The sequence below is a fragment of the Macadamia integrifolia genome, chromosome 4 (assembly GCF_013358625.1).
Source record: "Macadamia integrifolia cultivar HAES 741 chromosome 4, SCU_Mint_v3, whole genome shotgun sequence".
Lineage (NCBI taxonomy): Eukaryota > Viridiplantae > Streptophyta > Magnoliopsida > Proteales > Proteaceae > Macadamia > Macadamia integrifolia.
This window is the reverse complement of record NC_056560.1, coordinates 10,456,938-10,528,618: the sequence shown is the minus strand read 5'-3', so window position 1 is coordinate 10,528,618 and position 71,681 is coordinate 10,456,938. Positions and strand designations below refer to the sequence as shown.

The window sequence follows — 71,681 nt, the reverse complement described above, 5'->3', positions numbered from 1 at the left end:
AAACAAAGAATGATTGATGAGATCTGATGTTGTTTTTATTATGTTAATTATAGTAATTATAAATACTACTCTATCCAATAATAGCTAAAAATAAGTAAATAATCCCAAAGCGAGAGAGAGAGAGAGATTAATAATACTCTCTCCACATACAATGGATACATGGAGAGAGCAGAACACAGATTTTGAGAGAGAGAGAGAGAGAGAGAGAGAGAGAGAGAGAGAGAGAGAGAGAGATTTTAGATCTTAGATCTTAGGAGATAACAAAAATCTGACGAATCTTGGGAGAGAGACATGTGTTGGTTAGATAGATTCTAAGAATGATGATTAGGGAGTGAAGAGAGGGTAAGAAATTTTCAATCGTTGTGTAACGTTTTCAAATATCAATCGATTTAGGTTATGATTAGATTAGTAAGATCCTAAGGAAATAATTCGTAGGGCCTACACTGGATGGACGATGGATATGGTTTTCAAATAAGGAGCGGGACCTTGAGTTTTTTATAATATATGCATGGATTTGAATCGGCTGATCCGTATCCGATATCTAGGATTAGGGTAGATTACGCCCAATTCCAATTGATTCCAGATTCTAGATCAATTCTATGCCTATTGATATCATCGGCCAATCCAAAACCAATACTTCCCAAAAATTCTAATGGCTTGACTTGGCTTGATTTGATCACAAGATTTCATCCCAAACCGAAAACATTGATCCTGCCCTTATATTATGTAGGCAAATGGATGCAAGTGCTTGGAGTAGATGGCTCCAATAATTCTTCCACCTTATTTTTGGCACTTGACCATATCTGCCGATTAGACAAATGTAAATTGTTGAATAGTAATATATGTATATATATATATATATTTTTTTTTTTTTAATTTATAAAAATACCATATATTAGTATATTAGTAAGGTGTGAAATGTGGGGTTTTTACCCCAAAAAAAATAAATGTGGGGCTTTAATTCAATCGTATGGTACGGCTTCTATTGCACATCTTACAATATATTCTCAACGGTCAAGGATTGTTCAAATAATTGTATTTTATAAAAAATTTTAGACTCAATGATAGCAGATAAGTATGGCAAAAGTCGGATTTACTTTTTACTAAACTTTAGGCCCCACCTGACTTACGGACAACTAACAGATTTGGCTGGTGGGGCCACATTTTGGTGATATTCTGATGGCCGCTTGTAACTGCTGAAGCATTTATATGAAAAGAAATCATATAAAGAGATCCGTTACCAAAACAAATAAAAAAAAGAAAAAAAAAATTTATATGAAGATATCTAATCATCCCTATAAAGGTAAGGCAAGGATTGAGGCAAGATCGATTTACCCTTACCATCCCCATTTACTAATATATGTTAGGAAATCTTTACTCCTTATTTAGGTAGAAAGGAAATCTTTACTCTTTTTTTTTTTTGGTAATGAGGATATCTTTATTCTTAAAAAATGTTTCTATTGTTTTTTTGTTTTATTGGAACAAAAAAATATAAAAAACTGTTTGGTACGCCAGGGTTGTGTTTCAGTTTTTATGAAACAAAAATTAAAGAAAAAAAGGGAAAATGAGTCAAAAGTTGGAACTCCAAAAGCGAGTTCCGACTATGACGTTTCGTTTCAAAATCCTTAATTTGGAACTATTGTTCTCGATAGCTGGAGCGAGAGGAGCATCTGTAGGTAAACTCTTCTCTCTTCTTCTCCTCTGTTCGCGTACTCGTTTCTTCTCCTCTCTTCTTCTCCTCTGTTCGCGTACTCGTTTCTTCTCCTCTCTTCTTCTCCTCTGTTCGCCTTGTTCTCTCTTTTTCTCCTTTATTCGCTTCTCTCTTCTTCTCCTCTATTCCAACAATTGTGAAAGTTCTGATAAAAATCCCTTTTACCCATCTTTCTTCTTTACCCACTGAAGACTTGTTGCGGAAAACCAAGGTACTAACCACCAAGGGCCATCTTCCTCCTTCCCTTTCACTCTGACCATACTCCTCTCTTCAATAACCTCCACCACCGAAGGCCAATCATCAAGATCTCACAGAACTATTCAGCTGCCGACGTTCCAAAATGAGTGAAAGGACTGCCATCGCTGCAAGCCCTTGAGGTTTTCTTCTTTAACTTGAGCAACTAAGGACGAGCCGAGGGAAGTGTAGGTCTTCTTCGTCAAGCATCTGCATCAAGGTATGTAAACCCTTTTGTGGTTTTTTATTCCCCATTTAGTAGGTTTGGAAACTGGGATTTCGTCAACAAATGCTAAATATAGGGTTTGTGGATGCAGGATCGTTTGCTTCATCTTTTCCAGCCATTTCTCTTCAAAAGTTAGTCACCTCTCTTCTCTATTCTATTTTTTGGTTTGGTAGCATCAGTAGTTTCACCATCGCCATAAAGCATATACAAATGCTAACAAAGGAAGGAGCAAAGGTAGCCACCAGAGAGGCTGCATATTAGAATACATATCCATATTTGCTCTGCAAATCTATAATTTCCTCTCTATGATCTGATTTTTTATTATGAGATTGGGTCTGCAAGTCTTTTTTTTTTTTTAGATTTTGAGATTGGATTTTTGAATTAAGATTGAGTCTCCTTTAGTGTAACAGATCATGGGGTGGTTGGATTCATGAGCCATGAGAGATTTCCTGATAAAGGGCAGAAGTGGATGAGGGTGCAAGAGAGTGAGTGTTTGAGCTAGGGAAGGAGAGAGTGACTATATTGAGCTAGTTGGAAGTTTCTGTGCTTGATGATTTGCTATTGTGGATGAAGGTGCAAGAGAGTGAGCATTTCTTTTTAGGAAATGATGTGTGTTCAGTAATATATGTAACTGATGATCATTTTTACTGTTGGATGGCCAATTGTTAATATGGAACTGATCAAATCTTCAAAGAACCATTTATCTTCAATTTCAGATTCTGACAAGTATTCAAACAATCCTACTTTAATTAAGGGACAGTATTTTCTATGTTGTCCAAATTCAACTGAGGTTAACGCTTGGGTTCGATTGAGGGTTAATTTAGTCATTCAAGAAAACAGGGTGGAATCGTTTTTTTCCACTCAAGCGACCAAAGCCCCGCCCGACCAAGAATCATCGCGGACTCGATACAAAAGAGGGAAAAAATCGTAAGGTTAACGCCGTTTTGATGCTTCACGGTCCTACCAGCCTACCATGGAGTTGGACTATGGCAGCGGGCAGCAGCACAAGTTTGTGGGCGTCGTAACGAGACTCACGACTCACGAACGCGTGGAATCTGGCGATCGTCGACCAGAATCGACTAGCAAGAGCAATGGTAAATTGGTAGCGACATTCTCCGTTTACCCAACATAGGTGTCCGGCGGAGCCCAAGACACGTAGTTGCGAATCTGCCCTCTATTTTATTCATCTCCGCTGTTCCATGTTCGCGACTCTCTTTGATTTTCCATTATTCGATTGATGGAAAAGATGGGTACAACGGAATCCGAACTGGAAGATTTGTTTGGTCAGAAGAAGCGCGTCAAGAACCCTTTCGTGCCTATAGGTAATCCATCCGCTTCTGCATTAACTTTTCCATAGAAAATTGTGAAGTTTCTGATTCAATTCTAACCGATTTGTGGTTTAGATATCAGTTAAGAGTTTGTAATCTATATACGCTGCAGCTCCTGAGAATCTTGGGAGTTTTCTAAGTTGAGATTGTGCCTTCCTTCACGCAATCCACCTTGAAAGATTGGGATATTGTTTATCTTATCATACGATTTGTATGATCTTGATTGATATGCTTCACTTTCTCATATTTCTTTACATTTACATAACGTTGTGTTTCACTTCATTCCCCTCTCTCGGCTTTTTTTGATTTCGCTTTCTTTTGGTGATATTTCCATGAAATTGATGCATACTGAATTGGAAGGTGTAAGCATAAAAATGGCAGAGAAAATGAGGGAAAACTTATAGCATACAATGGACCGGGAATTGGCATGGAAAATGAACATAGAGGGATGGAGAACTAAAGGGAAGCATGTATAGAGAATATCTTATAACCTTCTTTAATGAGGACTGATTCTCACTCTCAAGCTTCTCAGAACAGGGACCTAGGAGATATTGTAGAATTAGGGATACTGCTTCCAATCCTGATAGTCCTTCCTTCTGTATTCCTGTGAATTCTTTCTATCCTGATCCACTCTTGGATATAGGGAAATATAAAAGCTCAATTCTGTTGTCCCACATTGGTTACCCCTATAGCTTTCCATCACCTTGTATACCAATGAATCCCTCTACCCAATAGTTCAAGCTTTTGCGATGGATATTTACATGGTATCAAAGTAGGTCCGGATCCTGCTTCCGGCCCATCCTGTTCTGTTCTGTTCTGTCCTTGCACATCTATGCAGTTCTGTCCTGCCTACACATGAGGGGGAGTGTTGGGAAAATAGTCCCATATTGGTTTACCCCTAAAGCCTTCCCTCACCTCATATACCTTTGAGTCCCTCACCAGAGCTTAAGTCCAGCAATGATTGTGTAGTATTGTTCTGCCATTCTACTCTACAAGGTTGAAGTAATAAATATTCATGATTCATCCTTAATTGGCTGTGTCTAGTCTTTATGCGTGCTGCCATTTTAGAAACAATCCTTTACCACGGCATGTTTTCTTACATTGCTAATAAAATTGGGAGTCAGTCGGCTACCGTAATAAATAAATAAATAAACATAAAAAGCAGTCATGGTACTAGCAATATGCTTGATTTATAGCATGTCGTGCAAATGACCCAGATGATACTTAAACAGGAAAAAAATCTTTTTGGGTCCTTTTTCATGCTTTGCATATAGACATGATATAGAGGGTCCCATAAATGTATGTTCCTTTTCAACAATTGAAGTGTTACTGTGACTGAAGAAAGAGTTCCGAAAATTTATGAATTATTTTATTTCCATCTTTTCGATTAGGTATGTCTGTTTACCAAAAAAATAAAAGAAAAGGAAGAGAGAGAAGACGCAAACTGTTATCTTTATTCATCATTACTTATGTCTTATTCGTTTTTTTCCTGGCAAGACAAACATACCTCAAGTGTGTAACTGTTACATTATTCAGTATCTCATCCCCCATCAGGTGGGTGTGTTTTGTGTGTGTTCTTTTTCACTACTACTCACCCCATTACTTATGATGAATATCTTATTTGTTTTCTTCATTGGGCAAGTTATGAAGTATTTATATTCCCCAACATTCTCATTCTTGATAAAAACTTATTGCTATTGGTACAATTGTTTCGTTAAATAGTGGTTTTAATTGTTGAAATGTCTAGTGCCCTTTGGTTCCATTAGCCAATTTGCTTAAATTGGATAAGAACCGGCAATATACCATACACTGATCTTTGCATTGGCAGGCATTCTTCATTTGGGAAGTTGTCCAACTCTGAATTTAGAGCTGAAACTTTGTCCCACTGGAATATTATTTATGAACATTGGCTGCATTCTTCTTCTACCATCCACTTTCTATTAATTTGACGGTTGTATGAATTGCAGGTGCATTTATTACTGCAGGGGTACTGACAGCTGGCTTAATCAGTTTCAGACAAGGAAATTCTTACCTGGGTCAGAAGCTAATGAGAGCTCGTGTAGTTGTCCAAGGAGCCACTGTTGCCTTGATGGTTGGCACTGCTTACTATTATGGGGAGAAAATTTAATTGTTTCCAGGAAATGGATCTAGCTGTGTAAAACTTCCTCACCGGTTTTTATTATGTTTACTTTCCATCATATAGGTGGTTTTTTTTTTTTTAATAATGTAGAGAATCATTCTCCTTTTTAATCAAGAAAAAGATGTCAATATGAGCAAAGCTCCTGCTTCCAAACACTCTCACCTATAGGTGCTGCCCCAGTAAGAAGTTTGTGAGGTGCCGCTGCTTCTGTGTGAAGACCCTTGGTGCAGTGTTGCAACTTATCTTAAAGAAGCATTCTTTTCATTTTGGGGCTCCAAATCTTACTTTGTTTTTTTCTTTGAAAATAAGAGCTCATGACTATATCGGAGGAAGGTGTAGTCATAGAATGTTATTGAAGATACTAGTGAAAAATTTGCATATCAAGATTGGCACTAGGATGAATAGCTGAATTGGAATAGATAAGGAACTTATTGTTATACTCTGTTTTGCTGACCACTTTCGAAGGATTGTAGGGATGTTAACTGGACGTGCCTGTATCAAACCAATCTATGCTTTCGGATGACATCTTTTTAACGTATAGTAGAAATGGATGGTATGTTTTGGTTTATACACATTTTTTATTGGAATTTGCTCCTTTGTTTGCTCTACAGATGAAATGGCAAGTTTTGAAAGTAGTGAGGTCCTGTGCTAGTGATCTTTCTAGGTGTTCATACCTCTCCGTGATTTAGCTTCAAAACTTCTTTGTTGAACTGTGTTTTTTGGGCCTTTTTGGCTTTGCATTTATAATGTGATATTATGCAGTTGCGTTGGAGGACCATATATGCTGTCTGTTCCTTGTTTAGGTCTCTGGTAAAGCTGGACAGAACTAGTTGTTATTTCTCACAATGAAACTAAATAGAATATTTGGTGTCCCATCGAACTAAATTCTTTGTTGTAGCTGAACTAAACACAATGTGGTGGTATATTCTTATATATTTTCTCTATTTACGTATTGGTGTCTGCCTACTAGTAGGAATTATTCTACCCATTGCTTGGGTTTAAAATTGTTTTTTCTTTTTTTATTCATTATTAAAAATTCATGGATTAGCACCAAAGATTTTTAGGGATTCGAGATGTTTTACTGACAGAATGTAAGACTCTGGTGGTGTTCTGTTGTCAGCTTTATCTTTGTTGCCATTAAGGAAATTTCATTTTGTGCCATGTGGTGATGAAGTTTGCAGTAGGGGTTGCAGAAACAATATCATAATGGATGTGGTCAAAGTGTGGAAACTTAGGTCTTTTTATACCCCTCACCTTTTCTCCTTTCCACAAACGTTGGAATTTGTTAGCTATCAAGTGTGTGTTAAATTACCGCACATTCATGGTGCTGTACTGTTTTCTCATGTGAATCTCTGATGGTCTTTTCATCAGTGTCTGCTTCTCAGAAAATGATATTCTGTAAGAATTTTTATGATATTATTTGTTGTCTAGGTCCAGGATGGTTTGATTTATATAAATGTAGTTATCTTCCACATGATGGTTTCGATGTAGTAGGTATACCTTTCTTTTATGTGAATTAGATGAAATTATTTTAGTGAATGGGAAAGATAGTGGGAAGCATTATGGACTCACCTTTCTCTATTGGGACATTTGTTAGGTTAACTGATGACATTAAGGGAAAAAGAAGAGATTGAATGTGTGCTTTTTTTTCGGTTCTGAAAAACAAGGTGCTGAGTCTACATTATATTGATAGCTATGAACAACTTGATTGATTTGGTTGGAATATGGAAGACGGTGCGGGATGGTCAGTTTGTCGATCATTTATATTCTACTTGTCAATGGAATGTTCTGGCCTTCTGGGTGTTTGAAGTTTGAGCAATGAAAGAAAGTAGCAGTACACCCATTTGAAAGAGATTTAGTGAAGACATTCTAATGTAGGGCTAGGTCGATGATGATTGATGACCTATCCTACAGTAAGGATCAAGGAACTGACTAAGAGTAGGATTAACAAATGGTTCGAGCAACACAATAACAGTAAAATAGAAACATAGGAAATCAATGAAGGGAGAAGAATGGGGAAGAAGATAAGGATAGGGAAGAATAGATGGTTCGTGCTCTCACCTCACATAGGACTCTCTCTTACACTGCCTCTCACAGCCACAAAGTTGTAAACAACCCTTTTTGTCATTTCATTCGATCATTTTCGAAAGGACCAACAGTCCATTACAATTTATAGTGCTTGGTTAAGCACAAAAAAAGGAAAGTCTAAGGCTTAATCCCTAAGTAATTACATTGTCCAACTTGTAAACAAAATAAAAGGAAATTAATCCCAACTACCAACCAAAACTAGAGTACAAGACTTGACTAACTTGCTCAAACTTGCTGCTCAAGACTAACCAAAATAGAAACTAAACTAAATCAGCAATAAAAATAGGAAAATATAGGCCCAAATAACTGTTCACGTGAACTTTAACCTTTTTTCCTTAATTTTATTTTTGGTCCTTTATTTCATGCGTCGATCTACATCGCATTCCCATTGTGATTCTTCTGAAGGCAAGGTGGGGTTCCTGAGTTTGAGAATACAGTTGTAAATGGATTGAGCTGTGCACTTCTTTCAATTTGCTTGATATATATTCCTCTAGTCCCCTGATGTATTTTTGAGACAAAAGGAATATCCATGTAGACAGTTGGAAGGAAGGAAGGAAGGGAGGGAGTTATTATAGAACCCGGAGTTGAGGGATGTTCAAGTAGACAGCTGAAGAAAGTGGAGAGGGAGGGGGCGGATATTACTGTTAAGAACTTTGAGTAGTTGTAAACTTTTGTATCAACATTGAACTCTGAAGGGTAAGTATTGCGGGAGGATGACAGGACCCAAAAGGTGGGAAGAATGTACCATTGATATCAGGAAATTATGGGTTTTTCTTTCTTTGGGAGGAATGTTTGTAATCTTGGTTCTGGGGAAGCTGCACAACCACACTGATTTGAGCCCTCCCCACCCCATGGGACATGTACCTTTTTTGAAGCGTGTGTTTCCCCACTGATTGAGCCCATCAGTGAGATTATTTTACTGAAATAAGCAATTTCAAGTGGTCTATTTTCCATATTGACTGCATTATTGTATCAAGGGGAAAAATTATTAAACCAACAAAAACGAACAACAGGCCAAAATGACCCAATAATATTGATTTTTGGAACTGCATTATCAATGTGAGCCATTCAGTGGTGTGTTCTGACCTTGAGTATATGAATCGTGCTAATGATAGCGGCCTCAAACTGGTAACAGGTCCTATATCTCTCCACCAAAGATAATACAATTATAGTTTAAGGAGCTGGGATGCATGGCCAAGGGATTCCATCACCATAGATGATCTTTAAGAGTGGTGGATATTATTATTCTCCAGCTACTCAAGCTCAATAGATTTTATGCATTGTGTTGCAATGCCAACATGGTTGCTTTTCGTGTTGTTGTAATTGATGCTATAACGATAATGATGGTGTTTGATGATATTGCATAATGATGATTTATTCTTTAGGCTTTAAAACATAGATGACAATCTTGGGTTGAATTGGAGCTGGAGACTAACTAGAAAAGCTTATGGGTGTATATTTTGAAGTGAAGGATGATGAGAGAACCTATTTTTAATTGAAAATAAGGTGCATCAGCTCTAGATGGAACAAATTAAAGGTTATTCTATGGACCAACTCAAACAGGAGTTTGTGTGGCACTTGTTAGTCACAATGGCCACGTATCAGACTAGACTATCTGCCTAAAGGAAAAGAGGGAAGCAAACCACAGACACACACAAGTGGTGGGAAAGAAAATGCAAATTCATTGACTGGTGCAAAGCATTACAACCTATCTTGAAAGGTGATCACCAGGAAAAGTGTGTAGCAACAACGGGACCTGTCATTCCCCTCCAATGTAGCATTTAAGCTTTTTATGGATTTTCTTCAGGAGACATGACCCCCCCCCCCCCACCCTTAATTAAAAAAATGCCACTAGGCACAACGCATGCCATGGCTAGCCCATAATCTCCATCTATGCCACAACTATAGGACATAACTTTATCTTCTTTATCAGAAGATATTTGCTGACTAAGTGGGCCCACTTAAGGCTCAAGTTTTAAAAGTAGATTGACCAAGTTGCTCAGTTCCAACGACTTGACTTTGGGCCTTCAATGACACTCACAAGTTACTAATCTAATTAATACTAACTAACTAATTATACTCTAGCTTAATTGGGTTGTTTATACAAAATTTACCTGATGATGGACAAATCTGATTTGTTACTGAATCATTGCTGCATAGTAAGGTGACTAGCTGCATCCCTTGGGTAAATCTGTTCGATCCTTGCACAGTAAGGAAGGCTATGTGAGCCTAGAAAAACCCAAGTTAGAAGACTAAAATACCCATGGATCGTAATTTCGTTCTTGCATCTACATGCCCTTGGTCGCATTAGAGGGGAAAGGAAAAGCTAATGGAGTGAATTTTTTTTTTCTATGATTAGCAAGAAAAAACTTATTGCAGTGGAAGAAGATACAAATTAGAGCTTATCATCCAGCACCATGAGGCCCTGTAATTTGTTCAAATTTCGATTTAGTTAAGTTCTATGCATGAAGTACTACTTTTGTATCATTTAAGATTGTTTTCTATAGTTTTGGTTGATGCGTTGGATTTCCAGAACCTATAAACAAGATTAGGGTTCTATTTTGTTTTTGGTTTTGTTTATGTCATCTCTGACCTTTGATTTACTTCATGTCATTATAAACTGTGGTGGCCGGTGGTCAGGTATTCTTTGAGGCACAACTGAGAAAACTTCGACTTGGGTGAAGAAGTATATGCATTTCTGGCGGATCTGATTGTGTAGGAGGCTTTACAGGATGGTATATCATACTAATGATGGTGAGAATGTGTGCAGAAAGATTTTGATTGTTTGTGACATAAGGATGTGGCAGAAAATCATGTAACTAGCACTCCAAGAAGACCAAGTATAGGCTTGCGTAGAGGATATGATATGCCTTCTACCAAAGATTAAATAGTGTGTTTGGCAGATGACATTTAGTTCATTCCTGATTTTTCTATAGGATGATTCGCATAAAGAGTGTGGGGTTGCTCAAGATTGCTATGGAAAGATGAGAGTCAATATTGTCGGCAATTTTACTTTCAATACTAAGATGAGGAAATGACTTAGATTGATATTTACTTGACTAGGAATTAAGGTCAGAGATGGTTGTGTAGTGGAACTGAGCAATCATGCTCATATCTCTCTCCTATTCTTTCAGGTTTCTTTTAGCAATTATGTTAGAATTGGACCACCCTTCCATAGGTTGCAAGTGGTCCAAAGGATTTGTATCACTTGATTCCGTTATGGACTTTTTAGGCATCACCTTGGTATGTCCTGTTAGCTAGGTTATGCACTGGCTGTTATAGAGGCAGGCGTTCTCTCAGGCTGCAGGTTCTTTTTAAGCATCTTCCTTTTGAGGGTTGAAGTTGGTGAGTACCTTGTTACCCAAGAAGCGGTATTGGGAGAGAAACAAAGGAAGCTGGCATAAGGACATGGATATCTTTATCGTAGAATATGAATTTTATTGCATCAATCATCTGCTGATTGATCGATGCATTGGTAATAGGTTTCGGACCAATAGGTCACTTAAGAAATGGGCCCCCCAGATTATACTGCATAATCAGAAAGAAAATCTTATAAGCAACTTTGTGCTTCATTGCCAAGGCACTTCTAAAAGAGTTAGCTTTAGGACCACTCCCCCACTGGGGTTATAGTTTCAAACATTTGCACAGAATTCCCCACCCGATTTATGCAGTTGGTCCCCTGTTGAAGTATCCTCATGCATTCTGTTGCCTGCCAGTTTATTCCGGTGAAACTGTCAGCAACCTTTTAAGGTATACCATCTATTTTTTATTTATTTTGGTGGATGGCGGAATTACATTGGATTAAAGAAACAAGAAAGAGCTTAGTGACCATCTTCTAAGAGAGAGAGGTAAGGTTAAAAGTAATAATTTTTGGGGAAGGGTGGATTGATGATCAAGGTCTGCTTCTGATGCCAGATTGGATGAGCTATCTGTCATATGGCCATCAATGTTATTGTTATGGCTGGTTTAAAGCTTTCCCTTACCTTATCAAATATATGAAAAATGCCGCTTCTTATCTTAGTTTTTATTTTTTTTTGGGGGTGGGGGGGGGTTGGGGGGTGGAGTGGTTGGTGCTGAAGAAGCCAGTTTGTGCATACATACAGGTTAGATATTTCCAAAAAAAAAAAAATGTTAGGCATGTATCACAAGTTGTGGTAGTTGATGGCTTTTATTACTATGAGTTAGTACTCATTTGAGTCCCTTGTCTACTGAAAGTTTGGAAAGAAACAAAAAATTAGGCAATTGTCACTAGTTAGGTATACTAAAGTAGATAGTGGGTCACAGGTTGGATCTATACCTGCTATATGATGTTGTGGCTTTTTTCTTTGGTGGAGTCCCTTAATTCTTTTCAGGAAACCAGTCTCAGTTTCATCATTTGCACAAGCCCTTTCCAATGCTTTACATTATTTCCTTGTCTGAGCAGCATTAAGCTACTTTGTTGTAGGTTTCACAATGCAAAGAATTCATATTGCGATTAGATTTGTAACTAAAATATGTTTATGCTTACGTAAATGATCTGTTAAATTCCCATCCCCTGAACTCTGTTACATTTGCATCTAAAGAGTGATTAGCTTCTGTAAAGATCGTTACAACACTATGGTTGATCTACTGGATGCAGCTTATCTGCCACTTTACGTAACATAATTTCAGCCTTTGATTCAATCTGTGGTGTTTATATATTTACTATGATGCTGTTTCCCCTCCCTTCCCCCACCTCCACACCCCTCTCCCCCCCACCCCAAAAGAGTTTCCTGTGTTTCAAGTTGGCAAAAGTTGTCACCCAAGGTATAGAGAGAATCTCTTCATCCATGTGTTCTGAAGCTCAGATGAGGCTCTTGGAATAGTGACTCATCATCATACGATTTCATCATTAATTTTCACCCACTATTGTTGATGATCAAAAGTGTCCTCTGTTTCATTGCATTTGAGTTGTGGGTGATGATGGTAGGTTTCTTAGTATTGGTGAAATCGCTTCTTTTTGTTTTAGAGAGAGAGAGAGAGAGAGAGAGTGTGTGTATTGCACCTGTATTGGATTGTATCAGATCATATTGATCCCGTAATTGGACCATAGATACCTACCGATATTTAAAACCCTGCCAAATATCAAGAGATAGAAGAAGGGGCAAAAAGAGGGATGAAATGGTAGAGATGAAGATTGGGTTGAGCTTTAAAGGGCATAATTTATAATCCCACCAATAACGACATGCTATGTGGCTGGCACGTCATTATCAGAAGATGTAGAAAGTGACATGTCAAGGAAACAGAAGCTGTCTCCACTCTCCTGTCCCACTAGGTAGTAGGAGTCCCACTTGAAGTTAAGTAAATGTCAGTCTTCATCTCTCCTTCCTGTGAGGCTGTGAGGCTGTGAGCAATGAGCAGTGGATTACAGTGCAAAGGGTTCGTGTACCAACTAGAATTAGGCGGTGAAATAAATGGAGGAGGGAACATGTGGTGGAGGCCTGGAGGGTGAAGGCGTGGAGCCATACATACTTGAAGGCCTTATTTGAGTTTCAGGAGGACCAAAGTTGCTGCTTACGTAAGTGTTGGGGACTCACAGTAAGTGTCGATGCTTAGCAGCTCAGGAGTCGGGACAATCTACGTAGAGCCAAGTTTCGCACCATTAAGGTAAAAGTCATGTACGGTGGTGCCGTATTTAGTAAATTAGGGTTTAATTATAATACGCAAATAATTTTTTTTTAAACATGAATGTATTTATCCGTATATTTTTAAATAATCTGAAAATATATATATTTTATATTATCTGATAAATGCTATAATATATAAAAGAAATTTATTTTCAAACATCCTTTGACCAATTTTTTTTATTGAAAATCTTGGGTTATGTTTGGTTGTAAGGAAAATTAAAGGGAAGGGAAGTGAAATTTTTATACTTAATAAATAAATATATGTAATTATTATCTGTGTGATTTTAACATTAACTTAAAATCATTTCATATTTGGTTATAAAATTCCACTTTACTTTGCATCCAAAATCCTTTGCTATAATATGTAAAATATATCACTACTAAATATGGTTAAAAAAATTAAATAAATTATACAATCATATGAGGTAATGATTATAAATATTTCTTTTTAAAGTATGAAAACTTCCCTTCCCTTCCCTTCCCTTCCCTTTAAATTTCCATTGCAACCAAACAGAGCCTTGGTTTTCGTTCCTTCATTCTTCCGTCGATACGAACCTTTCTTCCATTCTTTCAAATCAAGTAGCCATTCACTGTAATTGAGGGGTTACTAGTAAGGTGAAAAACTAGGTCAAGCGTCTCCCTTTGTGTTCATGGTTTTCTTGTTGCATAGTGCGAATTATTCTTCCTTTTTTTATCCCTCAGATCTTTATAATATGATTGCAATTGTTGGTATGCATTCTTGGAATAGATTATGGGTTTACAACGAATTTAGAAATCCGATTTTTTTCTATTTTTTTGTTTTAGAATGTGTTCTAGGATAAGAATTTATTCATACCAAACACAACCCAAAATTGTACTTAGTCACCACCATTTTTTCCCTATAGGCGAGATTCACCTTTATTAGAAAAGAAAGTAAAATACGGGGAATCATACAAGATCTCCTAAGCTACAAACTAAAGTTTCTACATAGGAAGAAACAAAGAGAAAGGGTTCAAATCCTCTATGGTGAGTGGTAGTGAGGATCCAATGGTTGGGAGGGTTCCGGTATGCATCCCAACCGTTGGATCCTCATTGTCACTCACCACCTCACCGTAGAGGATTTTTATGCAAAAAGAAAGAGGTTAACATACATTAGAGGGGATAACCCCCTAACTGGAGAAAGATAGAATTGGCGTTGAAAGATCAACGTCACCTCCAAACTGTCTCTTCAACCTCTTCTCAGATTAGTCTACAAAGCATGCACGTCCTATCTCCAATAGGGTGGATTTAGTGTACGAGATTTCCACCACTGCGAATTTTGGGTTTGGATAATAATCTACTAAACTTTGCCCCTGTTTCAAGGGAAGGCTATTTCCCAGTCCACCTATCTTCCAACCAGAAAAATGTTTTGAACAGATTCATTTCTCTTACCTCTCACCCCCCCCCCCCCCCCCCAAAAAAAAAAAAGAAGGAAAATTTACCGCCCCACCCCTTGAAGAATGCCACAATGATAAGACCACCCCCTCTGTTTCACCAAATTATTCTTAGACCCCCTACCGTTAGTCAATGTTGAGTATGGAGTCAAAATGACCATTATACCCTTACCCTTAAAAAACTCTTGTTTTAACCATTATACCAAAAACCCTATCAATTCGATTTTTAACCCATTATACTTACCTTCATCGAGAGACGATGAACTTCCCATTGCTAATGAAGGACTGAGAAAGGTGTTTGTTCATCATCGGTGAGGTATCTCTCTCTTTCTCTCACTCTTATTCTCTATCTGGATTTATAGCAACTAGCAAGATTCCAGACTTTAGGAAAAAATTCAGCAAGTAAGATCTAGGCACCCAGACAAGGCGTCCCCTTTTGTTTCTCCAGATTTGATTGTTTTCGCGATTCCATATCTCCATTAATCTCCTTCTTCCTCCGATTGTCGAAACCCCATGCATGTAGTCAATCAGAGACTTCACGCCCTCTGACTGAAGAACAATCTCTACTTCTTCTTTTGGGTATACCGTCTGAAAGTTCCATCAAATCATATAACCATTTAAGAAATAATTCTATATTGGATAGAATTGAAGATTCAAGCAATTCGTATAGTTGAATTTTTGAACTTACTTCTAGTTTTTTTTAGTTCAAAGTACGCCCTCCAACAGTTGTAAGATGCATCTCCCTTTAGCGTTGAACAATAATCTGAACAAGTGGGGGCGGGGAGTGTAAAAGAATTAAGCAACCATAGAAAATCCATGTCGCATTCGAAGTCCAAAATTAAGAACTCCCCCTAGTGTTCTACCTCACGACACAAAATATCAGAGAGAGAGAGAGAGAGAGAGAGAGAGAGAGATGAAACAGAGCAAATACACAGGCTATGAAATCACGTCATAACTGATATTAGATCTCAAAACTAGACACTCAAATTTCAAAATTAAGCTTCTCCTGTTGTTGCTGAAGCAGAAGAAAAGAACCCAACATTCCTTCGCACGTATGGTTACATGTATTGCAGGCACCTGGATATGATGAAAATACTTTCTGATACCATGTAAATTTTTATCCTAAAATTTGAACTGATAGGTAAAGGGATTGGGGTTGTAGACACCCTCAGGGCTTCAATAATAGAAAAACCCCTAAACCAAAATCCTTCTGGTAATCAAATGAATTCTGACAAAGCATAAGATGTTAAATGTTGTCAAAGAAATGATGATGAAATTTGTTGGGGCTTTGGTGATGCTATCTTTTTTGCTCTGAAGAATTGGAGTGACTTGCAATCATACATGGATTGAATAGGCATCTAAACTTTTGAGGGTGGGGACAGCCTCTCAGTGAGATATGTTGGGTGTAGTGAAGAGATAATGACATTTTCACCAAAAAAAAAAAANAAACTCCGAATCATCACGTGAAGACCTTCCTTGCTGGTCACAAGCTCGGCCTACAAGAGCTTGTGTACCCTCACAGCAAATAAAAGATAGTCACCCCCTTCACACCTTTCTTTGCAGTAAAACAAGCTTTCTTCAGGAACTCCATCATATTAGCCCATAACTTTGCCCTCACACGGACAAACACACACACACATCTACCTACCTCATCATCCTCAAAAGTGGGCATAAACCATCTTCACCGACAAAGACGAGATCTGCCACCTCCATCTGAAGAATCTGAACCATCCATTTGATTGACATCTCTTGGGTTATCTACCCATGGTAGAGACTAGAGAAGATCAATCTGGTGATTTCATGCACATAATTATCAAACACTACATCCTTCTACTTACAGTCAAAATCTCATTGATCAAGCAATTAGGTTGATACAAAAGGAGGTTAAACTAAAGCCTGTCCTTGTGCGTCCTTTAGTCAAGGAGGGTTACATTGAACAAACTAAAGGTGCGTCTATATGCAAACAGGTCATGTTCATTTTCAACACGAGTCATTTTTTAGCCCAAATAGACCAAAGCAAGACCCAATCCTCACATGGAAACTTAGCCTTTTCAACCATAAGGACCATAATTCAAATTCATACCTATTCTGTACTAGGCAAATTTTGTTTTGTTACTGTTGGTGAAAAGATGCTAAAATAAATAAATTCGGACATATATAGCAAACATGTGTGTGTGTGTGTGTGTGTGAGAGAGAGAGAGAGAGAGAGAGAGAGAGCATATATCAATTTGCTCAGATCCTACAAACTGTGAAACAAAATACTATTATGAGGGGTACCCTGTGCTTAGCAGGTTCTTATTTCATTCATATTCTTTTTGTTGGTAGGCAAGCTTGGCCTTGACCTGTTAACTTGACCTTAAGCCTCAAGATTGTGATCTAGTAAAGTTATCTGTTAGGTGGAGGTTCTCCAAGGTACATAAGAGGGGCTGCGAGTTAATTAGTAGCTAGTGTGGAACTAAACTCCCAACATTCCTTAGCACGTATGGTAACATGTATTGCAGGCACCTGGATATGATGAAAATACTTTCTGATACCATGTAAATTTTTATCCTAAAATTTGAACTAATAGGTAAAGGGATTGGGGTTGTAGACACCCTCAGGTCTTCAATAATAGAAAAACCCCTAAACCAAAATCCTTCTGGTAATCAAATGAATTCTGACAAAGCATAAGATGTTAAATGTTGTCAAAGAAATGATGATGAAATTTGTTGGGGCTTTGGTGATGCTATCTTTTTTGCTCTGAAGAATTGGAGTGACTTGCAATCATACATGGATTGAATAGGCATCTAAACTTTTGAGGGTGGGGACTGCCTCTCAGTGAGATATGTTGGGTGTAGTGAAGAGATAATGACATTTTTACCCAAAAAAAAAAAAGAGATAGTGACATTTGATCACCCAAAGGGTATATATCTTTTCCTGCTTAAATGACCGAAGGCCCTACTTCAAGCCAATATAGATATCTCATCAAAAGCCAATAATATATACTCAATATGGATACTCCTAACCCCTATTATTCTCTCCCTACTTTATCCAAATACCAATCAAGATGCAAATATCTTCACTTCCTATAACCCCTATTATTCGCTCCTTACTTTATCCAAGTACCAATCAAGATGCAAATATCTTCACTTCCAATGTCTCCCAAACTTATGCCCAACTCTCAAGAACTAATTGATTTCACTTCTTTGAGCTGTACAGAAGGGATGTCACATGGGAATATGACCTAGTGGATGAGATGGTCATTGCAAAGTAGGAAACTTTGTGGCATCAATGGTAATTATCTTCCATACTCATACGGCACTATCAATTGACTTTTCCTTCATGTTCCCTTCCAACAGATCAGATCCACCTACTAAAGTCCTACAACTAGAGATGACAAAGGGTGGGGTACGGTAGTGCAATGAACACCACCCACAAATCTTCGTGCACATGATATATACCCGGTCCAGTCAGTGGCATCTTTGAATCGTTGTACTTTGCATTTTCTTCTCTCATTTCTTAGGCATCATCTGATGACATTTTCAGAAATACGTTTTTACGTTTTTCTATTCTTAGAAATGGAGAAACAGGGTAAAAAGCATTTGGTAAAAGTATTTCGTTTCACTTGTTTTTAGAATTAGAAATAAAAATTTATGATTCTAGAAATGCCCTGGACGAAACAAGTTTAACTTGTTTTTGCGTTTCTAGAAACGAGTTGTGCCCAACTAATTACCCCCGTGCCCGATAAGAGTGCCTTATCAAATTGCTGCCCAGACCCTTCATCATGCTTCTCCTCTGAAGTAAAGAACAACAGTGGAGGTGCATTCCTCTACAACTCCTTTGCAACCTCACTCTTCCAATCTCTTCTGCAAGTCTCGTGAATTTGCTACTCCCGTGAACCCTCTTTAACCAGTCTGAGTGGTCTTATCGCTTTCCAACTTGTGATTCCTGCAAGATTCTTCTTCGATACCTCTCGTCGACCTTCAAAAACCTACTTGCAACCTCAAATCTCTCTAGATCAAGCTTCGGTTCCCATATCCCCGTGCTACTCTCCAAAATTCTGCAAGGTATGACCCTGTTCTTTCCAAGTTCCATTGAACCCTAAAATACATGTGTGTAAAGGATTGAATAGCTTTAAATGATGTTGGTTTTTTGAAACGTTTTTTGTTCCCAGAAACGGTTTATCGAACACCCAAAAATCCGTTTTTGCTCCCACAAACATTATCAAAGATCACCAAAATATGAATGGCAAAGAGCATGGTTCAAGTAAGCGGAATCGGCAATGGAATCAGTCTCCATAGATTTTGATTTTAATTTCAACCAAAATTGATTGGAATCGGCCTTAACACTAAAAGTCAAGTATGAACCAACACATCCAAAGATACTGCAAACACTCTGAATATCTAGAAATGATACATTGGAAGAATCTTTTGGGGTCTTCATTATCAATAGTTTGATTTGTTTCACTCTTATATTTTTCAAGAGGGAAAAAGATGTCTGAGAATTGTTTCACGGATCTGAATCGATAACATGACCATTCAAACTATTGACGGGCACTTCATGATATTGTATAATTATGTAATTATGTAGTGTAAAAATCAAATGTAGAAAACTGAGTGGCAGTAATATGTACCCTCATCCAGTTGGTGAAAGTTCTTCACATGTTTGGAGGCCAACTGGTAGTAGGTAAGTAGGGACCTATCTTATAATATGGATAGTTGAATCAACAAGGCAGTTCAAGGACATAACCATAGGAATGTACGATCCCCAAATCCATCAAAGACCAAAAATTTCATATATATATATATATATATATATTCTCCGTTGTAATGAACGTACAGGAATACAAATAATTCACATTGGTTATTGCCTTTCAGTCACAATGTGATATCAATGTGGGGTGACTAAATTAAAAATGAATATGGCACCTTCTTTTTTTTTTAAATTATTATTTATTATTATATCTTTATGGTGAAGCCTATTTAGATAGATGTCCAGGACTGGTTTTTTTTTGGGGGAAATTTACTGTGCACCTCCCCTTGAGAATGCCACAATGATAAGACATCCTCTCTGTTTCATCAAATTATTTTCAAACCCCCTACTGTCAGTCACTGTCAATGAATATACTATAGTTGCTGATGTCAGCAACTATATTTTATTTTAAATATCAAAATGCCCTTATGAAATAGGAAGTACCAAAAATACCCTTACCAGAGGTTAATATTTCTTTACCCAAATCAAATCTGGAGAAACAGAATGTGACACCTTGTCCGGTGCCACACGGATTGCCGAAATCAACGGAAGAGCTTGAAGATGAAGAGCTAAAATGCAATAGAGACTCCCCAGAAGTTATCAAAGACCTTTCCATAGGTTTTATTGGTTGTAACTGTCCAATTAATCTCTAATTTTCTTTGATTCTTCGAATGGTTTGTTTAATTTTTGTCAAGTTTCATGAAATTAATGTGAAACGAGTTGTGTTTGTGGAAATGGATTGTTACGAAAAGGACCCCTCAACCAGGATTGTTCTCTCCACTACCGCTAACCCACAACCCCTCTTATGTACCTTGGAGCACCTCCACCTACCAGATAACTTTACTAGATCACAATCTTGAGGCTTAAGGTCGAGTTAACAGGTCAAGGCCCAGCTTGCCTACCAACAAAAAGAATATGAATGAAATCAGAACCTGCTAAGCACAGGATACCCCTCATAATAGTATTTTGTTTCACAGTTTGTAGGATTTGAGCAAAATGATATATGCTCTCTCTCTCTCTCTCTCTCTCTCTCTCACACACACACACACACGCATGTTTGCTATATATGTCCGAATTTATTTATTTTAGCATCTTTTCACCAACAGTAACAAAACAAAATTTGCCTAGTACAGAATAGGTATGAATTTGAATTATGGTCCTTATGGTTGAAAAGGCTAAGTTTCCATGTGAGGATTGGGTCTTGCTTTGGTCTATTTGGGCTAAAAAATGACTCGTGTTGAAAATGAACATGACCTGTTTGCATATAGACGCACCTTTAGTTTGTTCAATGTAACCCTCCTTGACTAAAGGACGCACAAGGACAGGCTTTAGTTTAACCTCCTTTTGTATCAACCTAATTGCTCGATCAATGAGATTTTGACTGTGAGTAGAAGGATGTAGTGTTTGATAATTATGTGCATGAAATCACCAGATTGATCTTCTCTAGTCTCTACCATGGGTAGATAACCCAAGAGATGTCTATCAAATGGATGGTTCAGATTCTTCAGATGGAGGTGGCAGATCTCCTCTTTGTCGGTGAAGATGGTTTATGCCCACTTTTGAGGATGATGAGGTAGGTAGATGTGTGTGTGTGTTTGTCCGTGTGAGGGCAAAGTTATGGGCTAATATGATGGAGTTCCTGAAGAAAGCTTGTTTTACTGCAAAGAAAGGTGTGAAGGGGGTGACTATCTTTTATTTGCTGTGAGGGTACACAAGCTCTTGTAGGCCGAGCTTGTGACCAGCAAGGAAGGTCTTCACGTGATGATTCGGAGTTTTTCTCAGTGGGGAAGTTTACCCCTGACAATATTTTCAAGAATTGAACAACTTTCACTTCAAAATTGCTTCCATCTCTCTCTCTCTCTCTCTCTCTCTCTCACACACACACACACACACTCTAAGGCTACTAACAAAGACCCATGTCTTCTATGAAGCAGGCTAATCATTTGGTGTGTGCTGTTGGGCATTTGCACTTGTACCTTCAAGTCCCTCCTCCATTTTCTCCTCTTTCATATTACCCTAGATTTGTGAGTGGTGAGGTGAAGCTAGTTTCATGGTAACCAGCTCCTTCAAACTGGCCCTCCATTAAGTGAACTAACAAGTAAAGGCAGAGATGGTGGAGGAGATAAAAAAACAGAAATAATATGGCCAAATATACATACAACCCCACTCATTCAATGAAGTTCAAAACAAGCTTGAAGGGGTGACTACTGCAGATTGCAGGAACTGTAAATTGCATCAAGAGTACTAGTTATGGAAGTTCATGGGTTTCTCATATTAGTGCCGGTGAAGGGGAACAAATTATATGTATCCATGTATGCCGAAACAGAAGAGAAAGAATCATATATTAAACCTTGTTGTTGGAAAATGTGGATTCCATTTCATCTGCGTGGAAAGCAGAAGCTCCAGTCTTGATAATTTATCATTTGTTTTAGAGATAGATTCGACCCACAGCCCAAGCAACACTGAAATTTAGGTTATAGGACATATCTGCAAAATCATCCTGTTTCTTTGGACCTTTTCTAGACGGACCTTAGACTAACTAGTGCTTTGTTTATTTGGATCTCTTTTTCTTCTTTTAAATGCATTCAGTGATCAATGCTCTCTAGTCTAGTTCTTTGTTTCTTTCTTTTAAATTAATTAATATCTAGTTATATAAATAAACAAGTGAGTATCAAACATTCCAGAGATAAATAACTAATAACATGGAAGCTCTTGGCCTCCTCTCTCTCTCTCTCAGAGATATAGTAAGTGCAGTCCATGGCTAAGAATGAAAGGGGTTTTTGTAACACATTGATCAAGTAGTATTTTACGATTATTGGGCATATGACCTTGGGAATGGCTTCTCCCCCCTGAAACTTGGGTTGGACGTCATTACTCTCTCTCTTAAGAGTAATGTAAGTTTGAATTTTATATGTAGGTATACGTATAAGGGTTTGGGAAGGATGGGAAGAGCAGAGACTGCACTTGCTTTGTATGAGGAAAAGGATGGGACAGTCCACACCTGTTGTCTTGAACCAGAGACTGTCCTGCCATCCTTCCCTTCCCATACCTACTTCTCTCCAATTTGATCCTATCTCTTTCTCTTACCATACAAATTAAATGGTTACTCTTATTAAAATAAAAACAAAGGTGTAAACGAAACAGATACGATTCCTCCACTCTCACAGTCTCACCACACACACCACAAGACATTAGTAGTCCACTAGCTCTCGATAAATCCAAATCTCTCATGCAGCCCATGACACCTCTTTGGCTCTTTTGTTTACATCACTACTTCAGAGTTCAGACTCTGTCGCCAGCCACTGTTTCACCCTGTCTACGGTGTCGTACCTTCATGGACATTATCATTCTATACATTCATCTTATATTATTAGACTACAATAAAAAATAAAAAAAACATACCCATTTGAATCTCTCTCTCTCTCTCTCTCTCGGGTATTTTGCCTCCTTGGATAGAAGAAGCCAAAGAGCAAAAATATTAGACAACAAACGTCAGTCCTTATCAATAGATAGAGGAGACAAAGTTCTGGGTAATATGGTAAATTCAGATTGATGGCTTTTTCTGTACATAAATATATTTTTTCTATTTCACTCTTTCTACGGTCATTTTCTTGGTGTGTGAATGGTCAAAGAAGACTCAAGAGGGGGATGGACCCTAGCTCTAATGGTCCGGCAAGCTTTCTTGGTGTCAGGAAGAGAAATTAACACACTAGATCTCTCAAGCTATCACTGAAAGTGAAAGCACCCCCTTTGGTCAGCATGAAGTTGCAGATACACACAGGCAGAAACAGAGAGAGAGAGAGAGAGAAGTCTCTCTTCTCTGGTCATTTTCCAGAATGTGAGAGGGATCTGTCTTGGCATTCGTCTCTCTCTCTTCCTACCCACTGAGACACTGAATTGTACAAGTACACTTATAATTTTGGCTAACTCTTTCTTCCGTATAAAGTCATGTATCTTTCCATGTAGGTGTGCATCTTGTGTACAAAAGAGAGTGTGAGTGTGAGCCTGTAAGGTATTCCACTATTCCTAGAAATCATGAAGAGAATGAGGAAAGATTATATGGTACTACCAGTTCACAAAGCGGCCTCCAATGGCCACCATTCACCGGCCTTTTTACATCATTGGCCAGTTTTGTGCAGTCAGAAAAGAAGAATGCACACATCGATTCTTACAGTGGGAATAACGTAGAAATGTTTCATCCGTTTGGGAGAGGTGTGGATGAATGAGATCACAATCTAGAGATTCAATAAGAAAACCCATATTTGGATTCATATGGTTTGAAGAACCTCTTTCACTCACTTGGATCTTCTCAGTTGTTCTTATTTACACTCTCTTCTAAAGTTAGGGTTAACAACTAGTAGTTATTGCTACCAATTTATAGACAGAAGACAGACAAAAATTTTAATTAAGAATAATTAATGTCTCTCCCATAATAAAGCATAATTGCAAATAAGTCCACACATGAAATATTATTTTACACTAAGGCTATTAACTGGAAAGTTCATTACCATTTAGGGAGATCACTTCCTATATTAGGGTTTATCCAAACCCATCAGTGAATACCCTTCCATTAATCCAAACCTATACAATGATTGTGCTAACCCTATTACATGAGAAAACATTACAATAAAAACTAATATTCAGTTTAACCATGGCTGAGAAGATTGTGGATGTACTGGTAAGAAGTTGGTTTGGTTTTTTAACATCCATCTATATGGAAGAGTGGATCAGGTTCTTGTACGGGATTGATCCACATAGATAGATCCATCCGTACAAAAATGGTTCTCGTACAAGAACCTGATCCACACTCTCTATATGGTTGATTGAGAGCAATCTATTGGTGGGAACTCTTCCGTGGCCATTTGTGTCGATGGAACCATCTGAATTCTGAACCCATGGATCAAGAACCTTGTCATCATTTCAAAGGTAAGGGAGAAGTTACCTAGGATGAAATGAGCAGAAATAACTGTCAGGAACGGTGAGTAAACTCAGAACAAGTGACTAGGGCATATACATATGTACACTTTAGGGAGAAAGAGAAGAGGATCTACTGATTCTACTCGGTGAGTCTGATAGATGTGTATGTTTTGGTCTTCCTGATGTTTAATAATTGGGATAAGAAAGAGGAAAAGGTGATGAACAGTTCTGAATGGTGGGGTAATTGAAAGAGGGGTCGTTTGGAATCGGGAAGAAAAGGTGGACCCCATCATAGGATATTGTTCATTTTCTTAAGCATAATTTATAATGTTCTCAGCGAGCTCTCTATATCTGTGAGAGAGAGAGAGAGAGAGGTATAAATGTGGGTAGTCCCAGTTGGTTGCCTCAGACTTGGAGGATAGGACGTTGGGTGCTTCTTTCTTATAGAGAGATAGAAGAGAGGAAGTTGTAATCTGAAAGGTTGATGGAGGAACAGCTTAACCCATTAGCCGCCACACATCTCCTTCAACAGACTTTGAGAAGCTTATGTATTCATGAAAACTCTCAATGGGTTTATGCTGTGTTCTGGAGGATCTTGCCTAGAAATTATCCACCACCAAAGTGAGTGAAAAAAAAAAAAAAACCCTACAAAAACTTCTAAAAGATTATATTCCATCACATCACTTAGGGAAAAAGAACACCAAATATCTGATATCAATCATTTTTTTTCTTCTCATATCTTCTTTTATGCCTCTTACAGATGGGACGTACCAGGAGGAGCCTATGACAGGTCAAGAGGAAACAGGAGGAACTGGTATTCACTTGGATCTTCATTAAACATAAGTAGTCTTTGCATTATTCTCCTTGTTGTAGCTATATTGCACCAGGGTTGACACTTCCAATGGTTGAGATATATATGCTAGGATTCTAGTATGGGAGGATGGGTTCTGCAATTTTGCAGCTTCAACCGCCGAGATCGAGTCCAGCAATTGCCCAGACTCCTCTGTATATGGAAACTTCGAATTCCAACACCTCAAAGGCCTGCAACCTGAGCTTTTCTTCAAGATGTCCCATGAAATCTACAACTATGGAGAAGGGTAAGTGAACTTCCATTCAAAAGCTCTTCAAGTGATGCTCTCATGGGTAGATATCAGCTGAAATGATGGTGGTTTTCTGTGGCCAGTTTGATTGGAAAGGTGGCTGCAGATCACAGCCATAAGTGGGTATTCAAGGAGCCAGGTGATCAAGAAATCAACTTCCTCTCTGCATGGCATAACCAAGGAGACTTGGTAAATACCTAAAACATACTCATGATTTCTAAAGTCTAGTTTCTTTTTGTGACTCTTAAATCTGACTTCCTATTTCCCCTTCTTCAAAATTTCTTTCAAACTATCAGCATCCAAGGACATGGGAAGCTCAGTTCCAGTGTGGCATCAAGGTTTATATATGAACTCTCTATTAATCCTTCCTTTGCAACTTTCACTGAAACATGAAAATTTTCTTCCACTAATTTCTTCCCATGATCCTGCAGACCATTGCTTTGATTGCAGTCAGAGAAGGTGTTGTTCAATTAGGAGCACTTCACAAGGTCTCTCTCTCTCTCTCTCTCTCATCATAACTTTTCCATATTGGTCTCCTCATTCAATGTAATGAAGGTGATGAAAGACCTGAGTTATGATTCTCCAAGTTCATCATGAATTGCTAACTTTTCCATCTTGCGTCCTCATTCAATGTATTCAAGGTGGTAGAAGACCCGAGCTACGTTGTTCTACTGAGAAAGAAGTTCAGTTATCTGGAGAGCATCCCAGGTGTACTCCTACCACATCCATCATCTTCAGCATTCCCCTTCAAGGTCGAGGGATGCAGTAGTGCAGCAGACACTTGGCCAGGTAACTCGGCACTCACCGCCCCGACAATAACAGCGATGACAAACGAATTTTACAATCAGTATGGTCAGCCTGTAAAGATCACTCCGTCCATGAGCAGCCTTGAAGCACTTCTCTCAAAGCTCCCGTCTGTGGTGCCCTCACCGTCCCCATCCTCATCGGGATACTCTGGGTCGTCACCGCAGCTTCTATTGTCATACCAACCACCACCATCATCGTCCCAATACTGTGATACATCACCACACCAGCCATTGGAATTGATGGGGAAGGAGAAGCTGGCCAAGGAAGTGATAGACGAGGAATATGGAGAAGGGAGAGAGAGAACCCAGAGTAGCAGTTCCATGTCATCATATCATTATCACCATCATCATCAGTACCATCACCACCTAAACTTAAGCAACAACAGGCCCAACAAAGAACCCTAACTGATATGGATAGAGAGAGAGTCTGGGGGTGTTAGCACCAAAGACTAAGGTTCAAGAATCTAATGACAGGGATGGCAACTTAGGTTAAAACAATTAGTTTGGGGTGGGGCTTGGGTAAGGGCTTGAAACTTGTAAGACACCAACCATAGAATAGGGTCATAAGTTGTACTAAGAGGGCACCAAAGGATCTCACTCAAAACGAAGCACTAATGAAAAGGTAATACCTCTCTGATGTTTGGTGAATAGCTAGTTTTTTTTGTGTTGCTATGTAAGCAGGACTGCTTAAGACCAGGAGGCAAGCATTGTTTCATTTTTCTTTTGTTTATATTCAATAAGTTCAACATAGCTTTAAGTGCAGTGGTATGGAAAAATAATTAAAATTGGTGGACCCAATTCTTTTTTTTTTTTTTTTTTGGGTACAGAATTCTTGTAGTAATAGCTAGGAAAGTAGTCACTTGAACCCAGACTTTTGAGGTCAAAAGGCTATCATCTGCTCCAAGAGAATCAAGTGAAAGTGATTTAGGGACCAGTCTCTTATAGGATCATCTCAAGAGAAAGCTATTTAACTCTATTTGGTATATGCTTCATTAATGTCATATTAAGTAGAAAGGAAGCTCAAGAATCTGTGTAGGTTTTAGCTTTTGAGTAGAATACCAAGCAGGATTCAAATGTGGACTCAACATCTGCACTGTGTTAAGAAAATGCTTCCAGCATCAGGTTTGCTGACAAAAACTCAATAGATACATGGAAGTAAAAAAAAAAAAAAAAAGCAGCGAAATATTTCAAATAATAAATAAGAAGAAGCATCTGTTCCACCAAAAAAAAAAAAAAGGTTAACAGAGTTTATTTCTTCCTCATCAGAGTGAACTTGATCTCCCTTGAACACCAATCCAGCTCTAATGCAAATTTCAAGGCTACAGCCGCTAGATTCAGAGATCAAAAGGAAGGCAGGGCACCTAAATTAACAAGCATTCATACCTGCACAGGATTGACAAAAATTAGACAACATGCCAGAGCTTATCTATTGGCAATTGAAACTGTTGATAGTGCCTGACAGAAATTTCTATTATTTGTTAAGCATAAACAAGTGCTGGAACCAAACAGGGATATTATTGAGAACAAATCCAATGGTATTGCAGCATCCATGCATCACTTTCGATTTTGGTTCTTTTTTCAAAAAAAAAAAAAAAATCTCATTAAAAGTAACAGCAGGAAAAAGGATGATAAGGATAGTTGACTGACAACCCACATAACAAAGGACGCTTGATTTACAAAATTTGCTGTCTTGGACCCTAGTGTCTACTTCAGGCACAGAAACTGACACCGACACTTCTATTTTTCAGTATAAACCTATATAAATTTTCACAACAGATGCTAATTCAGACACCCTGTGCCTGTGTTGCACAGTGACACATGTATCAGTATTACCATCCTTTGTTACCTTAGACGCAAATGATGTTTTGAAGGGCACTGGAATCTCAGTTTCTCTGGACCAACAGATTACACACGGATCAGTACTGAACCAGTATTTAAGTATAAAAGGATAACATCACTGACAATCCAGTTGCAAACTATCTTAACATATTGAGCTGATCTAATACAATATATTATTGTAAATAAAAGTAAATTAGCCAACAATAGTAGAAATTTGATAATGTCTAATACACTACCTATTTGTGGATAGATTAATTATAGCCAACAGATTGGCCCCAACCATGTATGCAATCATGATTCAATAAACCAAAATGCCAAAGTTCATCTAAACCGATGCAATAAACCAAAATGCCAAAGTTCATCTAAACCTCCCCTTTCCCCCACCCCAAGAGTTGGGGAAAAAAGTACGGTGAAGATCTGTCCACTACAGTTTCGTGGTGTCTATGTGTGTTATGTGGGGTGGGGCGTGGGGGAATAAATATAAGCTTCTTTACCAACAGTCATAGGAAAAGTAAATTGTAAAATAGCTCTGATACCAGTAATAGACCCAAAACTGACTCAATAAAACATATACAAGCACAATAGCAACTGTGTGAACCATAAAGAATACAAGACACAACCCCAAATATCAATCTTGGCTTGGATTCTTGCAATTAAGCCTCCCTGACAGGAGCTGAACAAGAAATTGAAGGAAATGATACAAAGGATCTTCCTGGATTTGGTTGTGACAAACATTTCCCTGTCTGGCCATCCTTTTCTCTTTTACTATACAATAATAACATCTGTTTGTCATTTGATCAATCAGACTTACTCTGGTTTTGTAATTGGGATGGCAACATGGATAGGAGCAGTGACGTTGATGAATCTGAATCTATTGATATAGTTGTTTCTTCTGAGGAGAGAAGAAAGAAAGGAAATGTTCATATTATTAAGCTGTGCTTTGATATGATATTCAATTTCCAAAACACACGAAGAAAAGAGCTTGTGGATGAAAATGGGAGAATGATACTGCACTCCTTAGAGCAAGGATGATAGCAGCAATCCAGAGGTTCCCTGTATCTTATGGACAAGTCCAGTTGGTCATTGATTTTCTGCCACCAACAAATATTTAATCCCAAATGGGATATGGTGCAGATAACAATGTTCATCTGCTAAGCCAAGTTCAGACTCCAGAATCAATCTGAAGGAGCAAGGAGTCAGTGTTAGACTTTTAGATTTTACGTGCACACTTCCCATTGTGGTGGTATTCATCCACCATCCCACTTTCCTGTGCATAGGAAGAGTGATACTGCATTTCCTCTCCCACTCATAAGGGTTACATGCATTGACAATACCATATCCACAAGTATTCCATACGAAGACTAACAAACCCCAACGATAAGAACTATGAACTTCAATATGCAACCCAGGGAAAGGACATTGAGTACCACAATTTAAGTTTTCCCTCCCATATCAGCACGCATGTGTGCTTGAGTTTCATTACAGAGTCCGAGTGAGCAGCATTTACTGAATTCCAGCCTTCAAAATAGACCAAAGTAAATAGGAATCCTATTGAATTTTTGTTCTCTTTCTTTTTCTTTTTCTTTTTTTTTTTTTTGGGGGGGGGGGGGGTGTGGGTGGGGTTGATTGTGCGACTTCAAATGCCATTTCCTTTTAGAATAGCAAAATGTGAAGCCTCTGATTCATTAACCCTAAAAAAGGGAGTTTACCTCTATATGAATGAACTCCATTTGCATATATCAAACAAACTTGGGCCTCATGGGCTTCAGTTCCTAATTCTTGTTCACAAAACAAAGGATAAATAATCAAAGGCAATATAATTTGGAAGCTAAAAAGAACAATGAAACAAGAAAATAACTCACAACAAATGTGCATTGAGGTGATAAATTATTTCCAATGTAGTAAGATAATCCTTGGTCAAAGTCATGAAGGCATACTCATCTCTATATTTTTGTGGTCCAAGTTACATGAGATCATGCCATTGGTTTTCAGACGTGCATTGATATCATGTCATCATTCATTTCTTTTATCCATTCATTTCTTTACCTCACAACAAATGTGCATTGAGGTGATAAAATTGATCTTTCTCCTTTGCCTTTTGTTGAGTTTAGCGCTAGGCGCTAATCCTAAACAGCGACAGGGCCGATAAGGGCAATTATAACCTATCGGCCCCATATATCTGTGATTAGGTTTTTCTTCTTTATGGGGGTATTTTTGTTCTTTTCTTTTGCACCATTTAATATAAGTTTTGACGCATAACCTGCGATTAGTATTCTAGTCTGATCGCAGGTCACTCCTCTCTTTTGGGAATCTCTTTCGATTGCACCTCTGATGTAGGGGGTTCCTAGGTGACTAGGTCTCCTACAAGATTAACTAACTAGGTAGGGTTGACTCAAGGGGCTTAGGTAGATAGGACCAAAGAATCTCAGCCAACAAGATTAAGCATGCAAGATAAAACGAGACTAATAAACAAAGTAGCCAAAAGCAATAATAATCTAGAAGGAAAAACACATAAATTCTTACTCAAGTTTCAAATGGGGGCATGGGGAAGGGAACAAACGACATACGAGTATTAGGTTCAACACAAATCCATCTAGACACTCAAATTAGATATGCAAACAATCATAAACAAAGGACAAAGGCAGGCTTCAACGTCAATGGGCTGTATATATATAATAGGGATTAATGGAGGTGGGGAGGGTTTAGTTTAATGTTTTACCATACTGCTGTTCAGATCTGAGGAGAGAAGAAGAGATCAAGGTCCTCCAAAATAAAGAGGTTGCAGTCCACTTTTAGTTGATGAAGATACATCCAGTCGATTGTAGAGAGAGCAGCACCAACGTAGGGTAAACAACAACCAAGAGTAGTAGCAGCAGTGATGTAAAGGCAGCAGTGTGCAGCAGCAGCAGCAATATTGTAACGGCAGTAGTACGTAGCAGCAGCAGTGAGGTAAAGGCAACAGGTGCAGCAGCAGCAGTTTTTGTAACGGCAGTGATGTGTTGCGGCAGCAGTGGGCAGCGATGGGGAAGGTCAGCAGTGACAAAAACAGCAGCAGAAGCAAAAAAAAGAAAAGGGAGGCAAGACAAGAAGACTGAGAGAAGAGAGAGCCGAGAGAGTAAGGGAGGAAAGAGGCGAGAGAGAAAGGTGAGAAAACGAGAGAGAGAGAACCGTGAGGGGTTTGGGGGTTTATTCTTGGTCTTTTTTTTAATTCTCATTCATTAAACTCAGTCGTGGCCTAAGCCATTACATAAATATCAATCTAGTTACTAAAAATAAAAAGAGTTAATTGACTAGTAAATAAAGACTTTCTAAAAACTAATCAACCAATAAAGTAGTTTCCTAATTAATTAAAAGATTAACAAGGAAAATAATATACTACAAATAAACTACTAAACTAATAACTAATGGGGCCCACAAGATCTTCTAAAATCTTCTAAGATCTTCTAAAATCTGGATCGAGCTTTCCTTCTTCCTCCTTCTTTATTCTTCTTCTTTCTATTCTTCCAGCCACAAAGATGGCTGCTTCTTCTTCTTCTTGCGCCTGTACACTTTGATGTCCTCATCAACCTCTCTCTCTCTCTTCTCTCATCTTTTCTTCTTCTCTTCTTTCCTCTATTTCTCTGTTTTGATTACAGGTTTCTGGGATTGTAACATGGTATCAGAGCCTCTATAATCAAGACTAGGGTTTATACATTCCTCACTGGTGTGCAGCCGCCTATTGCTGCTTTTACTATGGCATATATCTCATGGGTGTCAATAATGTACCTTTGCTCATGTTATTAATTGACAATCGACGACTGATTTTTGATAGGGTTTTTTATACCTCATCGATTTTTGCCCCATGGTATGTAACCTTAAACTCTAAACCCCAAACCCTAAACCCTACATGTGATTGTTTGTTTGGTGATGACTATGGAGAGATCGTGTCTTAATAATATGGCTCTATAATAGAATCCCCCATTCTATGGTACTATATAGATCTGCATACAGGTGATTGTTTTTTTGCCTCTACGTCAGCAATCCTTTCTTTTCTCTTTTTTTTTTTTTTTTTTTTTTTTTTTGTTCCCCATGGCTGAGACCAAAACTACCACTACTACATCTTCCTCGAACAATGTCAATGTCCAAATTACCTCTATTAATCTCAAGGAAAGTTTAAATTACCTACTTTGGGCTCAATCTGTGAAGGTTTATCTTATGGCCAAGGATAAACTTCAATATACTACTTTTGAACCTCCTCCATCATCTAACAAGGGTTATAATGAATAGATGAAGGAGAATGTCTTGATTTTAATATGGTTTTGGAATAGAATGGAACCAGATGTTGCTACAAATATCATGTTTCACTCTACTGCAAAGGGAGTATAGAATGACTTGAAGGAAACATACTCTCAGGAAAGACCATGACCCGTATTTATGAGAAGTTGTTCCAGTTTTACCAGTCTGACAGAACTCTTCCAGAATATTATAGTGCTTTCAGGGAAATGGTTGAAGAACTCAATGTTTTCCAACCCTTGACCACAGACATTGACAAATTGAAGGCTCAGCGCAATGAGTTTTTTATTTTCAAATTTTTAGCTGGGTTGAATAATGATTGGAAGGCAGTGAAGGGCCATCTACTTGCAGGCGATACTATTCCTACTCTAAATGACACTTATTCGCGACTGCAACGTATTACTTCATCAACTAAACATGATCAGTCTTCCAAAGACAATTCTGCCTTCCTTACCAACTGTGGATGTGGTGGCGGTTGTGGGGGAGGTCGTGGGTCGGCTGGTCAAGGTTCTAGTAGACAACCATTTGATCGTACATCTCACCATTGCACTTACTATGGGAAGTCCAACCATACTGTTGAGACTTGTTGGGCAAAGCATAGCAAGCCAAAGTGGGCCACCTAGTTAGCCAATCATGCAGTGTCGAATGATGGTACTAACATAGTGTCTTCCACTGATACTAAGCCAATAACTTCCTCAGGAGATTCATCTACCAATCTGCACGATGACATCAATTAGTTGCTCTGGCGCTTGTACACTCTCGAGGCATCCTCTAATACATCCAATGATGGGTCTACATCCACTGCCACCCTAGCTCATGCAGGTACCTCAGCCCTTCTTACCACTACTTCTACCCCCTGGATCATTGATTCAGGTGCTTCTGCCCATATGACTGGTAAGTCATCACTTTTTAAAACCTTTTCTTCTAGTACCAATTCTACATCTGTTATTCTTGCCAATAGTGCTTCCACATCCGCTCTAGGCCATGGTACTATCTCACCTACATCCTCACTAAATTTATCTTCTGTGTTACATATACCACAATTTCCATTAAGTCTTCTCTTTATGAGCCAATTAACTAGTTCACTAAATTGCTCAGTAACCTTCTTTCCCTCTTACTGTGTTTTTCAGGTTCTTCACACGAGGAAGATGATTGGTGGAGGGCGTGAAAAAGATGATTTATATTATCTCAATTGTGGCTCTCCTGCTTCTTCTACTGCTACTACTGTTGTTAGGGATGTGACTCATTTCCAATGGCACTGTTGTTTAGGACATTTGTCTTTGTCTAGGTTGAAACTTTTATTTCCTAGTTTTAAGTCTGTGCATAGGTTCAAATGTGAGGCCTATGAGTTGGGAAAACATCACCGTATGTCCTTCCCATCTCACTCTGTGTCTCGTAGTCCGTCTTTATTTTCTTTAGTCCATTCTAATGTATGGGGTCCTTGCAGAGTTAGTAATAGATTTGGTTTTCACTATTTTGTGACCTTCGTGGATGATCATTCTCTTCTTATATGGCTGTACATGTTAAATGACATATTTGAATTTTTATCTGTGTTCCATAAATTTTATAATGAAATAAAAACTCAATTTGGCATTTTAATTAAGATTTTTCGATCTAATAATGCTTTAGAATATGCTCAAAATGATATTTCTGATTTTTGTGCTAACCGTGGAATGATACACCAAACTAGTTGTGCCTATACCCCATAACAAAATGGGGTAGCAGAGCACAAGAACCGGCATCTCCTCGAGGTAGCTCGAGCTATTATGATACATATGCATATTCCTAAACATTTTTGGTGTGTTGGGGCTTTAACTGCATGTCACTTGATTAATCGCATGCCTTCTTCAATTCTCTCAGATAGGTCTCATTTTTCTATTTTATTTCCTACCTTGCCGAGTTTTTCTGTTCCCACTTGAGTCTTTGGGTGTGTGTTTTGTCCATAATTTGCATGCACAAGTAGATATATTATCTCCTTGGTCTACTAAGTGCATTTTGTTGGGTTATTCACATACTCAAAAAGGGTACAAATGCTATGACCTTATTACTCATAGGAACTTTGTTAGTGCCAATGTGACTTTTTTTGAAGGCACATCATTTTTTCCTCCTCAGGTGTCTCAGTCTGGTATGGAGTGGACTTCTTCATCTCCTCCACCCATTCCTTCTCTCATTCCCTTTCCTGATGTTCCTAGTGCTAGTGACTCACCTCCTCTACAGGTTTATCAAAGCAAGAATGTTGGACAGCCGAGTATAGATACCAATACTCCAGAGGATTCACTTCCTCCATTACCGCTTTCCTCTGGTGAAGCTTTTCCTCCTTCTCTGCTTGATGACTTACCAATTGCTCAATAGAAAGGTACACGCTCTTACACTAAAAAATCTATGGTTGTGTATCCTATTAATAACTTTGTTTCTTGTCTCATCTTCTCTCGACCATCCATAGTCTTGCCCTGTCACTTTCTACTAACCCTATTCCCTGCACCCATAATGATGCCCTACGTATCCCTGGATGGAAAGCTGCCATGGATGTAGAAATGGATGCTTTCTTGAGTCATGGTACCTGGAGTCTGGTAGATTTACCTCCTGGTAAGGATTTGGTGAAGTGTCGCTGGGTGTACACTGTTAAATATCACTCTGATGGCTCTGTTGAGCGGTTGAAAGCCCATCTGATTGCCAAGGGGTATACTCAGACATATGGGGTTGATTATTTTGAGACCTTCTCCCCGGTTGCTAGATTGAACTCTGTTCGTCTACTTATTTATTTTGCTGTCAACTTTGATTGGCCCTTATTTCAGTTGGACATCAAGAATGCCTTATTGTATGATGACCTACAAGAAGAGGTGTATATGGAGCAACTGTTGTAACCCGGCAGTCACTGAGAGGGGGGTGAATCAGTGAGTCCAATTCCGATCCCCAAAAACCTGTCTGATGTCTGACCAAGAAAAGCCTGATATACCTGTCCCTGTTTGCACACAGTCGTATGCACACTCAGCCTCTCATAGGCACTTCCAAGTGTGCACACCCATTCCACATTCCACGCACTTCAATATAAAATGCAAACAAGCACCCACAACACAGGGATTTTACGAGGTTCGGCAATTTGCCTACATCCCCGAAGTAGTGCCTGTAAAGGCTTCGTACCTACTCAATACACTACTTTTGACTGCACCCACAGTCGGGAGCACCCACAACCAATTTTCTCAAGCCCAAGCTGAGATGGCACTCGTAGTGCCGGTACAATGTGTAGCACCCACTACACGGGAGCACCCACTCCCGGTGCTTAGCACCCACTAAGCACTCAATAAATAATACAATAAATTTGGGCTTATATCAATGCCTTACAATTAAGCCTTACCTAGCAAATACATCAACAACTAGCTAGCATGCTTACAGTTCATCCACAACTAACCTAGCATGTAAACATTCATCCACAACTAATCCTAACATACATACATATTATCATTTATGCATATAATGTAAATTCTAGGATTAGAAAATCTCACAGCCCTTGTTTGTTGTTAGCAGAGTTGTCTCAGAGCATAGTCTCTACACACTGGAATCCTCAACTCCCCTCTAGAGTAGGAGACTTGAATCTTCAAGTAAGCTCAATATGGCCATGGCATCTCACAAGTCTTCTCCCTTGTCTTCTTGGACTTTGAAGCACAAATAGAAAAACCCTCTTTTCTTTTCTCTTTTCTCTTGGCTTTTGATCAATGAAACATCAAGAACACTCAACTACCTTCTCAAACCCACTTTAATAGAGTAAAGACACCTTCCATCAAGCAACAAACCTCATTCAATGATCACCCATCAAGAGGGAAACTTCTCATACCAAAACCGTAGCCTTCCTTCAATCAAAACTCATTTTACTTTCTTTCATGGTGTAGGGCTTGAAAAAACAAAGAAGCAGCAACTTGGTTCACCCAAATCCGAGTTAAAATGAGGGAGATATGACCATTTGAAATTAGAGCAATGAGATAGCCTGAAATGGAATCTTCGTATGGGTGGCATAGGCTACACCGGCGGCGCATGCAACAGGGGCGAAATCTGACTGTAGATCTCATATAAAAGATCTTATAATCTAAGCCATCCGATTAAACCAACGGACAATAGATCCAAACCATTAGATTTGAATCTCGATGACGTCATCATGACGTAGGTGCTGACATTGTCAGAAGTGTTGTCGACCACGGATTGGCTACATCAGCGTATATTCCGGATCTATGTCGGCTTAACCCATAAAGAAGAATCATTTATAGACCATTAGATCTAGATTTATAAGATCTACTTGATCCAGATCTAAGGGATTGGAATCTAAGCTTCGGTGATGATGCACATGCGACACACACTAGTCAATGCAATATGGTGTAGCGCCAGACCATCATATCTAATACACTCCACCAATGAGAAGCCTCGGATAAGCATATTCAACGCAAGCTCTTGTACGAACCGTCAGATCGGAATTTGACCGACGTGGCTCAATTTGAGCCGTATATTAAGGATCCCTCTAATTCTCTTATATACACATAAGCCCCTGCTTCTATAAACTTTAATGCCAAAAACCCCTTATCAACTCAGACCTTTAAAACCTTGAAATTACACAAAAGCCCCTGAAATTTCAAAATTAAAATCCAGAAAATCCACCCAACACCGAGAGCATCTGTTGATTTTCTAGTTCGGATTTTCGAATTGGCTTCACAGAAACACTTATAACTTTTTCATACGATATCCGATCGAGATGAAACGAAGTGCGTTGAAACCGTAACTGGATGCTCTACAATTTTCCATAAGACTTAATCATCTGACTCAGCCATGTAAAAAGACCAAAATGCCCCTAGACCTTTCTAATGACACAACTTTCTCATACAAAATCGGAACACGATGAAATCAGAACCGTTGGAAAGATTGGATTTTTGTCGTATTGTTACATGGAGACCACTTCCTTTAAAAAATTCATCTTCAATGCCGTAACTGCCCTCGACTGCCACAAATGCCGTAACTTCTTTATACGGTATCAGAATGTGACGAAATCAAATGCACTGAACTAGGTAAATTACAATCTATCTTTTTCATGAAGAACCAATCTTCCAAAAATGTCATTTTAAATACCGAAAATGCCCCCAAGCATAAATAGGCCAATTTTTTCAGTTTTGACCCAAAAACCCACACCGCCTATTAATGATGTATTAAATCACTCCATGCATACCAAGCAACTCTGATATCTCATCGGTGACACTGGACACTGCCATGTCATCATTTTCATCCACGTCACCCAAACTGGCCACATCATTACCGCCACGTGGCCGGGTTGCCAACAAAGACAACCATAAAACAACAGCAACCTCTTGGTTATGTTGCTCAAGGGGAGAATAAAGGTCTTGTGTGTCGCTTATACAAGGCTATCTATGGATTTAAATAGTCCCCTCATGCATGATTTGATAAGTTCAATACTACCATAGTAACTTATGGATTTTCTCAGTGTTATTCTGATCATTCTGTCTTTGTTCGTTGCAGAGGTGATAAACTGGTGGTATTGGTAGTTTATGTTGATGATATTATTCTTACTAGTAATGATGAAGTAGGAATTTCTGAAGTGAAAGCTTATCTATAGCAACACTTTCAGACCAAGGACTTGGGCCAACTTCACTATTTTCTTGGGATTGAAGTGATCCGATGCAAGAAAGGGATCAATCTGTCTTAAAGGAAATATGTGTTGGACATTTTATTTGACAATGGTATGCTTGCATCCAGACCTGTTGATATCCTTATGGATCCTCATCAAAAGTTTGGGGTTAATGATGGCAAAACTCTTCAGGATGTGCATTAGTACAAGAGTTTGATTGGCAAACTGATTTATCTTACTGTGACCCGTCCTGACATCTCTTATGTTGTTGGAGTCCTCAGTCAGTTCATGTAATCTCCTCAGAAAGCACATTAGAACGTGATTATTCGTGTTCTTCGCTACCTAAAGGGTACTCCTGGAAAAGAGTTGATCTATCATCCTAATCAGCATATTGAACTAGTTGGCTATTCTGACACTAATTGGGTTGGCTTTGCTAGTGATCGTAGGTCCACTATGGGTTATTGCATGTTTATTGGAGGTAATCTGGTTACATGGTGTAGTAAGAAGCAGACTACTATTACCCGATCTAGTGTAGAAGCAGGATACAGAGCCATGGATCATACCACTGTTGAGTTAATGTGGCCACGGTCTTTACTCTTGGAGTTAGGGTTTCCAGTCACCAAGCCTATGAAGATGTATTGTGACAACCAAGCTGCGGTGTACATTGCTAGCAATCCAGTCTTCCACGAGAGGACCAATCACATCGAGGTGGACTGCCACTTGGTTCGTGATGCTGTTCTGAAGAAGCTGATTGAGACCCCATTTGTTCCTTCATCAGATCAGTTGGCTGACATGTTCACTAAGTCTGTGTTTGCTCCTAGTTTTCGTAATAGTTGTACCAAGTTGAGCATGGGTGATGTGTATGATCTAGCTTGAGGGGAAGTGTTGAGTTTAACGCTAGGTGCAAATCCTAAACAATGACAGGGCCGATAGGGGCATTTATGTCCTATCGGCCCCATATCTCTGTGATTAGGTTTTTCTTCTGCACCATTTAATATAAGTTTTGAGGCATATCCTGCGATCATACTATTCTGGTCTGATCGCAGGTCACTCCTCTCTTTTGGGAGTCTCTTTTGATTGCACCTCTCTTTCTCCTCTCCTCTTTTCTTCTTCTCTTCTTTCCTCTATTTCTCTATTTTGATTACAGGTTTCTGGGATTGTAACACCTTTTATTCCATCTTCATATTCAAGCTGAGATGTTTGACCTGATGAGTAGGGGAAGGGAAGTTAGCTTGAACTTAAGTGTGATGTGGATAATAAATTGATGGCAAAAAGCATTTCATGAAAAGGTCCTAGTCTAAGCTTGAAAAGGCAATCCATCATCAATGACAGCAGTACAGGAATTCCAAGTTCAACGAAGAAGATTTTCTTCTTCCAGAACACCATGTTAGAGAAGATTATGAGACCTTATCACCTCCTTGGTCAGGCAATGAACTTTCCAACATGTGTTCGCATGCTTAGAATATGAAGACTGTAAATCATCATGATTATATTGTTCTCTATAATTATATGGTGGTGGGCATTAAATCGTTTAAGTATCTTTTGGGTTACTCCAGCAGTGTATTAGGAGTTAGGACACAAGTAGTTAGTGGTGCAAAGTTTTATGCACAAAAGGCGGAATCCTATGGGATGTGATTATCATCATGGTTTGTTGGCATAATTGGATAGAAAGGATCAAAGAAGTCCCCACAACAGTTAAGCCTTATGCAAAGAGGTGATTGACCAAGTAAAGAAGCATTTGCTTTTATCCTTCTAGGACTTTCCTCTCAGAGTTAAATGGTGATATATCTTTTTCCATCTTCTGGCCTTATCAGGATTGTGGTGTGTCTACTGTCAAGATCAGCTTCATCTCATGAACTCGTCTTTCATGGCTTTGTGCACTTGTTTCTCCCATCTATCATTTTTAGGCACTGCTTTAAAATCTTACCAATAAAAGCATGTTAAATGGCCAGATGTTTCCCAGAGTTAACATTTTGCGAATTTTGGGTGACAAAACTTTCCTAACACGAAATGAAACATCCAGTTTCTCAATATTGCAAACTTTGGCCAGACAATACACAAAAAAGGGTAAGATCAAATGTAATATCAATTCTTATAAGTTAAATAATAAAAGTCAGGTAACTACAGAAATGGTAATTAAGCTAATGGAAGTCCATTAGTTTGTTAGCCTCAGAAGAACCAAATTCCTGTGCAGAAATGTCACAAGGAATGCCAGAGATGTTCAGGCAATTGCAACTCCCTACAGAGTATTATATCAGACTAAGATTTGATCAATACCTAACTACCTAAGTGAATGGAAAAAGAAAAGATTTGGTTTTGATTCCACTGATCTATAATAGTTTTTCGGCTTCCTCCAGCATAAGATACTCTGCTTGAATCATAGTTCAAGATGTAACTCAACAGATGAGAACGCATACAAGTAAATAATTTTACTGAAAAGATACGTCCCTTTTTCCAACTTGGTAGAAAAGAAAAAGTTTCAAGAAGACAATAACGCTATTTTTCAGTCTCCTTTCAAATTTGTGAAAACAGGACCAAAAGCAATTTGACAACCACAAGCTCTATACCCACCAAAATCAGGTATTACGATTGTTTTAGTCACCTTATCCTTCTTTGAATTGATCCAAACATTTCATTAGAAACATATTCAAAGAGTCATATCCCAGCCATTCATTATGGCTCTACTCCATAACTCGCATTGAAAGATAGTCATAGAATATCACCAGTTCCTCCAAAATGAAAGAGGTGGAGATTCAACTCTTTTCCCTATTGATGCATTGTTTTTTACGATCCTCAGCCCAAGATAGCATCCAAGATATTTTGACAATTCTCCCTCACATGTTGCTTTACCATTCCAACAAATCTTGACAATTTAAAGGGAGTTAAAATGCCCAATGGAACAAAATAATTGAATAAGATAGATGAATTTCTTTTGCAATACAGTGACAGGCATTGTTAGAGAAACAAGCCAGAAAGTGAGCCGAGAAAACTCAGTTCAAACTCTAGTGGAAGATTTGGAATTTACCAATCTAACAGAAAGCACAGTACCAGTAAATCATATATTGGAAGCAGCATAGAGAACATAGAACAAGCTGAAAATAAAAAAGAAGACACACCGCAGAAACAAGTAAAGAATCAAAACCTCCTTGCTTTTTCAGTAGGGAAGTAAATATTAAGGAGAGTGATCAGGGATTTGTTTCTTCACAGGGAGACTGTTTACCTTTCCTTCTTGAAGGTGAGATTCAGGGAGAGGACTGGAAATTTAACCTTTAAAATATCTTAACGTTGTTGACCATAAAGAGATGTGAAGTTGAGAATAGTGAAAGATGATTGACCCCCTCTAAATGTAAAAAGATAAACTATTTCCTCATTTAGAGATGAAGCATTTTCTAGAGGAAATAACGATAAAAGCTAACAGTATCATGAAAGTTTTCGGGGTCCCTAAGTCAATTTGTTTGAAGTGATCCTTGTGCAATCCCAGCTGATATAATGCATAATAATAGAAACCCTATGAGGAAATTTTGAACATTTCATAGGAAGCCAAAATCCAGACCACAAACTTCCTACTGATAAACCAAACACACATAACAGTCACAATATAATGTATACAAAAACTTTGAAGGATAAGATGTCATACCTGGAAATTCAAAGATAATATAAGCCAATAGCAAGTAATATCAACATTTTCTATCACCACTTTTCTACAGAAAATATGTAAAAACTAATCTACAAGGCAGGCAGTTTGCTATACAAATCTTTATGTAAGGACCCACAATGCAAACAACAATGAAAGAAAAAAAAAAAATATATATATATATATATATATATATATATATTATTTGAGAAAATAGAAGAATAAAAATTAGGGATTAGGTAATGAAGTATAAAACGTTTCATTAACCAAGTACTGAATTCTATTTATTCCATATTTTAAAAATGGAATGGCTCTAATACAACATTGCAATCAAAAGAGGATAATTATGCCCATATTCAATCTCAAGGAACTGTCCTCAAAAGAGGATAAGCCCAATTAACCTAAAAAATCCTGCGAAAACCGAGGGTGATTACTAAAGAAGTAGGACGAACAGTTATGAACCCTAGTTACAGTATAAAAAATTTGATTTATTAAAAAGGCAAAAAACATTGATTTTGTGGAGATTGAAATGAACCTTTTCAATTTATGTGATATAGTCATCTTGGTTGTATCTGTCCTTGTTTGGAGCATTTCCTTGGAGTGGAGCCGTAGAGCCGTTGGAGGTGTTGGGTCGAAAACTGGTTGCCTAGTCTCGCCTGTGCCACGGATCCTCTCCGGTCGTGAATCGTGATTCCAGAGTACTTGTGGAACAAAGCCATGGGAACCGTTGGAACTTGGAGCAAGATTTTAAAACTCGGTATCCGTTGTGATCAGACGGATTTGCCCCTGTTTTCTTATACTATTTTATTCTTATACCTTACCAGTGGATCCGATCGGAATCAAGACCCGATCCGATCCGATCTTAAAACATACGTTGGAGCATGTTTCTAAGAAAGGGTATTCGGCCATTGGATTGGCCGATCCAATCCCTTTTTTTTTTTTTATAAAATTGGTCAATCCGACCAGATCGGATCAAATCATCAAAAACCTTGCTGGTCATTTTGGATCGGTACTGAGCCCGTATGGGTCAATACGAATCAATATAGGGCTGATCTGGATTGATACTGATTCGTAGAACCATGATAATAGCCGATACTCAATTAATCCTGGGTCTGATCCTCAAAAGGACAATTTGAAGCCTTTTAGGCCAATTGAGATCATTATCGAGATTGGCATAATACCACTAAAACCAGAGTAATCAGGGGCTTAGAACCGCAATTCTCCATTTGTATCGAAAACTATGCAATTTTACTTCGAGAATGTCAATAGACTGTTTCGATCACTAGGTCTTTTTTATTTTTTTGACTAAAGACTATTAGGTCGCAATATTCATACCTTATCATTGGATAAAACGCATCCCTTATTTGATGTCAATCTTAATAAATGAAATAGTGAAAAATGAAAATTTTTAATTTTTATTTTATTTTATTTAATCTAGAAAACATATTCATGCCGGCTCAAAATCGAAATTTCACTTCCCCACCGTATTTTACTCAGTAGGAATTAGGAATTAGGGTGGAGCGAACCTACTCCCTTTTGATTAATAAACTTAGGGTAATGACAAAAGCTAAAAAGAAGAAAATAATGACAGAAAACCACGATCAAACATCAAACAAGTTACATGACAATTCAAAAGAGGCTGTACGAATCAGGAATTCAGGATCGGTCTTGACTTGTTCGATGAATCCAATTCCTATTTCAATTCTAAGTTATTGAACTTGCTAACCTGCTGTGTAGTCCTTCTCTTTATGTTGTCATGTTGTATTGTTGTATCTGGAAGGATGATTTTTTGTTTTTGTTGACCAAGGTGTCTACGCCCACCTCCAGATACACTGATAGATCATGCAAAGATGATGTGGTAATAATAATTTCTGAACGATTAAGGAATGTTATGGATCAATCACATGTAGGGGGATTGACCATGTTGCCAACCTATAAACATCCTCATGGACATCATTGCGGGTTTATAAACACTAGCCAGCCCTCATCCTATGCCTAACAAACACTTCAAAGGCATGTTGACATGGTTTAGTCCTTGATCTGCCTTCCATTGCAATACTACCAATCATACCAAGTACGAGCTCCCTAAAGATCACAATCTCCACCATTTTTTACTTAATAATTTGACAAGTAGTGGTTTAATGACAATCTTAGCAACTAAACTGTTGAAACTAACAAGAACAACTTTTTAGCCACTCAATAGAGGAGGAGGTTGAGTGTCTAGGAGACTATAAATGAAATTATCAAAATGTATTGAAGCTCCTACGCTCATATATGATTTTTGCCCTTATAGGGCTGGTGCACCCCTTGTGAACATTACCATGTCTCTAATGAAAATACTTAAAAAAGGAAATTCTAAAAGAGTTTCCAGTCGATTCGTAGTAAGCTTTCATGTCAATCAAGACAAGAATGGAAGCTTCAAACAATCTTCAGTGTTGAGTCTATTGACCCAGTTCCTCAGGGTCCCCCACCTGTGTTTGATCGAAGAAGGTCATCAGGATCCTTTGTCCAATGGACCAAGTGTAACCACGTGGCAAGTCATGGTGGTAACAGATGTCCCTTAATAAGCAATGCGAATAGTCAAAGCAAAAGCATTAAATATTGTAATCATCACGTTATAATCCAGTCTGTGAGTGGGCCCATATGTCAAAGCCGAGATCGAGACGAGCCCAGCGGGACAGGGGCCAAAATTATACTCTCGTAGCCCACACCAGAGCACATGTTCTAACTGGGCTGGAACCTGTAGGCACATGGTGGGCTATGTTTGCACCCATAATGCATTACTGTCCTTCATGCTAGTCCAATTATGTGTTTGAATGCATGAGAGCACATGTTGATTGGCCCAGTTAATATGCATTTTGGTGAGGGACTGAAGACTCAAGTGGTGGACCTGACAAGAGCTCTGCCAGTCATGTGCAGTTTTGGTATTTGGAAACATGTAGAAGCTCAAATCACTATCCAAGGCCCAAAAGGCAAAAAAATCAACCAAATTTCTTAGATTTTCTGTAGAAAAATATTGGATCCAGTTTTCCTTACCCATGGTGAAGGAAGAATCCCCTTACCATAGGCATCTAAACCTTGGATTAGACCCTCCAACAAAAATACAATAAAACGAAAAATTTAAACTCATAGAACATGTGAGTCTCATGATCTTTCTTTTTTTTTTTACACCAGTTATTGGAAAAATAAATTGTATTTATTTCTCTTATTTTGTGAGACTCTAATATTGGATATGTGTGTCCATCAAATATCATTAAAATTTTTAATGTATATTATTTTGCAATTATAAATATTGGGAGATAGTATGTTCTAAGGTTTTATCTTAAATTGTTCGCAATTATGGATAGAATTGATCATTCATTTACATCGTTGTTCCACTATATATGTGTACTTGCAAATTGCAATTCTAGACACAAGCGTAATTTTTCATATATATATATATATATATATATTGTTTGAAAACCTTCCATGGACCATGGATAATTATCAGTTATTTTTGTAGCAAAGTTTTCTATGATAATTGTTTGGTCTCCAAACTTGAGGTCCTTACCATTGCATTTAAACATTCTTCTCTCTCTCTCTCATCATTTTGAGTGCGTGTTAGGGTTTCGACCCTAGAGTGAAATGAAAAATTTTACTGTGTTCATCTCAATCAATGATTGGTCATAGTGTGTTTGTCTGTCTCTACAAGGCAGCTTTTGATAAGTTTGGTATTCCTTTGGAGGTACTACAGTTATAATAGGATAAAATTTTTGGTGTGGATCCATCTCTGCATTATTTAATGCCAACAATGTGATTGTTAACCAGCCTTGATTTTGGCTTTGGATACCAATTTATGAAATTGGAAGTAAGGGTGTAAATCGGAAAAAAATCGTCTGTAATTCCGATCTCGTACAATTCCGTGCAATACCACCTTTAGGCGGTGACACGTGTATTGATGCTAATGCAATGGTCTAGATCTGATTTAAATGTCTTTTTGCTGATTTAATGTTTTATTAGTTGTACCAGATCTGGACCATTGTATTGGTATCAATACACGTGTCACCGCCTAAAAGTGGTATTGCACGGAATTGTACGAGATCGGAATTGCAGACGATTTCAACCCGTGTAAATCAGCTTGAAATTGAAAATTTGATTTGATTCCAGGGAGTGTTGGTGTGATCTAAATTTAATTCGATTTTGATTCTAATCGTCGGTTCCTATGCAAGCAAAATGTAACCAAATGGCAAGTCCCACCTTGGATCTGTTCCCAGTTGTAGATTATAACAAAATTTTACTTTAGTTCGGATTGGATTTTGGTTCCGATTTGAAACCGTATTGAAAGGCCGACGGCAACAGATTGAACCGAATGGTTTGACAAGCCTAGCGTGTGAAAGGTATGGAAGTGGGACGGGGACATGTGAAACCATGTGCGTTCCGTTTACACCACTAGCTCCGCCAGAGGCCCAACCCCTCATGGCCAGCTAAGATTTTTAAAGCCAAAACCACTTTACGATACCCACATCACCCTCTACAGAACGGCATGCATCACCACAGCAAAGCTAATATAGCTAATTCTAATTCATCTCAATGGTATGGTGATGGTTTGCCTGGACACTACAGTGCGTGCACGTACACCTTCTTCCGCTTTTAAGCTGTCCTATTGAGATTTGAGACCAGACGACACTGACTCATATATATAGTAAAGGCTGAGAAAGGAAGGTGGCTACTTCCTTATCTTGCCCTCTCTAACACTAAATAACTTCCAACGACAACAGCACATGCCCTTTCCCTTACGACCCTGATCTGCCCATCTCCCATTTCATCATCATCATCAATCATCTCACCACCATACTAAACCTGCATGCTGCGATATCTATCTGCTTACGTCAAAATCCTCATCCAGTCATCCATCATCTAATCATAACCTACCCATTCATGGTAATAAATAATATAAAATCTGATTAAAATCAGATCTCATACTTACGTGATACGATATATGTGTTGTCACCAGTCATCACAGCACAGCTATGTCGGACTCCGATGACTTCACTCCACAGCATCTCTCTCTCTCTCTCTCTCTCCCTCTTCCAATTTTCAAACTCACTTCACATCCACTTCTTAGTTCTTACCATGGTTTGAGGCATCGGTGTCGGTTACTAAAATTTTAGGGGCTTGCCGGGTCTCAGATAATACTTGAGTTATTAAAAAAAAAAAAAAGCATCGATGTCGGATTGTCCGGTACTATTACCATCCGATCCTGATACCATGCCGATACTGTACCATGTAACGGTACGGAGAAAGGGAAAAAAAAATCCAATTTCCCTTTAAAGAGAACCAAAAGTAAACTTGTCCGAACCTTGCCGATACTTACCGGTGTCATATCTGACCGTGCGCCAAAACCGTGCTTCATACACTAAAATTTTTATTTCCATGCTTACGCGCTTTCGAGTTTTGGCACTTCTTCAAAAAATGTTGACAACCGGACCTTCTCAGGTATTCTTCTCTTCCCAGCTACTCAGCCCACGAGGGGAGCCTGAGGGGACCACACAGCCCTTGGTGTGTCAAATTCCAGCTTGAATCGCTCTGTTGGATCGACCAAACTGAATGCTTAACGGTTTGGTTTCAAATTAGGTCTTTTAGAAATGGGTTGAAATCGAAACCAATAGGACTGGTCTAACCCAAAATAGCTGATAAAATTTTGTTTTTGTATTACTACAAAAATATAGAGAACCAAAACTGAACCACTAACAACTCAATGGAGTGACAATAATTTGTTAGTCCAACTCTTATTTAGCTTGTTATATATAATAAGGACATCGTTCAGCATAAAGATGTATATTTTGTTAGAACAAGAGCATGTCAATACAAATTGTACAACTCATTATGTAAGAAGACATGAAGAGAAATCTCCACTCTGGGGGATCTATTCATTATTCACTTACCAAATGTAGCCCTATTACATTTCTAATGCAGAAAATTGACAAATCCAAGAAAACCCAAATTCTTATTTCTTATTATTAATACATCAAAAGATATAAGATAATTATATAAAAGAAAAAAGAATGCTACGTCTTGGTGTGTATCTACACCGAGACACAATAGTGTAGAGACTAGAAACACAATCGGTGTAAAAAGGTCGTGTTACCCCATATTGAAGATACTTACATATATTCTCCTATTGACCATGCCCACGCCACGTGGTTGTATTCTCTTGTCCTAAAATAATTAAATCTTGAAAAATCAGTAGCTAATCCTATGGAGTTGTCATTCCATCAAAGCCTCGGCCCCACTTGTGCTCACACACTCCTTTCAGCAATTTGTCTCTGAGTATAAAGCTAGCTAAATCAAAAGGGTGGGGCCTACCAATTAATTCATCCATAATCCAAATTTTCATGCTCCTGATCAGTATTTGGACAAGGCCTGAATCCTGATATGTTTTAACTCGAGCGAAGGAGCTGATCTAACCAGAATCAAACCACCACCGGTTTCTTTGGCGGCTTGATGAATGGTCCGGTTGGATTTGGAGTTGGCTCAGTTGATTCTGTTATGAAACTCAAAAAACTCAACACGATAAGTCTTTTACTCTTGATTTTCTCAAACAGTCTTGGGAGAGCAGAAAACAAAGGTTTTTAAACTTTGGCCGTTGGATAGGAATTTATCGATGCATCGAGATTCGAGGATTACGAGGACGGATACTGTGACTACAAAAGTAGTGGCTAGCGTCTGCGCGAGAGCTGTCAGACACGTGCGTAGGCCGTTGGGAGCTAACGACGTGAATGGACCCAGAAAACGACAAGATGAATGGGCGTGTGAGAGAGAGAAAGTAAGAAGTGAATTCCCCCAAAAGACCTTATCCTCTTTTTATTCTCCGAAGGCAGAGCCAAAAGCAGGAGCAAGAGCAACAGAAGAGGTTTGGCGCACATGGAGGGTCGTCCCCTCCCCTCTGCACTTCTCTCACTCATATATACCGCACCGTCTCTCTTTTCTCTTTGTCCCTTCACTGCTCAAACCACAGTGCCCTCTCTCTCCCTCTCTCGCTCTCCGAGAAAGGATCCCCTCTTCGTTCGATCCCTGCTTATAAGCTAATCTCCGACTCTCTGAGAGTCGCCATTGTTAAGAGAGTTGCAGAGAGAGAGAGAGAGAGAGAAGTAATTAAGGTGGATCTATCTATCGCTCAGGCGTTGCAGAGAGAGATGTGCGTTGGAAGGAGACGACGACAACAGGTGGTGTTAAAGGAAATGTCAGGAAGATCAAGGGTGGGGATGAGAAGTAGAAGGGGGAGGCGGCTTTTGGGATCAGTCAGAATGAAGGTGAGGAGACTTCAAAAGATGGTCCCAGGTGGGAGAGGGTTGGAGCCCGACCTCCTTTTCCTTCGCACCGCTCATTATATCTTGCGTTTGAGGTTCCAAGTTAACGTTCTGCAAGCTCTTTCCAAATCCTACATTCCATCATGATCACTCCTTGATCTCTCTCCCAAACCATTTGTTTTCCTCTCTTATGTCTACCTTTTCATTCTTAATATATTGATGCTACTTTGTTTTTTTGTTTTTTTTCCCTAAACAATATTTATGGCTGTGCTATTGATGAAGAGCCATCTATGTTCCTTTCATGTTAGGTCTAAACTCTAAACTAGCCCTGGCTTTCACTCTTTTCTAATTTTTTATGGATCTTGTGTTATTTTACTATATTTATCTTCTTCCTTTTTTCTACTTCTTCGTTGTCGCTATTGTAGCCAGCTCAGTTAGCAAAGGGATCATAACCTTTTTTTTTTTTGCCGGTAGAAGGGATCATAACTCATTAACTCAATACTACAGGTTCTCATTGTTTCAAGGATGCTACATTATTTATTTTGAAGCTGGGTTTGTATTCATTACTCAAGTAGACAAAACGTACACCCTCATCTTCACATAGAAAGATTATCTTCATCTTAATCTTTAGAATATCATTCTAAATTATCTTCTTCTCCTTTTATTAAATTAGTCGTTTTAAAGATGGATTTATATATTGTCATTGAAATAATGTTCTCTGTCTGGAAGGGGTAGCGGACTTACACTAGTGCCTCCATACGTCCATATCTCTCCTCTTTATGAAATGACATATGTGACCCTTTTTGTGGAAGAAGAAAGACATAAGAAATGCTAGAGCCAGAATTCAACCTCTCACAGCTTCTTCTTTTTTTCACGATGTTATCCATAAGATTTTAAGTAATTTGGAACTTTATTTCTTTTACATTTTTTTCCCCAATAAAGGCAAGAACTAAGGCACCGTTTGACAACGTTTCTGCCATTTCTTTGTCTAGAAACAGCAGAAATGAATTTTCTCCTAGAAAATGATTTTTGGATGTTTGATAAACCTGTTTCTTAGATCGATTTGTGCATGCATTGTTGTTTGATAACATATTTCTCATTTTTTAGCTTCAAAAATTCCATTACTTTTGAGCTTGAAAAGAGTCACGCATCTCACTTTTGGGCTTTTTTATTGGGCACAAATCCACAATTTGTTGCTCTCACTTATTTCTAGATGACGAGCCGTTTCTTGTAACATAAATTTTCATAAATTACTACTTATGTTTCTAAAAACGGGTGGAACGAAACAAGATTATCAAATGCATTTTATCCCGTTTCTCTGTTTCTAGGAACAGGAAAACCCAAAAATGCGTTTTTAGGAACGTTGTCAAACGGTGCCTTAGAACAAACACTTGTATTCCGGTTTTGAAAATTAGACTAGTAGGAATGAAAGGAATATTACAAGTTTCAAATACAAATATACAAATATCATTTAGACATTCCCATTATTTAAAGAACGAAGAAAATTGTGGTTAAGCAAAAATATAAGATGTAACGCTAATGGGTTAAATTGCTTATCATATTTTTTCTAATTCCACACAACATCATCCACTTGTATTCAAGTTTTGGATTCGACTCTTTTATTGCATTTCGTGGGATTTTCTACTATATTTAGTTGAGTATCAAAGCCAATTTCATTTGTTGTTCTCCGTAGAGACAAGTTTCCTGAGAGAGAGAGAGTTAAGATGTTGAGAATTATAGATGTATAATCTCACATCGGCTATTTGGGGCCTTGGATGTATCTTAATATACCTTTGAACTATTTCCATCAATTACCTTAAAATTTTGGATTGAACACTTAAATTGCATTTCATGAGTTTTTTCCATTTTATTTAATATGTATAAAATTTAAATTCTGCATTTTTTTTAAATGATGGCTGAATTATTTTTTTAAAGGAGGGGTGGAAAGGATGAGAGCTTGCAATTAACAAACAACCCATTATTATTATTTTATTTTTAAAAAAAATGGTCAATCAAGTCTGGGCTTTGGTGTTTACAATCCAAATCTGGACATTTTCACGAGCCCATATGAGTGAAGATTTCCCTGTTGCAGGCCCAAACGAAATGATAGAAAATAAATTAAAATATCTACCGTCAGTAATGCCATTAGCTGAGAATTCTAATTAGACCTATTCCATAATTCACTACAAGAAATGCTATTTTAGGTGACGACGATTGGCGACGGCAATTATTTTACTGTCGCCTTAGATTCTATATGGTGACGAAAAATACATAACGTTGCCTATTATAATAATGATCGACGGTAGCTGAATGTATGTCACCTATTCTAATAATCAGTGACGGTTAGAGTAGTTCTGTTGCAGAAAGTGTATTTGGACAACGCTTTTTTTTTGTACGGTCACGGAAAGTGTATTTTGACGACACTTTATTTTTTCTGTCGCGGTAAATCTATTATGGCCAACGGTTTATCCTGCACCGTCGCGAAATAGAGCATCTGGACTAGGGGTGTCGACGGTCCAGGTTGGTGCAGTTTCGGTCCGGTTCCACCGGTTTCGGTGTGACTTTGGAACTGACCTAAACCGACCCATTAAGGATTTATCGGTTTCGGTCCGGTGTCGGCTTCGGTGCGGTTTGGGTTCGGGTTGGTACCGGTTTGGATTTATTAGGTTCATTTCGGTTTGGATCGGTTTTTTAAACCGGTATGGAGCCATTAGGAAACAACCAAATGATGAATTGCTGAACTTCGGTTTCTTAAATCGATTTGTAACCGGGTTGGTTTTGGTTTTTGGTCTAGTTTGGATTCGATTTTCCATACAAATGTATACAAAACTATGCAAATTTTGATTTTTTTAATGAATTTTGGAGTGTTTCGGTTTCTTACCGGTTTGGTTTCGGTTTCGGTCTGGGTTTTGAGCCAGTTTTGGGTTCATCCGGTTTTCGATGCGGTTTGGTTTGGTTTTGGGGTTGCAATACTCGAAACCGAACCGAACCAATAAGGCTTCGGTTCGATTCGGTCCGGGTTGTTATCGGTTCGGTCCGGCCGATTTTACCGGTTCGGTTTAGGAATTGACACCCCTAATCTGGACTACACCTCTTGTAATCGTATCAAAATATGGTTTATGGGGGACGGTTCGTTCATTTACTTTCGCAGTAAATCTTTTATGGATGGCGGTTTATCCTTTACCATCATAGAATAGAGTGTTTGGACGACACCTCCTTTTACTTGTAGCTAAATATGGTTTATGTGTGACGGTTCGTTTATTCACCATCGTCGAAAATCTAATTGGATGATGGTTTATCGTTTACCATCACTAAATAGGGAGTTTGGGCGACACCTCCCTTATATCCGTAGCTAAATATGGTTTATGGGGGACGGTACATTTATTTACTGTCACGGTAAATCTTTAATGGACGATGGTTTATCCTTTACCGTCGCAGAATAGAGCGTTTGGACGACACCTCCTTTTATCTGTAACTAAATATGGTTTATGTGTGATGGTTCGTTTATTCACCATCGTCGAAAATCTAAATAGGGCGTTTGGGCAACACCTCCCTTATAGCCATAACTAAATATGGCGTTTCGGCTACCCGCAATATTGACTATTTGGAAGTTTTTCAATTTTCAGCGATTTTCTTTCCATATTCGCAAAAAACCATCGACTCTCCTTTCTCTCTCTCTCTCTCTCTCTCTCTCTCTCTCTCTCTCTCTCTCTCTCTCTCTCTCTCTCTCTCTCCTCATCTCAATTTCCCCATATCCACAAGAAACTAAATCTTTTTACCCTAAATCTCTTCTCTACTGGCTCTTAATCAAATACCCTCGATCTCTTCTCTCTTTGTGTTGCCCCAAACCTCATTCTAGATCTAAGACCTACTTATTTGTTCTACCCAAAACGCAAGGCTCAAGTTGAATAGGTGAAGAAAGGGTTGAAAGGTCTAAAAGTTCAGTGGCAAACGGCTGTGGTTTCCATTAGAACTGTTGCTGCAGCAGCGGGTTTACCATTATTTTGCTACACCAAGCGAAGGTAGGGAGAAAAAGAGGATAGAGAGATTAGAGGAACTAACATCTAATGTTTTTAGGTTTATGCACCTTTTATTGCTCCTAACCTTTTTGCAGCGTCACTATCTTTAGTTTTAGATCTAACTCATGTGTAATATTTTGGCGCATGTTGAATAAGCATTGGGCATCTTGTAAAGGCGTACTTTTATTAGGCATCTTATAATTTGAGGTGGTTAGTTTGAAGAGAGTCAGTATACTTTTATAATGTTTGATCTGTTTAAATGGCTTAAAGGTTCATGTTGAGTATCTTCTATTTAAGGTTTGCAAAGCAAGATTTCTTTGAGTTTCTGGATTTCAATTCTTCTGGTATTCTCATGTTAATTTCTATACGTATCAGTTTATGTTTGTACTTCTTTTGCCCCTTTATTTGTGAAAGCATTCAATTACCGTATGGTTTTTAGCCTTAAAGACCTGCCATAGAGTAGCAGGGAGAGGTTTATTTGATCCGATTGGCAACCTAATCTTCTACATGTTCATTGGCACTGTACTCTTTTCAATAGCCTTGTTGCATTTTGTGATTTACTGGATTTTTTGCATTTCACCATGTTTCTTTTTAAACCCACAAAAGTTCAGAACCTGAGCGTGTCCTCAATAGTTATATTGATCCAGAAGAGAAGTTTACAATCTTTTGTTTTTGGAAAAAGTGAACCACTCAATTTCCTCCCTTAAATCACATAGTTTTTTAACTTCATAAAGCCACAATCAATCACAGTGAGATTTGCAAATATCTTCTGTTCCCAATACAAAGTATTTGGATTGGATTCACATGGGTATGTGCGCATGTGGGGTTCTTGAGTAACCCCAAAACTAGTGTATGGTAAAGAGGCAATACGTGCCAAGCGAAGTGCTCAACAATTTGAAGAGCTGAGAGTAGAGAATTCTCATTTGAAAGAGAAGATTTTTCAGCAAGGAGAGGAAATCTCTAAGTGGAATGAGATGATTTCTCAACAAGGAGATAAAATCTATGAGCATGATGCAAAGATGGCTGAAATGCAGTCACAGATGCTCGCATTTAAGAATTTCATGAGAATGACACAATCTTCAAAATGATAGGTATATTGTTAATAAATGAATTATTGGTTTATATCATCATTTCATTATTTATGATGTGAAACTCATTTTATGATATTTGAATTATTAGGCTGTTACAAAATCGTCCTGTAGCAATTAAGTTTGGTATCAATGTTATCTACTCATTGTTCTCTTTGAATATGTTTAATATTATTGATAATATCTCAAAAAGATATATTCAATATTCAGTTATTTATAACTAAATAAAAAAGAGACAGACGGATAAATGTGTGGGCCTTGGCTATCTGTAGAGACTAAGAATCACTATTGAGGCTTTCCTTTTTAAATTAGTCAATTAATAAGGAAGTTTTGCTACTTGTATTTGTTTCTTTCAAGTACAAATGAAGCTAAGAGGATTTTCATTTTTGTTCTTATTTATTTCTGTCAGGTGCAATGGAGTTCAGTAGAAGTTTCAAAGTTTCAGCTAATTAAGAGAGGTGAAATTGCAAAAGATGACATTGGAATAACTTGTCGTAGATTATGTTTCTTTGGCAATGTGGACAACAACAACAATGTAGTTTTTCTTTTATTTTGGTGTGTATTGGTGAATCGAAGTGGTGAACAATTGAATGAAGTATGTGTATTGACCTATTGAAATTATGATGAAAGACGATGAATTTTTTTAATATTATAGTACACTTTTTTCATTTACATGAAGGTATTGAATTCTAGATGGATGGGTTTTTTTATGAAATAAGCAATGTATGAATGTAACTACAAGTAAAAAAAAGTATTGAATTCTAGATGGATGCATTTTTTGTGAAATGAGCAATGTATGAATGTAATTACAGGTAAAAAAAAAAATGACATTTAAAACAATTTCTGTTATACAAAAAATTAGTTTTTGGCGACAGAAGTTACGAAATCTATCGCCTAAGATACTATTACTAACGACGGAAAAATATGTTGTCATTATATATAAATACATTAACAACGGGTAAAAACTGTCACCTAAGATAAAGTAATAGCGACGAGATAATTACATTGTCGCCTAATTATGTATATTAGCAATGGAACTTATACTGTCGCCTCATACAAATGCATTAACGACGGATATTTTGCAACCGTCGCGTAATATAGTTTCTCGACATAAGCAATTTTTCCGTCGCTAACATGCACGACGGATGTTTTAGCGACAGAATGGCGACGGATATATGTTCCGTCGATGATAATATGTGCGACGGAAATGTAGTTTTTGATGACAGGTTTTTTCTATCGCCAAAAATAGTATTTCTTGTAGTGATTCTATATCTTTTGTAGTTCAATTAGAGTATTATATATTGAGTTATTGAATCCTTTCTGGCTAATATATATAAACTATACCATTGGCTTGTTTAGGTAATTCAGAACAAAGAGACGAGGATCCTCCATGTCTTGTTCCTTCTGTTCTTTCAACATCAATTCTGGCTTATGATATATAATTGGACTGTGGTGGTATTTTATTATCATAGGTGGCATTCGTTCATTTGAAACGTTAAAGGGGCCATTAATTACTTAGTTCTGGTCCCGCCTATATTGGATTGTAGGAGTGAGTTTGGAGTGGGTCCTAACCTTTAACATTTTTTGTACAAAATAGCTACCCTAACCAAGGATTCCCATCAGCCCAAAACTTTTTTCATCCGTCATGTGAAACTTTTAATGGTAATATACCCTAGCTAGAAATGTTGTTAGTTGGAGGTGAAAATCATTTCACTACTCTCTTGATTGAAAAGTGAAATATAATTTAGTTATTCTTTTCATATTTTTTCATGGAGAAAGGGTTTCTTGAATGGCAGTATGGCCCTTATACTAGTATGTGGGTCAATGCGAGTATACATGGAAACATCAACATGGGTAAAATTTCTACTTTCATAAGAATTTGGGTGATTATTTCTCCTTACTCTATTTCTAGATGCAAGAACCACGCTATCTTTTAAACTTCTTTCTTCTTAATTTTCTTCCACTTCTTTTCAATTTAATTCTAAGTAAATGGAGCCTAAGTAGCTTAAGGCTCAAATTGATTTCCGTCTTCTCTTGTAGTGATTCTTTTCCCCATCTCCACATGGCACATGTGTTCTTTGAAATGGGCTTTCCAGGTAGGGCTAGAGTTGGTATATTAAAAAAGTTGTTGGTTTGGGCCAGTCTTGGACTGAAGTTAGTGACTGCATTATGAGCCTAGGATTTTCGAAACCCACCTAAAATTCCCCATGTTGCACTCCTATACGATATGGTCCAGCCGTCCAGGGCACTAATTATGTGTTCCACTATAATAGGCTTTGAAGGTGCCAGTTTTTTGTTGGTAAAGACCTTAGGTTATAATCTCCTCGATTTGAATTTTAGTTTTTAGGGGTGGGGGTGGTGGAAAAGTGTTGTAAGAACTGCTTGGTACAATGGAAATGAGATTCTTAGAGCTAACCGTGTGGATATGTGTCTCCGATGCGTGTCTGGCGGGTACTAACGATCTTAGTCCCACATCGGAAGTGCTAGTCCACCACTGCGATCATATAAGTCCCTGGGCGCCTTCTCCTTGTAACCATGGTTTTGGGGAGAGAACCCGGGCTAAACCCAGGGCTTGTCACTGTTTGAAAACCTGGTATCAGAGCCGGGCGGTGCCGTGGATGTGTCTCCGATGCGTGTCTGGCGGGTACTAACGATCTTAGTCCCACATCGGAAGTGCTAGTCCACCACCGCGATCATATAAGTCCCTGGGCGCCTTCTCCTTGTAACCATGGTTTTGGGGAGAGAACTCGGGCTAAACCCAGGGCTTGTCACTGTTTGACAGATATTGACGATTTGGGAAGATGGTTTGATAAAGAGCACCAAGTTCCATGGCTGTGGGATTTTTCTTTACAGTCTTTTTGCCTCTGTTTATATCTAAGCATAAAAATATATAAGTAGATAATACTCTTTTTTCCCTAAAAAAATGAAAGTAAACCAAAATCGATCTGACCAATAGCTATCGATTTCAATTTAATTTTTGTATATGAAACACTTTATTGGTCCAATTCGAGTCTAAACTGATATATGAAAAAGAAACCAAACAAAACGAAGTGATTGAACCAACCATTTGACACCCTTTAATTTCATGGAACGAGGGCTAAATCGGTTACACCTGGTTGGAATCAACAGACACGTCCTAAGCTGGTCAAACGCGGTTGGACTCAGTATACATGAATCCTGGTTAATTGGAATTGAGTGGGTCGGGTTTAAGTTAAATCGTCAGAGAATCCGATCCGATTTTGAAACAAATTAGGACATCAAGCTTTCGTACATTTTTCGTGGGTCTGCCGTTTGCATGACACGCAAACTACCTTTATTTTATTTTATTTTATTTTTTAACCTCTGCACGTGCATCAGATTGTGCCGACGTGTTCTCTATAAGTATCTCTTATCTCTCTTCCTTTCTCTCTCTGGCATTTGCTCTGTGTTTTGTGTGGGTTGAAAGCCTCTTTGATCGACGAAGAAGGGATCTTTCCCCGTAAAAAAGCTACCACCGATCATTAATCGATCTTTGTTTCTCGAAGCCAAAGTGTTTGTTCGAAACTTAAGTGTATACTTATAAGAATCGGACGAGAATTCTACCGTTTTGGTTAGTCTCTCTATCCGACCTCCTTTCTCTGATAATTACCTTTTTATGTTTATGTTTTATTTTCTTTTCTTTAGATCTGCTTAAATTTTCTTGTTTTGGCTTAAATTTGGTACTTTGATTGAATGTTGAGTTGTGTTTTGTTTGAGCTTCCTGTAAGTTGTGTTTAAAATAAGCTTTTTCACTTGGAGCTAATGTTGATATTGGTTGATAGAAGTTGCGTGATTTTACTCTCATTCTGACCTTTTTGAATTAGTTGATTTGGCGATTGGATTTGGGTTTACATTTGGGCATAATGTAAGGAATGAATGTTGATCTAATTCGGAATTGGATGTAAGATAACATTGTTCCCCTACTCTGTTCTTTCTTATATGCTTGATGGGATGGAATATAAACTTTTTGTGGTCACTTCATTGGTAGGATTTACTTTTAGACATGTTTCTTCATGAATTAGCATTTCTTTTCTGCCCAGATTATATAATGTTTTCAAAGTTATGAAGAGTTCTTAATAGATCTCTTAATCCATTTATGTGTTGTTGGGAGGTCATTATAAATAATTATACCCCATTTTTTTTTCTTTTTAATCAGGGAAAGGTTCTACACGGCTTCTATATATTTATCAGACGTTAGGTGAATTTCAGATTAGAAAACCTTACTCTTTCGAAAGGCATTCCCTATTATGGTATTTTTGGGGGCAACTGATTGGTTTTCTTGATTCTTTATCTCTCTCTTCAGTGGAAACAATGAGAAGGAAATCCAACTCGATTTGCAATGAGTTGTCATTTCACCTTATTCGGGTACAATGGTAGAAGCATGTGAATTAGCTAAAGGAGAAGGGGCCAGATTTAGATGTACATGTGAATTAACCAGTCCATTCTTCAATTTACTTCCTCACTTGGACTTCAGTTGGGAGTGTTTAGCGAAGGTCCTACAGTACTTTAGCCATGCAGAACTTATTTATTATTTGCTTGGTCATGCTTTGTTGAATTTGCGGATATGACCGTCTGCCTACTGTTTTGAAAGTGTCGTAGAGCTAGACAGGTCGTTGTTTTATTTTTTCCTACCAATTGTTTTGTTAAGTGACACGAAATTTCTCCATGTGCTTCTTTAGCAGTTCTGACCCATAAACAATTAATTAAAGAAACTTATAATTAACTCACATTTGTAGTACAGTGGAGAGCTCCACTCTGTACAACATCTAAACTGGAAAGGAGTCGAGAGGAGCCCAACCTGTTCTTCAAACAAGGGCCTTGTCTGTATGTTCGACATATGGGAAATGTGAAAATTTTGGTGAGATGGTTGCCTATTGCTACCCCTGAGTTTTTCTCTGTGTTCGAGATTATGTGGTTAGCTTCTGTTTGCGTTAACTGTGATAGCTTAAACACTTTCTGCAGGTTTTAGAAAATTTTACAAAGCTACTCTACATTTTTTTTTTTTTTTTTGGGTTGGGGTGGGGGGAAGATGGGAGAGGAGGTGTGTGGGTTGGTAGGTCTACCAACTTAGATATCAAGAGAGATGTCCTTCAAAGTTTCTACTTACCTCTTTTGATTGCTTTTCAAAATCCCACTGTTAAAGGTCTTAATTCTCTAATTGTTGGACATAGTTCTTGCAGCTTTGTACACATTTTCTTCCTAGTTTTGGGCATTAGAAGATTTGATATTCTGACAGTGAGGCTGCCTTCTTTCCTCTTTTGAATTGTCATACTTTTGTGGATCTATTCAAAGGTATGCCATGTTTGTTCTCAATGTTACTTATTTTCCTCATTTGAGCTATTTCGTACCTGAGCTTGATGTGAATCTAATGTGACTGAATGTTATGACAAAATTGATATCTTGATGTGCATGTAATAGATTTTGAACCGGTTGATTATATATAAGGAAAAAGATGTCTTCTCCAAGCAAAAGGAGAGATATGGATGTCATGAAGCTGTAAGTTTCCATAATCATTTTTATATTCTTTCCTGAGTACCTTCTTATACTATAGGGCTCCGCCTGGTTGCAAATAAAGGGAAATGAAGTTAATTTAAAAAGGAAAGTAAAAACTTTTGTAACCATTACTACTGTGTAAAGAACTAAAATCTGAGGAAATCAAGTAAAATTTCATGTACTATTTTGAAGGTTCTTGAGTTGTTTACACAATCATTGTTGGTAATGATTAGAAAATTTAATTATTTAATTATTATTATTATTATTTTAATATCCAGTCCCTTTGCTTCACTTTGAACCAGCAGAGCCTCTGTGATTCTTGTGGTAGAAAATAAATACTTTCCATGAATGATCGCTGACAAAAAGGGAGGTGATTATTAGAATTAGGAAAAAAAAAAATTCAGAAGAGCAAAAATCAAAGGAGAGTGCCAAGGAATCAAACTCGTGCACCCTATATATCATAACTGGAAAGTTACATTTTATGCTTATGTATGCCCATAAATAGTTTCAGATCTTACATGCACCACTTTGTTAGGTGTTTGAGCAAATCATCAACCACATTGTTAGGTGTTTGTCCTGTTGCATTGGACCATTGTATATTTAGGCTGCTGATTTCTTTTTTTAAGTGCTTATGCCTTTTTGCTGTCGTGTTATATAGGATGATGAGTGACTATACTGTGGAGCCGATCAATGATGGAATTACTGAATTCAACGTTGAGTTTCATGGCCCAAAAGAAAGTATATTGTTTCTTCCTTTCCTTATTTTATTCCTCTTATAGAGTATAAGCTTAATATTCCAGATTGTTCAGCTGGTTGTGTTCCTGCTGTTGATAACTTGCTAATTTGGAATTAGGAGGGGTCAGAAACATTTTCTACGGTCGATTGGTTGGTTTGATATAGCTTATCAATCTTCTACTTGGAGCTTACTAATTTGCTTAATTGAAGCTTCAAAACTCAGATTTCCCGGAATGGTGAAATTCCGCTCTGAACATGAGTCAAGTTTTTAATTGGTTCATCAAAGTTTATTGGTTTAGGTGTCCCTTCTGAAATTTTCAGGGTTCCAACTTTTAATTATCAGGGCATATACATTGATTCAGCGAAGATTTTGAAACTTCTACTGATAAAGACCTAAATCTAGTTACCTCCCCTAGGGGATGAGGTAGCTAGGAGTTATCTGGATGAAAGGGAGGATACGTGTTAGTCTTTACCATTTTCTCTAGGATGGGTTTGCATTACTTTTGGGCTCCATCATCTATGAGCAAGTTGTTCTGGAGGATTTTTTTGTAGTTGTGCACTTAGCTATATATTCCCTCTTCTCAATCAATAAAATTTACTTACCCATTAAAAGGTAAATGAGTACTGAATCTTTTATGTTTTCTACTAAATCGTGTCTTATTACTTCTAGGAGTGTGTGAGGGGTTAAATTTTGGTAGTGGAGTTTTAGAATTTTTGGGGTTTAGATTAAATCAGTAATACGTTACAAGTCTAAGTATGCTATAATACGTTACAAGTCTAAGTATGCTACTTACTTTTCTTGGATTGCTCAATGTAACTAGTTTGTTTAGAATTTTCATTTTGATAAGAAAAAGATGTTTAGTCCATAAAAAGGAACTGAGTTATGGATACTGAATGGGGTATTGGATTACTAGTGAATGAGATGTTTTTGGTCTATTCATTTTATGGCATCGAATTGCTTGGATTTTTTTACGTTCTTTGTGGTTTGTCAAATTACATTTTGTTGAGGGAATTGGACTCATCTTACCAGAATTCGATGAGAAATTATGCTAAATGGTGATCGGAAATTGTTGAAGAAATGTGTGGGTTTTTCCCCTGTTGTTTAGTCTTGGTCTTTTGGCAGGTGGTTGTAATGCTGATTTGACTATGGAGGTAAGCAGGAGTATGATCACCACCATTGAATGTGTTTGGTTATGGGATTTTGTTTTAGGTGTTTCTATTTGGAATGTGATCAATTATAAGGTCCAAATTTTAGGTCCATTTGGATACATGGAATTGTTATTTTAATTAAGTAGTTAGTACTAGTAGTGGGGCCCATTAGCTATTAGTTAGGAAGTTATCGTATTAGATAGATGTCAATGAATTTGTGGGGCCAGCTGAAGACTTTTTAAGGTTTGTAGTCGGTAGTTTCCAAATTGTCAAGAACATTATCCTCAGTTTAAGTCATGGGAGTTTATTTCTCTATTTATTTATTGTAATAGTGGACTGATTTAGGACACTTCAAGCCTCTCACAATGTTAGGAGTTTGATGTAGATACAGTTGCACTTACCTGGTTGGACCAGCAGGACCGACTGCGGAAGCCGAGATCCAAGAAGAACGGGTCCAGCCCAGGTTTTTGGTCCAACAAGGGCTGGTAGTAATTATTTTTACATTATGTCTTTTATTTGTCTTTGAGTAGGATACGTAGGACGTAGAGAAGTAGGTTTATGTTTGGAGTCTAAATAGGAGTTTATTTCAGTATTAGAGTCTAAGTAGGAGTAGTCTTTTATTTTCCCTTTATATACTTACATAACTCAATGTTTAATTTTTTAGAGTGAATTTAATTTTAGATTAGTGAATTTGTGCGTGGTGTGATCCCCTTCCCCCTTTTGTGTGATTTTCCATCTTCTCTCTAAGGCTACTCCATCAATTTGGTATCAGAGCCGAAGGATCCCTTCCCTTGCTCTACTGAAGCACAACTTCACCCCACAACCCATCCCTGCAACTCCCACACTACTCCCGGTAACTCCCTATTCTCCCCCATTCCCACTCCCTGCAACCCCCTATTCTCTCCCCCATTTCTTGTTTCGGCCCTACTGAGTACACCCCTCCATCTCTCTTCTCCATTCCCGTTCTTTGTTCTCTGTTCTTACAAGGACTGAGAAATCAAAAAAGAAAAAAAAGAGACAGCAGCAAGAGAAGAAGAGAGAGTTGACAGAGAAGCCGGCAAAAACCCCTACCGACCTCTTCTCAATCGAGCTCTCTGCAAGGTTCCAGTAGTGAAAAAAAAAAAAGAAAAGAGAAGAGAAGACGGAAGGAGCAGAATAGAAGACAGAAGAAGAAGAAGAACAGAAAAGAGAAACAGAAATCAGAAAAAAGAAAAAAGAAAGAAGAAACAGAAGAAGAAGAAGAAGAAGAGAAGTCGGGAAGAGAGAGAAAGGAGCACATACCTGCAAAGCCATCACGAGCCTCTCTCCTGATCGGATCCGACTCCCGCTGCTGGTTCCGTCTCCAAGAAGGAGAAGGAGAACTGTTGTGGTCAGTATTCCAAACCCTCAACCCACGATTTCCCTTTTGTTCTTTTTTTTCTTATTATCTTTCCATTTCTTGGAATACCCCTCCCTTCCTCCATTATCCCCTTTTTTTCCCTATTTTGTCACTTTCAATAATTACAGTTCTACATCCCTGCAAAAAAAAAAAAAAAGAAGTGAGCTAATTACCATTCTGCCATTCTCCTTTAAGTTTCCATCTATTTACTATTTTACCATCATATTCAAGTGTAATCTTACCCATTTCCACCATGGTAGCCAATAGTGAAGTTATTCAACAACTAAACTCCGATAAGGGAGAAACTGATGCAAAATTTGAAGCTATTATGACAATGATGGAATCCATGCAAGCTTCTATTGCTCGTTTGGAGGCAACAAATAAAGGAAAGAGTCCCATTCAATCTGGGGATTCTTCCAACACCATTCCACAGGATCTACCACCACATCATACACCACTGCCGCCACCTTCACCACCATATGGAACTGGTAGATATGATGATGGAGCAGAAAGAGCAGCAAGATTGGATGTCCTTAATTTTTATGGAGACAATAATCCAGAACTGTATCTTGATCGATTCATAGCCTAGAGACATTCTTCAGATGGTACGGGTTGACTGAGGCTCGAAAGATCCGATTTGTAGAGGCCAAACTGAAAGGCATGGCCCAAATTTGGTGGATCAAGCAACAACAGCAGAACCGAACCCGAGGCATTGGTTTAGTCACTACTTGGGCTGAAATGCATGAAGTCATGAACCAGAGATTCTTGCCTTTTGATTACAAGCAACGCATGCATCTTAGGTTTGCACAGTTGAAACAAGAGAATTTGACCGTGGAAGAATATGTTACTAGGTTCTATTATTTGGCTACTCATTCAGATTTTGAGTGGGATGAAGAAGTATTGGTGGCACAATTCCGCAATGGTTTACACCCACAACTTAGTGCTGCCCTTGCCTCTAGCCGACTGCCTACAATGAAAGACGCTGTCCAGGTAGCATATCAGGTTGAGGAGAGTCTGAAACGTCCATACAATCGGCGGCCATTTACAGATGTTTTCCCTAGGGGTTCTAATTCTATTCAGCCATAATCCTCTCAACAGGAAAAGTCAATTAGTAGACCACAGGCTAGTGCTTCATCTATGGCTTCTTCATGACCTAGCCGACCGTATTCTCCACCTCGTCGTGATTCTGACTTGTCATCTTCACGACCTAATCAGCCATACTCCTCACCTCAGCGTGGTTATGACAGGAACTTAGCATTTCCTAAGGAGGCTATTCAATGTTTCTCATGCAAGGGGTACGGGCATAGAGCTAATCAATGTCCTAACTGGTTGTTAGCCTACATCGACAAGGACAATTTTATACCCTATGCACCAGAAGAGCAACCAAAAACAGGAACAGTATATCTGGAGGCTGAATGTGATCATGATCTTAATGAGATTAATGATGATGATAGTGACGGTGAGCCTCAACCATTCTATGTGATCCGTCCTCTTTTGACTACACAAAAGATTCCTGAGGAGGACGATTGGCGCCGTAACAATATCTTTCAAACCAGGGTGCGATGCAATGATAGTTTGTGTAATATGATGATCGACCCCGGCAGTTGTACCAATGTTGTTGCTGAATATGTTCGCAAGTTGGGACTGAAAACTGAGTCTCATCCGATCCCCTACAAGGTTGGGTGGGTGAACAACAATAATCTAAAAATTCATGAAAGGTGTTTGCTCACGTATTCCATTGGTGGACTAATTGATCAGGTTCAATGTGATGTTCTCCCTCTAAAAGTTTGTCACATTCTACTGGGTCGCCCATGGTTGTTCAACAAGAAAGCGAAGTACTATGGATATGAGAATACATACATTTTTCAGCATGGTGGCCTCGAGATGAAGTTCCCTCCAACAAAGGATCTTCCCCCTCTCAAGTTCAAGAAGACAGTTGGTACTTTTCTCATCAAGCGCATCGACTCTGACGGCATTCTTGGACCTCATCCAAACTCGACGGAGTCTAGTTCTTTTCAGAAGGGGAGAGTTGATGTAAATACAGTTGCACTTACCTGGTTGGACCAACAGGACCGACTGTGGAAGCCAAGGGCCAAGAAGAACCGGTCCAGCCTAGGTTTTTGGTCCAACAAGGGCTAGTAGTAATTAGTTTTACATTATGTCTTTTATTTGTCTTTGAGTAGGATACGTAGGAGGTAGAGAAGTAGGTTTATGTTTGGAGTCTAAATAGGAGTTTATTTCAGTATTAGAGTCTAAGTAGGAGTAGTCTTTTATTTTCCCTTTATATACTTACATAACTCAATGTTTAATTTTTTAATAGTGAATTTGTGCGTGGTGTGATCCCCTTCCCCCTTTTGTGTGATTTTCCCTCTTCTCCCTAAGGCTACTCCATCAGAGTTGTTCCTTTTTTGTGTTTGGTTTTTAAGAGTTTGGTTATTTAGTCCACGGCTGGAAGAGGTTTCCTTGTCTTTTCCATATTATTTTAGTCAATTTTGGATACTTCCGTATAAGCTCGTCAATTAGTAGTTTTAGAGTTCATTTTAATTTTCTGTTTTCTTTTATTTTACAACTTTATAAATACATTGTAAAGGCTTGCAAGCCCCATGATTTGAATGAATGGATTAAGAATTAGTTAGATTTTATAGTGAGGCTGTTGCCATTCCCTTCTCTCTCCTCTCTTCCCCCCATTTCTTCATCTCCTTTCTCTTATCCCTGCTGCTCACCACTAGCAGATAATCGCTCTGATCTGCATCAGGAGGACTAGGATTTGCTGGAATTGTAGAAGTTCTTTAATTTATCCTTGGCTGAAACAAATGGAAGCTTAGTTCTGAAATGTACAGAGCTAGAAGAAACAGATGGTTGGTGAATTTTTCTTGGAGGAATTTGTGTGCTGTAACAATGGAGAGGTCAAAGAACAGAGATGTTAATAGAAGTTGAAGAACAAGGGTGTCTGCATTCGCATCCTGGATTTTGATGGAAATCTATATCCCATGGAATTTCAATCTGAAACCATGCGAGTGGAAGTGATGACTAGAAAGAGTGGGTGAAGACTCTTTTTATGAACCTACTCAGATTTGCTGCAGAAAAGTGATGGAAAATTATGTGAATAACGATGCACAGTATACTGCTTGTTAAGGTTATTTTGTCTCATCTCTGTTTTTCATTTCAAAATTTCAGCAAGAGTTGTGTGTAATATACAGAGGGAGGTGGGTTCTGAAACAATTTCTTTAGTTCAACCTAATGAGTTGCTTGTTATATCATAGGTGTGCAAAAAACTTCATTCGAGATAAGATTTTGACGCTGATGGTGGAAGACCCAAACTGCCAAACCCATAAGGGAAAGAAAAATATGTGGATTAAGCAGTCAAAGCACTTTAAATTCGGGCCTGTTGATAAATTTTCAAGCAGATACAGGTAGAAGTATGATCAACTACTCCAAGTAAAACAATAAGACATGGTACATTTGATCCGAATCTCTTTTAGCGAGATAGTGACACTTTTTTTTTTTAATTGGTATGCGGTGAAGAAAGCATTGCAACAAATTCATGCAATTATGGAATTGCTTCAGATATGTAATAATGCTCCAACAGTCTACCAGAATTTGTAACAAACCAATATATGTACTAATGGTCCAACAAATTCTTGCATGTCTAATCGTGGGTAACATACGTATGAAAAAAATCCAGAACAGAAAGAATAGATTTAAATGTTGTTTATGCTATACCCACTCCTTTATTATGTCATGGCCAACATTGCACTCTAGGAAAATCAAGGGTCCAATTATCACCACATTGCGAATCAAAACTATGAAACACCATAAAAAGCGTGATGTTTGTTAAGGGGAATTGTATGAAACATAATTGTTGATACCTTTACTCTAAGAACACAGGGAAATGGGAGATGACACTTGAATGAATCTTGCTTGTTTACTGCCTCCTCTATTCCAAAGTTTTGTAGTTTCATTAAAGAAGTGATGTTCAGATCAACAGGTGTTTTTATTGCCTTTATTGTGGTGGATGATGTGATGTCAAGGATCCTTTGGGATGCTTTGCCACCTCATATTAGGGAAGATAACAGCATTTCTGTTGCCAGGCATTATTAGTTGGAGGAAGAAATTACACTTCATTACAGGTTCTAAGATAGTATGGTTGAATATCCTTTGTTTCTCCCCTACTAATTGGGCTTGTTAGACCAGAGAATTTTATGGTTAATATTTGATCTTAGATAGGAGAGTATAATAATGGTGACTTTGGACAAGTGGTATATATATAACATTCCTTAGCTGATAGCTGCTATGATTCATCATGGTTTGAGTCTTCCCTGACCCACCTCATTAAATGAACTAAAGAGAGTACAATTATAACTAATTAATCTGAATATTATTGGAAAAGAATCAGGTAACCTTCTTTCTTCTTCTTGCACATTGGGATCTTTATAAACTTCATCTGCTGTGGCTAGCTCTCTAAGTTTTTTTCTATCTGGGAAGAAAGCAACAAGACCAATTTTCTAGCACACCAGTTCAGTATTGAAGTAAGACACCGAATTTTATGAAGCCACAGAACCACTTAAGAGTCTGGAATTTGGTGAAGTTTAGTTGATCATCACATCTACTAACAAAATTATACTGAAGAATCAGTGTCTTCAAATGCATTTAAATTTTACTTCTGAAAAAAACATGCTTCCATATTTCGAAAGGTTGCTTAGCTTTATGGTTTTCCTTATTTTCATCTCAAGATCATCTGCTAGGTCCTGTCTGACTCTGTTTCTTACAGGCCTTTATGAAGGTGGAGTGTGGAAAGTTCGTGTTGAGCTGCCAGATGCTTACCCTTACAAGTCTCCTTCTATTGGATTTCTGAACAAAATATTCCACCCAAATGTTGATGAGCTGTAAGTGCACTTGTAAGGTCAAATACCTTTGTTATTTTAGTGGGGCATTAAAGTATTAGACCTCCCAGTAGAGTCTTCGTATTAACATCAGATGTCAGTGCTACTGGTAAAATTGATCTTTCTTAATTTCTTTCTAGGCATAAAGTAGTATTTTGTAACTCCTTAATTTTGACTTCAGCAAAGAGAATTTTAAAACGTCAACCTTTTATTATGCTCTTGTTACTTTGCTTTACTGATATATCTTCATGAAGGTCGCAGATATCATCTTTTATTACCAATTCTGGATACTTCTATAATTAGACGCTTCATGCTGACCATCTCTTATTATGAACTACAGGTCTGGTTCTGTATGCTTGGATGTTATCAACCAATCTTGGAGCCCAATGTTTGGTAAACCTACTATTTCCTCTTAACTATTCATGGGTGAACTAATGAAATCTTCATTGACAACTGTGCACTTAGATGTGCAATTTATCAAAATAATAATAATAATAGTAAAGACATTATTCTCTAGTGCACAAGTGTCAACTGTTGAACACTATGCCACTATGGCTCAAGATTTGGCCATGCTGCTTTCTGCTGTACTATTTTCTACCCCTCTTTTCTTACCTGTGGCCTTAACGGCGGACGTACTCTGGCTGACCAATGAAAACACCGGATTATGGCCTCAGTGCTCTTTTTTTGCTTTTACCGGACTACGAACCATTCTTCGGATATCGCTTGGAATCAGGCCAGTTGCTGGATTAAGACTAACAAATCAACCATTGCTTCTCAAGGCCCAGCAATAGACATCACCAGAGCTTGTTGGAATTGACCTCCGGAAGTGTAGGTGCAGGGCTGCTCCCTTTTTGTCTTGTTCTTTTCCAATCTCAGCCACTACTTGGAAGATTAAATTGATCAGGCTAAAACGATTCCGCGCAGCCAGAAAGACACTTTCTGCTCTTTCGATAATTGATTTAATGATATCAGCCAACTCCTCCCTCCTCTAAAAAACACTCCCGGGACTTCATCTTAGCAGACAAAGCATATACCTGTTCGCTAAGCGGTGACTGAGAGTTAAATGGCAAAACAGGATCTATGTAGCGGAACCCATACAAGTGTGACTAGGTTTAGTTGAGTTTATCCGATTGCAAACATTGATTAAGACATGCATACCAGTGTAAGAATCAGGTAATTTACCTTCATGGTAGATTGTTGGGACCCTATACATATTGTTCTATGCTTGTATAACAATGGCAATACATTATCAACAATTATGATAACCCTATGATATTTTTGCATCATCTTTCATTTTGGATTTTGTTTGTTGTGGCTGCAGATCTGCTGAATGTCTTTGAGGTGTTCCTTCCACAACTTTTGCTTTACCCAAATCCTTCAGATCCATTAAATGGTGACGCAGCATCATTGATGATGAAGGACCAGAAACAATACGAACAGAAAGTGAAAGGTGAAGACATCTCACAAGTTTTCTATTAACCTCTCCATCTTATCATTCGACCTTGAAATGATAAGAAATTGGTTTTCTTTTGCTGACGGCAAAAGCAGTGGTTTTAGTGAACAAAGAACACTTATTTTCTAACTAGTGATATGATAACAGAGTACTGTGAACGATATGCAAAGAGAGAGAACATTACCAATCCCGAAGCTGAAGAGAGCAGTGACGACGATGATATCAGTGACGGGCGGAGCACATCAAGCGACGATGAAGTTGCAGGCCATCCAGACCCATAAGAAACTTTGTGGCCTATTCATCTTTAATGTGAATTCCCTTGTTTCATGTTTAAAGATCCTTCATTTCTGTAACTTTTATGTTCAATTGTTTATAAATATATGTAGCTAGGGAGAGTGCATGCGTGCTTGTTAACTTGCACGTATACCGAATCAAACTATATGCAGGTCCAAGGGATCAACAGAGAGAGAAAAAAAAGATGAAAAATGGTGAAAAAAACAAATGAAAATTATTATGATATATTTTTCTGTGGAATGCTGATAGATTCTATTAATATGGAACTATAGAATGCTGCTAGACCTCGCAGGGGCGGGAGACTTGTACATTGGGTATGCTTCTTGTTTTTCTTTTGTTTTTTTTTTTTCTATCTTTTAATTCGAACGAATTTAATTACAAAATAAAACTTATTAACTAGATATAATAAGTATCGAATTTTTCTTTTCTGGTAAATAAAAGTTTTGATTTAATTTAAACTCCATTGATTTCCCTTGCCACTTGACAGAGCCTTAATGTAGCTTTACTCTTCTCTAACACAAACAACCCTTCAACGATCTATCTAAGGATTGTAAAGGTTTGGACACATATTTTCAGGTGTTGAAATGTGTGATCGAATTCTCCCAACCCTTGGGTAATCGTTGAGAGTCTGGATCAAGTCCTCGTACAAGAACTTGAGTTTTGATTCTCGTACAACTAAGAGTTGGACATGTGTAATTCACTTATTATTTCTCCTAATTTGTTAACCGACTATCTATCTCTTCTCATTTTCTCTCTTATTCTCTTTTTTCCCTTCACGGTTTATCAAAATTTTTTTTTTTTCATTTTTTGTTTTAATTATAATTTAACATTTGTTTTATTATTAATCCTATGAAATAACTTTACCTACACAATAGCTAATACTAATCCAAAACCGATAAAAATTAAGAGATATTTTTTGCCCACCCTCTTATCTCTATTTTTTTTTTAATGTTTATTCTCTCTCTCTCTTAATTTTCATTAATATTTTATTTTTAAAACTCACTTAGAAGTTAAGCCCAGTCTCCACCATACCAATACAAAACAATCAAATAAAAAAAAATCAAAAAAGAAGAAATTTTTACTCATTCATAGAGTACGGTTCACCCACCATCCTAGGGTCCACAAATCCCTGTAGGGTTTTAGTACCAATCCAATTGATCGATATCAGATTGGAGCGAATCAGTATCTTATTGGATCAATATTGATGTTGTATCACATGGGTTTTGTATAAGTATTGATGAAATCAATTAATTAAAATAAGAAATAAAAATAGAAAATAGTTTTATATATATAAAGAGAAATAATGTATAACATTTTAAGTTGAGCAGAGAGATGAGAGGCATTTAAGTAGGAAGAGAGAGATAGAGAGTGGTAACAGCTTTGTAGGTAATCTCGATAGTAATCTTTAATGAATTACATGTGTCAGCAAAAGGGACATATGAGAACCTGAGGACATGATCCAGGCTCATTGTTGAAGGGGGTCCCAATCCATCTCAAGGTTTTAAAAAGTGGAATCAAGATCGAATTGAACCATTTTAGGTTGGAAAGAGGATCAGATTTGGAATTGGGTATTGGCCCAGGAACAAATTCGATTCATTTGAAAAGATGAGGAAGATGCTTAGGAATCAGGTGATCCAGAGTGGTTCGATCTATCTGATTCCAATTCAAGCATCAGCGATTAGGATCGATCGGAATTCAGATTAGTAGTGCCCAGCAATTCCGATCCACAGCAATCAATTCACCGATCCAATTCCCGATTCTTGAACGCATGATCCCAATCCTTCCATCATGAAAATTGGGTGAGCTGTACCGAAAAGTCCATATTGTTGAGTCTTAATTAATCCTGAGTTCCTGACTGGTTAACTAGGTGGCACCTCACCAGCTTGACTTCATTGCACAATTAGTGCTGTATTAGGTGGAGGATCCGTCCCTTCTCTAATGACCATTCAAGGGCTCGAAGGGTTCGTATACCTTTTTTTTTTTTAAATAATAATTCATTCAGATAAAAGACATGAGTTACACAAGGTTTCACAGTTTATCAAAACAAGAAATCAAGAAGTGGAGTATGGCAAATCCGTTGTACATGTTATTAACAATACCTTCCATGACAGGGGATGGGCTAAACCAATAACTTCCCTAGAAATACAATTGTAAACACAACTTTCAATAACATATG

General features: G+C 38.0%; 2 protein-coding genes and 3 long non-coding RNA genes across 8 annotated transcripts; 3 read left to right on the top strand and 2 right to left on the bottom strand.

The window, feature by feature from the left end:
• The first annotated feature begins 1,663 nt into the window (after positions 1-1,663).
• On the top strand, positions 1,664-2,901 carry LOC122075855. The gene is made up of 3 exons (XR_006139366.1): positions 1,664-2,165; positions 2,263-2,302; positions 2,574-2,901. It is a non-coding gene; the product is annotated as an uncharacterized LOC122075855 (long non-coding RNA).
• An 11,979-nt stretch (positions 2,902-14,880) lies between these two features.
• LOC122075729 lies at positions 14,881-15,983 on the bottom strand. Its single transcript, XR_006139337.1, has 3 exons — positions 15,741-15,983; positions 15,473-15,547; positions 14,881-15,372 (listed from the first exon to the last, which is right to left on the bottom strand). It is a non-coding gene; the product is annotated as an uncharacterized LOC122075729 (long non-coding RNA).
• Positions 15,984-24,809: 8,826 nt separating this feature from the next.
• On the top strand, positions 24,810-27,100 carry LOC122077246 (protein RICE SALT SENSITIVE 3-like). Of its 2 annotated transcripts, none has more exons than XM_042643131.1 (7): positions 24,810-25,053; positions 25,193-25,246; positions 25,356-25,529; positions 25,616-25,721; positions 25,829-25,870; positions 25,964-26,020; positions 26,174-27,100. In XM_042643131.1, the coding sequence occupies exons 1-7, from the start codon at positions 24,917-24,919 to the stop codon at positions 26,741-26,743; spliced, it is 1,140 nt and encodes a 379-aa protein (XP_042499065.1). In that variant the 5' UTR covers positions 24,810-24,916; the 3' UTR covers positions 26,744-27,100. The 2 variants fall into 2 exon arrangements, with proteins under 2 accessions (XP_042499065.1, XP_042499066.1); XM_042643132.1 differs by having other exon boundaries at positions 24,849-25,053; positions 25,343-25,529.
• Positions 27,101-28,140: 1,040 nt separating this feature from the next.
• On the bottom strand, positions 28,141-42,092 carry LOC122077247. The gene is made up of 3 exons (XR_006139749.1): positions 41,710-42,092; positions 29,887-29,955; positions 28,141-28,230 (listed from the first exon to the last, which is right to left on the bottom strand). It is a non-coding gene; the product is annotated as an uncharacterized LOC122077247 (long non-coding RNA).
• Positions 42,093-57,502: 15,410 nt separating this feature from the next.
• On the top strand, positions 57,503-69,745 carry LOC122076749 (ubiquitin-conjugating enzyme E2-23 kDa-like). Of its 3 annotated transcripts, none has more exons than XM_042642247.1 (8): positions 57,503-57,691; positions 59,301-59,412; positions 59,539-59,616; positions 60,272-60,351; positions 67,647-67,761; positions 68,099-68,151; positions 69,080-69,208; positions 69,359-69,745. In XM_042642247.1, exons 3-8 carry the CDS (start codon positions 59,573-59,575, stop codon positions 69,490-69,492), a joined length of 555 nt encoding a protein of 184 aa, XP_042498181.1. In that variant the 5' UTR covers positions 57,503-57,691; positions 59,301-59,412; positions 59,539-59,572; the 3' UTR covers positions 69,493-69,745. The 3 variants fall into 3 exon arrangements, with proteins under 3 accessions (XP_042498181.1, XP_042498182.1, XP_042498184.1); XM_042642248.1 differs by having other exon boundaries at positions 59,292-59,412; XM_042642250.1 differs by lacking the exon at positions 59,301-59,412.
• The last annotated feature ends 1,936 nt before the right edge of the window (positions 69,746-71,681 follow it).

Coding starts and splice junctions, on each gene's coding strand:
- LOC122077246 (XM_042643131.1), top strand. CDS start 24,917: ATGGAGGAACAGCTTAACCCATTAGCCGCCACACATCTCCTTCAACAG. Junction 25,054..25,192: donor AGAAATTATCCACCACCAAA/GTGAGTGAAAAA, acceptor TGCCTCTTACAG/ATGGGACGTACCAGGAGGAG. Junction 25,530..25,615: donor ATCTACAACTATGGAGAAGG/GTAAGTGAACTT, acceptor TTCTGTGGCCAG/TTTGATTGGAAAGGTGGCTG.
- LOC122076749 (XM_042642250.1), top strand. CDS start 59,573: ATGTCTTCTCCAAGCAAAAGGAGAGATATGGATGTCATGAAGCT. Junction 59,617..60,271: donor GATATGGATGTCATGAAGCT/GTAAGTTTCCAT, acceptor CGTGTTATATAG/GATGATGAGTGACTATACTG. Junction 67,762..68,098: donor CACCCAAATGTTGATGAGCT/GTAAGTGCACTT, acceptor TATGAACTACAG/GTCTGGTTCTGTATGCTTGG.